Below are 56,410 nucleotides of genomic sequence, written 5' to 3' on the forward strand. Positions count from 1 at the left end.
GTATACACAGCGTGTAAGGAACCAGTGTGTGAATGTGTGCTGCTTGGTTGCTGTTCACACATTGCTTTCATATGCACTGTGTATTTGTGCACAGACCTCCTGTGCGACTTTGCTGTTTGCAGTAGCATTGGCTGCATTGTCATTCTCTGGAGCCAGTCCTTGGTGGAGATAAGTGCCACTTCTGTCAGTGCCAGTAACGCCTTACAGGGGGGCTCCATTCAAATCAACTGGTGTCAGAAAGTGCCAGAGATTTGTGATTCACTTCTATTACAAAATCTTCAGTGTTCCAGTACTTATCAGCTGCTGTATGTCCTGCAGGAAATTTCCAGTCTGACACAGTGCTCTCTGCTGCCAGGAACTGTCCAGAGCAGTTGCAACTCCTCATAGAAAACCTCTCCTGCTCTCCAGACTGAAAAGAATACACCACTTCCTGCAGGACAAACAGCAGCTGATAAGTACTAAAAGACAAGGGCCCCGTCCCCTTTTCCCCGGCAGGATTCACTAAGAGGCGCACGCCCGAACCTGCACCCGGCGTACTAAATCTACACCAGCTTCCTGCAGGTGTAGATTTGGATCATGATTTACGCCTGTACAGGTGCGTTTACACGTAACGATTATCGTGCAAATTTGCGCGATAACGATCGAATTCGAACGATAATCGCATGTGTAAACACAGCGAACGACGAACGAGAAATCGTTCATTTTGATCTTTCAACGTCATCAAATCGTCGTTCGCAAAAAATTCGCAGATCGTTCCGTGTCGCGCGATAGTCCTGCAGCCCCGCCGGCCGGCCCCCTGCTCGCTGCCCGGCCCCCCGCTCATCTGCAGCCCCCTGCGCCGCCCCGATCGCCACCCCCGCCGCCGCTCTGATCGCTCTGATCTGGCGATTGGAGCGGCGGCGGCGAGGGGGGGGGGGGGCGATCGGGGTGGCGATCGGGGGCGGGCTGCGGGCGCGCGATCGCAAAACGATTTTTTCATACGATATATCGTACCGTCTAAACGCTGATCATTATGAAAAAAAAATCGTTACTCCAACATCGTTAATCGTACGATCGGGCCAATTATCGTTTCGTGTAAACGCACCATAAGCAGGCGTAAATCATGATAAATGAGGCGCCGGAGGAGGCCACACCTCCTCCCCGCCTTGTCACGCTCCCCAGCCCACCTATCGGGCGAGCGGGGCGTATGCCAGGGAAAAGGGGCGAATCTGCCTCGGGCAGAGCATTCATAAATGTCCTCCAATGTATATACTGACAGCAGTACCTCATAGAGCTATAATCAGACTCCCCTCCGCCAGGCTGTGCTGCCCTGCTCTGTGGTGAATAAGCCCCGCCCCCCAGTGTCCACCACTGAGCCTCTATATGTCTACAGAGGACACTAGGGGGCGGTGCATGGTCACATGCTCCTCCATGTTGGCCATCTCATGGACAGAATCACCACAGAGCAGGACAGCACAGCCTGGAGGAGGGGAGCCTGAATTTAGCTCTATGATGTACACCGGGAGTTGCTGTCAGTATATACAGTGAGTACAGTTACTAATACTGTACACTGAACTATTTTACTTCACACGTACCGTAGTGCAGCGGATTTTCTGCTGCGGATCCGCAGAAGATCCACAGCACATTTGACTAAATGAATAAACACAGCATCAAACCGGCACCATCAAATCTGCTGCGGATCCGCAGCAGATTTGACAGTGCGGATTTAATGCTGTGTTTAGTCATTTGGTCAAATCCGCTGCGGTACGGTAAGTGTGAAGCTACCCTTAAGTGGCCAACCTCTTTAACACTTGTCTCTCCAACTGTATCGAAAAATTGTGCATAGTCAGCTGGGCCAAACTTGCTTCTTAGACCTCAGATTAGAATCTCCTTCACAAGGAAGAGGATGCCTCTGTAGACAGCTGTCGCAGGGCATTGTGGGACTTGTAGTTTTGCCCCAGCTGGTGTTCAGCCGCTGTCAGTCTAGCTTTACCCTCACACCCATCATATGGCCCAAATCAGTACTTTGCCACTTTTATCATTTTTTAGCCAAAGCAAATAACCTATAATCCAACTTGTCTAATCATTCGGGATTACAGTCGCACACTTCTTCAGTGAACCATCAATTCGCTGCAATTAGCCGCCATGTTTAGTAGATGTACAATCAATCATGCGTTTGCTTTCCCCATTTACTTCCTTAAATCTGTGACTGTTTAAAATCATGTTCTTTAATTTGACTTCAGAGAATTATTTTTTTTTTTACCGTCATTGTCTGGAAAGCTCATCAGCTCGGTAATTGCGCGCTTCCTGCCTTCTATGATTTCGTGTCCTTCTGTGGCTTGGGAGACGGGATATGTTTTAATCTTTGTTATTTCTATTATGTTCTTCTCAAACTTTTGGAATTTTTATTGGAGGGATAATTGCAGACACAGAGTAAGTGCAGGAATGTATTAATACACCAACCAAATACTAATAACCTTCCATGGAAACAATGGATCGGACTGGATGAAATGCTGCTGTCCCACATATCTGCTATCTGTTATGAGGCCCGCTACATACTGGATATCCAGCCAGCCCTAATGAAAGCTGCAGATGCACTGACATTTGCCAAGTGTTGATATAAAACTGTGGGACATGGAGAGATTTGCTTTGTACAATCTACTACTGAAGCCCCCAATTGTCTAGAAACACCTACACAATCTTGTCACAGTCCACCAGGTCTCTCTACAATCCCTTCTCCCCTCTTCTCTGCTTATTGCCTTCTAGACCTCCGCCATGTTTCACCTCTCCACTGGAATCTGCAGCTTTAATGTACGCTACATTGGCAAAAGTATAGGGACACCTACACCGTACACCTACAGAGCTATTATAAGATGACATTTAAATACATAGGGGGAGATTGATCAAACATGGTGTAAAGTGAAACCGGCTCAGTTGCCCCTAGCAACCAATCAGATTCCCCCTTTCATTTTCCAAAGAGTCTGTGAGGAATGGAAGGTGAAATCTGATTGGTTGCTAGGGGCAACTGAGCCAGTTTCACTTTACACTATGTTTTATAAATCTCCCCCATAGGCTTTAAAGGAGAAGTCCGACCAAATTTTAAAAAGCGAGAAAGGCAAGGGGATACGAGGAAAATAACTTAAACTCACCCCTCCCCATGTTTCATTGTGCCACTCCCAGGTCCGGCTGACCGCCAAGGGAAGTCAGTTTTGGCTGAAAACCGGTTACATCATGTACCCAGCTATTCCCAGCTGCAACATCACAAGCACAAGGACAGGTAAGTATAGTTTCCTCACCAGACTTCCCCTCTATGCCTTTATGGACCTTGTTGTGTGCTCCGGGGTACCGTCATGCTGGGAGAAACAAGAGCTGATCCCAAACTGTTCCCACAAAATCCAACAAGTGTATTGATAGCTGAAGCATTTAGCATTAATTCCCTTTAGTGGAGCTAAGAAGCCCAGGACAACCCCTGAAAAACAGCTCTATAGCAGTATACCACCAAATGTTACAGCTTGCACAATGCAGTCAGACATTCAGAGAACGTCTTCTTGATATAGACTCGTGCACCAGACTGCCATGTAGAGATACCTGATTCCAGTAGGAGTTTACTTTACATCCTTCCAACCGACACTTGTACAAAGTGAAGTAAGGTTTGCATGCAGCTGCTCAGCCATGGAAACCCAAACTATGAAGCTCCAGTGGATAATGGAAGATTGAGGAGAGAACAAATTCCATGAACTGACTTGCAGTGGTAATATCCTATTACGGTATCACGCTGGTATCAGTGATCTCCTTAGAACAATCCATTCTTTCACAAATGTTTGTAAAGGCAGACTACATTGGTATTGACTGATCGTTGATATAGGTTTGGACCTATAGTTGTCGGGCGCCAACCGTGCATCGATTGAGTGATGCGTGGCCGGTGGCTGATGATATGGAAACAGAATACATTACCTATCCATGCTGCAGGGCTCCTCTTGCGGTCCGCTTCTCTCCGGGTCCTGCACGCTCCAGCTTCAGAGCGGCCTGTCTGAGCTGACAGGCTGCTCAGCCAATCACTGGCCATGGTGGTTCGGGCCTGTGATTGGCTAAACGGTCTGTCAGCTCAGACAGGCAGTTCTGAAGCTAGAGCGTGCGGGACCCGGTGAGAAATGGACCACAAGAGGAGCCCTGCAGCATGGATAGGTAAAGTATACAGTTTAAAGGGGTAGTTCACCAAAAAAAACTTTTTCTTTCAAATCAACTGCTGCCATGAAGTGCCAGAGATTTGTAATTTACTTCTATTAAAAAATCTCAAGCCTTCCAGTACTTATCAGCTGCTGTATGCCCAGCAGGAAGTTGTATTATTTCCAGTCTGGAGAGCAGGAGAGGTTTTCTATGGGGATTTGCTGCTGCTCTGGACAGTTCCTGACATGGACAGAGGAGGCAACAGAGAGCACTGTGTCAGACAGGAAAGAAAACACCACTTCCTGCTGGACACACAGCAGCTGATAAATACTGGAAGACTTAAGATTTTTTAATGGAAGTAAATTACAAATCTCTGGCACTTTATGGCACCAGTTGATTTGAAAGAAATTTTTTTTTGGTGCACTACCCCTTTAAGCAAGGGCTGCAAGGATATCGGTAACGATTATCGGGCCATGTAATAGGCCCAGTAAAAGAGATCAGCGCTCGTTTACAGTTATTATCGGGCCCCCATTGGCCTGTGTAATAACACCATAAGTAACAGCAAGTTTCCGTCCTGCTGAGCCCAGCCATATCCATGCATTTCAAGGTTAATCATTCACTTGAATGGCTGGCAAGCCCTGCTTTACTTCCCATAGGCAGAAATAGCTGCACCCAGCTATAGCAGCTGATTGCTAAGGGTCAGAAAAATCACCATCTATCTAATAGGGGTTATTGTAGTTTTGCAACAGCTGGAGGGCCGAAGGTTCCCTATCCCTGACATAAAGGATGACGGAAGAAGGCAAAGTAATCTTTTCTACAGAAACTGATGGTGTGCAGTGTGGTGTGCAAGTCCCCCCTATGCATGTCTGGAAAGATTTATATTCCGACTCAGTGTTAAGATTAGAAGCCAATGTGAAATCTGTAGAAGATTATATTAGTCCCCTGCCATCCTTCTCAGGCCTGGAACACTTAGGTTACGTTCAGCTGCCTCCTTGATTGATACAGAGATGCGGTAAGGCCATTCTCATAGGGGACACTGATGTTTCTTACATACTTAATGTTCTGGCCTCTCAGCTCTTCCCTCTTGCCATGCATCGTCATACTGGGCACGATGGGGCATATTAAAATTCCTTGGAAAAGGTTTGGCAGGAATGATGTTCTCACGCACAGGATCCTAGGATGGAAATGTCATTTTACAAGTTTCTGTCTTCTGCTGTAGATGTGGAAGCCGCATTTTATATGCGATGACACATTGCGGCTAGAACGTTGTGCGATGTTAGTGATACGGCCGGAACTAAGTAGTTATTTGTGGAGCAAAGACACCTACATGGTGGTAGAGTAGTGGGCTCCAGATGGCGATAACAGGGGGCACGCTCCTGTCGTCATATTAACTTATAGAAATTTAGTCAGTGAAGTCACTGGGAATCATTTCCACCTGTGAATCATCTGCAGTTATTTGTGTGGATGTTCCTGTAACCGTAGGAAGAGCAACACTGTGCCCACAAATGTACTGGCGTCATTGTTCTCTATTAGCATCCGAGGGTCTGACTTCTCAGGAAAGATGACACCTTCATAAATAGTAATGGAAAATTCACAATAAGTATAGAAAATAAGGATAATATGCAACAAAATGGCCAAAAACAATAATGACAAGAGAAGATGAGAAGGGAAGTGTTAATAGTAAAAAAGTGAACTCAAGAACAAGAGGACACAGTGAGAGGTTAGTTGGGGGAAAGATCAGAAGCAACATGAGAAAATATTATTTTACTGAAAGAGTAGTAGATGCTTGGAACAAACTTCCAGCAGATGTGGTAGGTAAATCTACAATACCAGAATTTAAACCTGCCTGGGATAAACATACAGTGGTACCTTGGTTTAAGAGTAACTCGGATTAAAAGCGTTTTGGTTTAAGAGCTCACAGTTTTTCAAAATTGTGACTTGGTTTAAGAGCATTGCTTTGGTTTAAGAGCTCCCTGTACTGGGTGGGAGGGGGTGGAGGAGGGGCATGGTCTGCATAGCGGGGTCTACAGCACTGTACTCTGACCCAGGAAGTCTCCCTCACCTTCCAAATCATAGCAGATCCACTTCAGGCTGGGGCTTACATCAGGGGACAGGACTGTGGAAGTAATCTCTACATAGCTATAACCCCTCTCTCCCCGGACAGAGTGCTGCATGTATGGGCCCACATCTGCCCTGCTCATTCCTTCATGCTCCCTGCAGTCTCTGTCGGCCCTTGTGTTTCCCATCCTCTCCATTACTGTACAGTAACTTATAAAATCACATATTCTGCTGTTTCTGAATGTTTGTTTCATCTGTTTTACATGTTATTCAGAATAATAAATCATTATTTTGGGGGGGGTGGAACCAATTGTCTGCATTTCAATTATTTCTTATGGTAAAATTTGCTTTGGTTTAAGAGTGATTTGGATTACAAGCATGGTCCCGGAACAAATTATGCTCGTAATCCAAGGCATCACTGTATATCTATCCTAAGATAATAAGAAGGAAGATACTTTTTTTCCAATGACCTCCATTATTAAAAAAAAAAAAAAAAAAATCAAAACTCATTCGTTTTTTTTTTACTTGTAAAAAAACAGTCAACCAAATTTTTGTGTACATTTAAAAAATGGATGCATTTTGATGTTTTTATTTATATAATGGAAGTCAATGGGAAAAAAACGTGAAAACGTGAAAAAAAGTGAAAAATGATGCACACAAATGTATCCATTTTTTCTAACCAGTTTTTTGTAAAAACGGTTGAAAAAAAAAAACAGATTGCAAAATCGCAGTGTGAACTCAGCCTTACCAAAGATGCTTGCAGAAATATTTATTTCCTTTCTGCATATAAAAAGCCCATACATACACAAATATATACATAACACAACTTTTGGAAAAGGAAAACGTGCCACAATGCCTCTGTATTGGAGACTGATGAAGCCATCCCCATTTAGACATAATATGGATCCTTTTAGGAAAGCTCAGAAAGAGGGACCACATTAGAGGATGAGCAGCACAAGGACTAGAGGGTGTCACAGTTTTGGACATTACCAACAGCATCTGCAGGTCCAAGCTCAGGGTAGCTCACGAGAGGAAGAATCCCAGCAGGGTGTAACTACCAATACAGCAGCAATAGCGGCTGCTATAGGGTCTGCCGCATCAGGGTCTGCCCTGTTGCCCGCTCCTGCAATACACTGGGCCCCCTGAGCTGTCATCATTTACAGCACCAGGTGGCCGAGCGGGCCTTCTTGGTTCTGCAAATGTCCCTTTAATTGCAAGCAATCCTGACCAGTGCTTGCAGTTATGCAGTTATGACTAGACCCATAGAAAACCTCCTGCTCTGGACAGTTCCTGACTTGGACAGAGGTGGCAGCAGAGAGGACTGTGTCAGACTGAAAAGAATATAACACTTCCTGCAGGACATACAGCAGCTGATAAGTACTGGATGACTTGAGATTTTAAATCTATATAACTTTCTGAAACCAGTTGATTTGAAAGAAAAGATTTTTGCTGGAGTACCCCTTTAAGCTGCACCGTCCATGCTTCCTCCCTCCCGGAGTCTAGGGAGCAAAGAGGTATGGGGGAGCTAGCTTGGAAAGAAAACACTATTTTATAACTTTGCAATCTGCAGTCGCAAAAGTGAAGAGAAGAGGAGACCCCGGACCCAGGTGAGTATAAGTCTTTGTTTTCTTATCCTATATGGAAGGAAGAGAGCGTACAGGGAGGCTATATGGGAGGGGGAGAACACACAGGGGGGCTATATGGGAGGGGGGAGAGCGCACAGGGGGGCTATATACTACAGAGGGAGAGCGCAGAGGGGGGCTATATACTACTGGGGGAGCAACAGGGGGGCTATATACTACTGGGGGAGCAACAGGGGGGCTATATACTACTGGGGGAGCTCACAGGGGGGCTTTATACTACTGGGGGCAGTCACCCACTTTGTACCTAATTTCAAAGGGCTGGTGAGAAAAAATGCCAGTTTTCCCACTAATAAGCACCAATTCTGTATGTAAATAGTTCAACAAGGTTTGTGGAAAGATAACAAAACACATTTCCTACTGATGTTTAGCTCGGACCTTCACCTGACAATAGACCACGGTATGTGGACCCTTACTAAAAGTTGTTGAGTACCCATGATTTAGGGGGTAAATGTATCACTTTTCCTGATGTCTGTAGCACTGGTGGTTTGGCCACTGACAAGTTCAGATTATCCAGGAAATCAGCTCTTGTCATACTGAACAGTGATGGAGAAGTCAGATGTCCTCTCACTGCTGCAGAGTTTGCATTGGGCCCAGCTGCTTCACATCACACCTGAGCTCATTCCTCCATGTAGCTGTAGGCAGCACACTACCCGTATGGTACCCATAAAACACTCTCAGAGCCACTGTATTAAATAGACTGTGAACAAAAGCACCATGATCATAAAGAAGACGGCAGCTGGAGAAGAGATCAGTCCAGTCCAATATTCCTCATAATCAACCCAAGAAAGAACGACCTTTATACTAATACTGACAGCATTATGGAAGCCGTCCTGCTTAGAGTAATAGAGGCAGGTTCAGTAAAGCTATGTACCATGACTACAGATCTGACTGGAACCGGCCCAACACAAACAACTACTTTATTAATGATCGTACGCATTGATTTGCATATGTTTAGTATTTACCTTGAGCCTTTCCCTTCATCAGTCATTATCCGTGTAGGTGTTTGATCAGTAGCAGACATGACATAACCCCTTAGCTATACAGCAATATGGATGGAAAACACCAGGATTACATTTCAAAGGTTACAGAGGATGTAACACTAAAGCCCGGCGGACCACTGTATTTGTCCTCCCAATCACAGGTCCAGTCCAGGAATGAGGACACATTAAATTAAAGGGGATGTCTGTTTGGACAACCTTGTTAGAGGTTGGAAACGAAGCATTACACAGCGGCCACTCACATCAATGGGTTGTCTGTAAAATTCAGAGCAAGAGAAACTCTTTGTAAATACTGCTTACTCTGGCGAAGACATTAACACCCTAATAGAAATAGTTTTTCTATGTTAGACAACATCTTGAAATAGTCACTTCAATAAAGTCAGCATAAATTAATAGTAAAAGCAAATAGAAGATTTGGAATATATCTTATCAGAGAAAAATGCCTCTCAGCTTATCAGTTTAGACTACAGACAGGTGTAACCCACCCAGAGTGTAGTGCAGTGTGTGCTCAGAAAATACCTGGAATAACGACAGACAACTGTTAAAGGGTCTACTACACAAAGCGATTATTGTCCGCATTCGGCTGGTATTAGAAGACAACGATCAGACAACATGCACAATGTCGGCTGATCATTGTCTTTCAACAGGCTAAAATGCTAACTATCAGCCTGGCAATGATCTAGTGCCGTCGCTAAGTGTGATAGGAGTGGCGGCAGCAGACCGCCGATGTCTCCTAAGGGCTGCCCGGACGAACAGACGATCACCCGGGCAGCCTCCCTATGATCCCCTCGCCTCTTACCCACTCCTCCTCGCTCGCTTTCGATGTGTGTAATAGCGCCAGCAGCGGGGGGTGGAAGCCTAACAGGTCGGATTACAGTGGCCCATAGAGGTTTATAGAGAGTAGATGGGTGGAAAGGTTGAATGAAAAGACGGAAACTCATAAAAACCGCAGGAGTTGGTAGTAAGGAAGCTATTTGGGGTCCTGAACCCCTTATAGTGTGGTACTCGAACGGTGACGTACTAAGGTGTTACTGGTGAGGCTACTGTGGTGGTTGGTCGGTTGTGTTGTACAGCTCAGCCAAGGATATAAGTGTCGTGACGCCAGTGCTAGTTCAGCACACAGGTATGGTGTTAGTACCTGCTTTGTATGGTGGCTGGCTGTACTTCCCAAAATGGTCAGTGACCTCCCAGGTTGTGATGGGTCCCTTTTCCTATGGGGCTCTTGTCACGGTAGTCCTGAGTGGCAATTGACCCACTCAGACTATCGGTACCTCCAACCACAGAAAGGGGAAATTTAACACAAGGTGTACGGCTAGTGTGTATAGGTGCTGGTGCAGAGGAAAAGAGTCCCAGTGATGAAAAAATAGAACGGTTTTACTGTACAGTGTCTTAATAATACAAAACACCTTTGCAGAAGTAGATAAATACAGACTTTTGTGCTTAAACTTAGTTGTGCTGACGAGATGCTTAAAAACGTAGAGTAGAGGTAGTTGCAGCAGTGCTTGGAAGTTTACAGTAGAGTGGAGAAGCGTAGAGGAGAGGAGTTTGCCAAGGGAGTCTAACCCAATTTAGTACTGTGCTCTGCTGGAACATTAGAAGAATACTTGAGAGTGAGACGTTTACTTGTACCCGTGTATAGACTATAGTCTGACTACCTTCTGCCCTACAGTGTCAAGGTACTCGTGCTAATAGGGTGATTCAAGCCACAGCCTTTGTTACCTGGGAAAAGCTAAGTGTCCGAGGTTTCCCGGTTTACTTGCACTGCGAGATAGAATACGTAGACCTTCTGGTAGCTTTTGTTCTATCCAGGCTAGTTCCTCTTGTAATGAAGGATACTGCCTTGTACCTTTTAGACTAGTTCATGGCATGGGCTAGGTTCATCCCCGACTTTTCTCCCTCTTGTAGTGTCTAGCACTGCATAGTAGATATAGCAAATAGACTAAAAGAACTGAGTGTTTCTGTTTGCTTCATACACGTGTCTTAACCAACTCACTTCACACACTAAACTGAACTGACTTGTCCCGGACAAGAGTCCTGGCAGAGCCAGGCCCTTGCTTGGCTACAGCAGGGATGTCTGCTCTGTGTGTCCTCTTCCCACGAGAATATGGATAAGACTGAAGCTAGACCTCCTCCCACCAAGTAACTTCCTACAGGGGATGTGTTATCTACCCTGTGAGTGGTGGAAAGGAATGTGTGCAAAGGAAAGAAGAAGAGTGATAAGCTAGAAAGAAAGAGGTCAATAAAAGTACATAATACACAGGAAACAGTAACCCATTCATTGTGACTTGCTGAGCCCCACAGTATTCTGGTACACCCACTCTTTTAGTATTTGTAGCATCTCCATCTATGTACCTGCAAGTATGAGATCATGGAAACGTCTTCACCCTGTGAAGGTTTTGCTGGATGTTGGTCACTTAGCTGCAATCTCAAGAGGCTTTATTCAGGAAAGTTATTTTTATGTGGTATACTAGATAAACATGGATTACCGAGGTCACCGCAGTGTTTTTTCTACAAACCTCTATATGAATAGGGTATTCTTCATAGTACTGGATATTTGCCAGTTCCTAACCACTAGAATTTAATCAAAGGAAGTCAATGTGTAATTATAAGTTCGTAAGTCTAGGGGTATACCCAGTAACTTGTATTCACTTGTGAAACATATTTAAAGGGAATGTATCACTGGCATTTTTATATTTAATAATCCATGTGTATTTTTTCACTGTAGATTAGTTTTTCTTTTTTTTTGTATATGGTTATGGCTGTCTATACTGAGATGCAGTTAGTAAGCATTTACAGATATACTAAGAGCTTTCCTGTCTGTAATTACTGAAAAGGTTGCATTGTAGTATCAGAGTTAAAACTCCAAAAAAAGTATTTTTTTCAACAAAGTTAGATATATTTTAAATTACTAAAAAAATCTCAAAGTATTCCAGTACTTATTGGCTGCTGTATGTCCTGCAGGAAGTGATGTATTCTTTCCAGTCTGACACAGTGCTCTCTGCTGCCACCTCTGTCCGAGACAGGAACTGTCCAGAGTAGTAACAAATCCCCAGAGAAAACCTCTCCTGTTCTGGACAGTTCCTATCATGGACAGAAGTGGCAGCAGAGAGCACTATGTTAAACTGGAAAAAATACACCACTTCATGCAGGACATGCAGCAGCTGATAAGTACTAGAAGACTTGAGATTTTTAAATAGAAGTAATTTATAAACCTATGTAACTTTCTGGTGGTCTAAGTGAGGGGTTAATTTCAGTATCCCTGGTGGCCCAGGGCAGTGGATAAGTTAGTGTAAACTTTCCTGGTGTAAGGCAGTGGAAGAGTTAATCTCTGTATACCTGATAATCCTGGTTTGCCCCTTAACATTTCTATACAGTTTGGTAGGTATGATTATCCACCTGGTTTAGGGGCCAGATACCCAATGTTGCTTATCAAGATCAGGGATTGCCCAGCACTAGGCTCCAGGATCTCAGGCGCTGACACGTCACAACCCGGATGATGGACTGGCCGCTCAGTCAGTCAGTGACGGGTGGGATGCCCCTCCAATCACTAATTTGCTCAGCAGGCTGTCCATCAGCTGGGGCAGGAATTTTTTCCCAGAGTCGTGTCGTCATCACAACTCAGGGAAATGGCTTCAGGCGTGGGGGTCCCGGACCTTCTGTGGATTCGCAGGCACGGGGAGAGGTAAGTAGTTGTTCCTTTTCATTTTTCACCCTGCCAGATTATAAAAGAAAATTTCTAGACTTCAAAACTCTAGTCTAATTTCAACGTCATTTATACTGGATGATATGCACACTAGCTCATTGCCAAAAGAAAAAGTACAGTGGTGCCCTAGATTACGAGCATAATTCATTCCAGGACAGTGCTTGTAATCCAAATCACTCTAAGTTAATGTTTCCACCACCCCCCCCCCCCCCCCCCCCCCCCCCCACATAATGATTTTTTTATTCTGAATAACATGTAAAACAAATGAAAATGACATTTAAAAAAAAGCTGGATATGTCATAATATAAATTGCTGTACAGTATAGCTATCAGCAGTTTATATAAAGCAGTTTGAATGGCTGAGTGTAAGTGCAGTCACATTATAGTAGCAGTATGTATAGCTGAGTGTAAGTGCAGGCACATTACAGCAGGAGTGGAGAGGATGGGAGACACAAGGGATGACAGAGACTGCAGGGAGCATGAAGGAGTGAGCAGGGCAGATGTGGGCACATACATGCAGCACTTTCTGTCCGGAGAGAGAGAGGTTACAGTTATGGAGAGATTACTTCCACAGTCCTGTCCCCTGATGTAAGCCCCAGCCTGAAGTGGATCTGCTATGATTTGGAAGGTGAGGGAGACTTCGTGGGTCAGAGTAGAGTGCTGTAGACCCCGCTATGCAGACCATGCCCCTCCTCCACAACTCGCCCTCCCACCCAGTACAGGGAGCTCTTAAACCAAAGCAATGCTCTTAAACCAAGTTCCAATTTTGAAAAACCGTGAGCTCCTCTTGCAAAGCGCTCGCAATCCAAGTTACTCTTAAACCGAGGTACCACTGTGCTTCCTTCTGAACACAAGCTTATTTTCCCATGAAGCATTGCATGGCTTGTAAGACTTCACATGCCAGCCCCCCCCAAGGAGACACACTCCTCCCCTACTACTGGATGGTAGAACTCTTACGGGAGACTACTTTGTGCCTATAGGCTCTGAATGATAATCTGGCAAGAAGTGATCGGGTGGAGAACCATGATAAAACCACAACATTGGGGCCATGATAGCTTTAATTCCCTAGGATAGATTTCCGAATATGCTCATCTATATACAGTATATAGACAAAGCCATGTCGCTGTTGGAGATATTCTTGTATAAAATGTAACATAAAATGCTCCACTGTTCCTCCATACTTTGTGTGGGACTAGCGGAGACCTAGTTACCATTGGCTTTCCTCCTGATGGGATTGTGAATGTTTTTACAGGATGAAACCCTAACTCCCTGGCATAACCTCCCTGTGCCAGGCAAGAAGTGCTCTGTATCTCTCTAGTACTTTTACACTTTCTTTAAGAGGCAGAGGCCATAAACACCCTGGGATTTAAAGCCCAGCTGGAGTCCCCCCCAGATCCCACCTCTTTTTGTCAGAGGGGCTGCCAAATAAACACTGAAGGAGTGAGAGCAGATTCTCAGTGTCCCCAAGAAGTGCTCTGCCGGCCAGCTGTAGCCTCTTCCCATGCATCTTTAATAGAGGAGATCAAGCCCTTCCACTGCTCCCAGGCACTCAGTAGACCTGCCCTCTGCTGGGGAGCTCTCCACTGCCATTGCCTCTCTATAGAGAGAGCCATCTGCTGCTCCTGGAGACACTGCACACTACACATCAAGATGCCTAAGAGGAAAATCTTACTGCTCCTATTGCAGGTGTTGCTGGAATTATACTGGGGATGTGCGGCACAGACGAATTACCAAGGTAACCGCTTTATACTGACCTCTATATACATATAATATCACAATGGGGTATATACAATTTACACACTACAGGTAAAATACAGCTAATCTAAAAGTAAAATCACAGGTTGAGCTAAATAAGTGCATTGTTACTAATATATGGTACATTTGTATACTATTATGTTACACTTGGTTTTACTGTGGTTATATACATAACAGTACATCTATGGTACTAAAGACTATTGGAAATTTAGTAAATGCGAGAAGATAAGGGCACAATCTGAGGTTATTGGAAAGGGGGGTTAGAAGCAATGTCAGGAAATATTTTACTGAAAGAGTAGTAGATGCTTGGAACATACTTCCAGCAGATGTGGTTGATAAATTCACTGTAAGTGATTGTAAACCTGCCTGGGATAAAACATATATCTATCCTAAAATAAAAATGATGATTGTAGAGTGGGCACCAATAGAACCCAATGGGTTCCAGTAACTTAGGAGAATAGTGCTGCATGCTCCCATCAAATATAGAATCTACAACCAGATGCTCCAATGTGGACAAAGTCTGTGGGGCGAAGCAAATCAGGGCTGATAAGGAAGCGGGTGTATCAGAAGCAGCTTCCATGTACATGATGAGAACTTAGGAGCAGATTCTTTTGGGGCTTGTGTGTCATATGCGCAGTCTCTTTATATAGATTGTTACAGTTAATTGTGTCAAATGGAATGGGTGGACTGTGGTGGCCAGAAGGATCAGAATTGGTTTTATCTGTCTATATATGTATATATATATATATATAGTACCCAGCCCCAAACCATATGTTTGTCAATAATGCCCCCACTGTGCCCCATTTGCTAATAATGCTTCAATGCACCCCTATTCATTAATGATGTTCTAACCTTGCTCCTATACAGTAATAATGCCCCTACTATGCCATTATTCAGTAATATTGCCCCTGCTCTTCGGCTATGTAGTAGTATAGCCCCCATTAGTGATTCTGCCCCCTACTATGTCATTATTCAGTAATATTGCCCCTGCTCTGCGGCTATGTAGTAGTATAGTCCCCATTAGTGATTCTGCCCCCTACTATGTCATTATTCAGTAATATTGCCCCTGCTCTGCGGCTATGTAGTAGTATAGCCCCCATTAGTGATTCTGCCCCCTACTATGTCATTATTCAGTAATATTGCCCCTGCTCTGCGGCTATGTAGTAGTATAGCCCCCATTAGTGATTCTGCCCCCTACTATGTCATTATGCAGTTATATTGCCCTCACTTTGTGGCTATGTAGTAGTTAAGCCCCCATGTAGTGATACTGCCCCTTACTATGCCATTATACAGTAATATTGCCCCCACTCTGCAACTTTGTAGTAATAAAGCCCCCATGTCGTCATACTGCCCCCTACTATGCCATTATGCAGTAATATTGTCCACACTCTGCGAATATGTAATTAGTAAAGCCCCCATGTAGTGATACTGCCCCCTACTATGCCACCATGCAATAATAAAACCCCCATGTAGTGATACTGCCCCCTTTCTGCCCCCTCTGCCTGAGATGCAATAATTATGCCCCCCGCTGTGCCCCATGTAGCAATAATGCCCCCATTCTGCCACCATACAGTATTAATGCCTCTACTCACCCCTATGAAGTAATAAAAACCCATGTGCTTTAAGTAGTAATAATACCCATAGTGTGTTCCTATGCTGTAATAACACCCACACATAGCCAAATAGGAAATAAAAAACCTAATACCCACCTGTTCCCGCCATGATACTGTGCCTTCTATGCCGCAGCCTTTGAACCACTCGGACACGTTGACTAAGCAAGCACAATGGCATCATATCAATGTACTGGCCTGTTCCAGGGGGATTCCATCCTGGCAGCTGTGTGCATGGCGGAATAGGGAGGAGACAGGTCCCTAGTCCGCCACTCATCTGGGTTTGGAGGATGCATATACAGTTAAGATGCCCAGTGCTAGGGAAGCCCCTGCTCCCAGAAAGGTTTTTTTATACAATGAAACCATTCACCAACCAATCTTTAAATCTAAAGTGCGTAGTGCATCGGTGGACTCCGCTCGCTAATTGAATTGCCATACAGATTTCAAAGAGCAAATCTTATTCATATAGCACCACATATTCCACAGCATTGTACAGAGACTGTCAGTTTGTTTCACTCTTGGGACTCACAGTCTAAATAAGTCAGTAAACTTTTTGAAACATTAGAGGCAACTAAAGTATCCAGAAGAAACCCAAGAAGAGTTAAACTCCATGTAGATGTTGCTCTTAGCCGGATTCCAACCCAAAAGTGCAAGGTAACCACTATGCAGAGTGCATGCTGACTACAATGTTACCCACCACAGAGATACATGCCCCTTTAATTGTGCCTATTGCCTATATACCCTTTTTATGATCAAAAAGTTTCTGACAAAGATTCATACCCCTACACTGGGAAGTATAATATATACTGGATAGATAGATAGATAGATAGATAGATAGATAGATAGATAGATAGATAGATAGATAGATATGAAACAAAAAGTCCACAGCACTCAGGAATAAATGTAATAGGTGGGTGCCAACCACTGCACTAAGGGTCCTTCGTGCAAATATAAAAGTCAAAAAATCATGGTAGCACTCCAACATTGAAAAATTCAGTGGTTTATTTTCTTATAAGGCAAAGCAGCAACGTTTCAGTGTCACAATAAACACCGTTTTCAAGCAAAGTTTGAACTTTGCTTGAAAACTGTGTTTATTGTGACACTGAAACGTTGCTGCTTTGCCTTATAAGAAAATAAACCACTGAATTTTTCAATTTTGGAGTGCTACCATGATTTTTTGACTTATAGATAGACAGATAGATAGATAGATAGATAGATAGATAGATAAACAGATACCCGACTTCTAGCAACAACTTTATTCTGTAATGTTTAGGATATTTAATGCTACTACTTGAACAGGGGCATCACCACAAGCAGAAAACTTTTCCCAGGGAGCTCCTACATCCTCAGCCTATAGATGGCGTCTCCTCCATGATGCCTATTGTGAGCTCCCTAGATGTGAGTAAGAGTCTCAGGCTCTCGATTTTCCTGCTCATTTATGACATCTAGAATGAATGAGCATATTACAAGGATTTTACAGAATGACTAATGCCGAATGCTTCTCTGCCAGCATATTACACTTATATTGGCCGAAATATCAAAGTAATAATAGATGTAAACGGCTCATAGCCATGGTTGCTAGAAAATTATTAAAAATTGCAGTTATATTGTGTTTCTTGCTTAGCAGGTGAACCATATCACATTACCATGCCTAGAGATTGTCATGGATTTTACCACTAGATGCTCATGTTATTCGTCCATAGAGTGATAATAAAGTTATATAGTGGTATGAATAGTAATGGAGATATTTTATACAGTGGACCAGTGAGTCCATCACAGACTGCCAGTATATGGCTAAAGGAGTAGTATATGGCTAGTGGAGCAGCACTCTACAGAGTTTGCCCAGAGTCTGTAATGGTAACTAACTACAAGTATATTAGAAGATTTCATAATGCAGTTTGCAAATATTTAGTATGTAACTTAAAGGGAATGTGTCATCAAAAATGACCTATTGCTTAAATCATGTTTTTATGTTAAACATATTCTATAAGAATTTTTGGTGACATTTTCTCTAATTTTCCATTTTTCTATCTATATTACAAAATAATCCTGAAATCTTTCAATTTTTATTCTCCCCACTAAGCTGAGACTTTCTTGTGTGTTGATAAGAGGAGGTTGCTGTAAAGTGATCTGTAAGGCATTTCAGCATCATGTGACACCAGTATATTGTTAGCAACAATACAATACAAGAGCAGCTCCCTGTGGAATTACATTTTTTACCTTGTCATCTATGTCCATGAGTCTTGCTGTAAAGCGTGTCACTAAATGCTGTTAAGAACGGCAAGGGCAATACGGCAACCCCCATCACAATGTACAAAAAGTGAAATAAAAAAAAAATATTTAAAGTCAGAAAATAGAAACAGATTAAATAAAAGAACAAGTTTTAGTATCTTTACTCTAATCAGTAAAAGACAATTTAGGTGACATATTCCCTTTAATTCTTGTCTAAATTTGCTATTATTTTCCGAAAGGATAAGACATCCACCTGTAGACACACATTAAGGGTTCTTGGCCCTCATTGGTGTAAGATTTATTTTTTTTTCAGGACAACCTTTACCCTAATGTGTTCCCACAATAGGCAAAAACCCAGAAACAACAGTCTGCACATGGGTGGCTTATCCTTTTGGAAGAGACTCTGATTTGGCTAGCACAAGAGAGTTTACAACAGAGTTATTTTGCATACTTTCTTCCCATGGCGCATTGCCTGAAAATAAGTCACCAACTGGGTCCTACCCACATGGTAAGGCCATGTTCACACAACATAAGTTTTGCAGGGAGGAGGAAGCATGAGGCGGGGTTGAGACACGCCTCTTCCGGAGTCTCTCGGAGTAGCCTGGCGTTCCTGGTGTACCTCTGATGATCTGGAGGAGTACGGAGATCCGGCAGCCGCCCTTTGGGAGTTGAGCGGTGTGTGGATCGGTGGTCCGGACGGACAGGCTGGATAGGCTCCTGCTGGCAGCGGATGCACGGATCACGTGGCGCATGCCGAGTCCAGTGGAGACCGAGACCTCGAGGCTGGACGTGGACAACCAAGCCCAGCGCGTAGTAGGTGGACCGGATTGGCAGTCCGGTCTAGCGTGGCGGATGGTCGGAACGTCTAAGCCAGGGCGGTGACGCAAAGGCCGGTGGAGGTCCCTCAGCGACACGGCTTTGGGACACTAGAAGCGGCAGCCCGGAGGAGGCTGGTGAGAGAAGCCTCAGCTGAGAGCCGACAAAGGTTTGAGGTCCGGGACATGCTTGCCTAAGGAGGGTAACGCTGCTTGCTAGAGAATATTCTGATGTTATGTGCACAGTGATGAGCGGACTGGATGGAGGGTCAGGGACTGCTATCTCCGGTGTGACATTGTAATCTCATGATATCTCTTTCGCTCAAGGCCGGTGTAATATCGGGAGCTTGGGTGGATTCCCCCTGGGAGAGGAGGCAGGTCGGGGGACATTTACTGTGATGGTTGCCGGGATGGAGTGGTGGAGCACAGTAACAACAGCGTGTTAGTAGCTGGAAACAGCGTTATTGTGTTGCTACGATTGTTCCTGCTGTTTTTTCCTTTGCTGAGCCACCTTACTGAAGAGAGTTGTCTTTGCTATACTGGACAATATTTAATCTGCTGGAGGACGGAACTAACATTACGATAACAATCTGATCTCAACGCTAACAAAATTGACTTTTTAAAGGGGGAAGGGAAAAGAAGGAGAGGGAAGGGGATAGAAGGGGAAGGAAAAAAAAAAAAAAAAAATTGGTTGATTTTGTTCTCCTTGGGACATTGAAGTGGAAAGTGTCTAAACAACTGGATATAATTGTCTATTGGTAAAGGGGTAAAAGGAAGTGGGGAGAGGGGGAGTGGGGAAATGCCGCCAAAAGTGGATAAATCTGCAAAGGAGGGGAGGGGGGGGACCAGAATTGATAAGATTTTCACCTCACCGGGAGCTGGTGTAAAGCCTCCCACAAGTGGGAAAGGGGGCCAAGAAAGTAGAGATTCCAGCTTTCTGGGAGCTGCCCCTCAGGAGCAACCCAGCTGGCTGGAAGAAATCCTAGTTGCAATCAAAAAATGTGATAACTCAATTATAGATCTGTCCACTCAGGTTGGCTCTATGGGTACGGAGATATCGCTGTTAAGAAATGATATGAATAAAATAAGGGAGAGGTACGAGGAGGCAGAACAGCGAATTAGCAACTTGGAAGATGAGATGGAAAAGTGTAAAAAGGTCTCAGAGGGGTCAGCGAAAGAGATACAGGAGTTAAAAAGGAGACTGATAGATGCAGAAGATAGATCTAGACGTAACAACCTGAGAGTGGTGGGCCTACCTGAGGGGGTGGAAGGGAAGGACCTGTATGGATGGGCAAATGGTTGGCTGAAATCTATTATGGGTACTGAGGCCTTATCCCCGAATTTTGGAATTGAGCGAATCCATCGGGTGCCTGGCAGGCCCCCACCACCGGGGGGTCACCCCAGGCCAATAGTGATGAAGCTACTATGATACCAGGATAGGGACTTGATATTGAGAGTTACGAGGAGAGAAGATAATTTACTGGTTAACAACAACAGGGTGGCCATCTTTCCTGATTACTCGTATGAGACCCAAAAAAAGAGAGCAGAATTTGTTCAGGTAAAGAGGCGTTTGAGAGATAAGAATGTGAAATATGCTCTGATGTTCCCAGCAAAACTGAAAATCATTGTGGATGGCAAAGCCTGGTACTTCGGATCCCCGGGGGAAACGTCTGAATGGTTAGATCAAAGAGGTTTATAAATTAATTTATGCTTGTAGGTGTTCTAGTTGTTCGCCGGGTGAAGAGAGACAATGGAATAAGCTTAGTTTAGAGACTCTGGGCAGCAGCTTGGGGTCATTAGGGGGGGAGGGGGGGGGAGGGAGGGGGAGAGGGTTTTTTTTTTTTTTTTTTTTTTGTTTATTCCTTGACTTTTTTTTTGTTTGTATGGATGGTATTGGTCTGGCTAGTATATGGTGGTAAGGGTAGTTGCATGGAATATTAGGGGGTTGGGGGACAGGAAAAAGAGGTTGGCGGTCATGCACTATTTGCAATGTTATTTACCGGCGGTAGTGTGTCTGGTCGAGACACATCTGACTCAGGAAACATCATATAAGTTGACCAAGAGATGTTGGTCCGACCAATACCATTCGGTTTTTTCTAGTTACGCTAGGGGAGTTACCATTCTGATTCATAGGAGTTATAGGTGGGAATTATGTAGACAGAGTGTAGACAAGGAGGGCAGGTTTGTCTTTCTTCACGGTGTACTGGATGGGTTTGAGTGTATAATAGCCGGAGTCTATATCCCTCCTCCTTTTAAGGCAGCAGTCCTGGAGAAATTGTTTGACTTCATAAAAAATTATCCAAATTGCCCGCTTGTAGTGGTAGGGGACTATAATATGGTTATGAATGAGGTGTTAGATAGGAAGAGGGAAGATGGGCACGTTAGAAGTTCTGGGATTTCCCCGTTGTGGAGAATAATAAAGGAATATGGTTTGGTGGATATTTGGAGGGAAAAAAATCCAGATAAATATGAGTTCACGTGTTGGAACAAATCTAATAATGTTTTTTCCAGAATTGATATGGTATTAGTAAGTTCACATTTGGTGCACAAAATTAAAAAGGTTTCTCACTTACCAAGGGGTTTGTCGGATCACTCACCGATATTAACGGAAATTTATATTAAAAAAGACAAGGTGATAAAACCTATTAAAATTCACCCTCACTGGTTAGAGCTTATTAAAGATAAGGAAGAAATTACCCGAGAGCTCAAAGAGTTATGGGAAATTAATTTAGATACTGCTTCACTTCACACTATTTGGGACACTATGAAAGCGATTATTAGAGGGAGGTATTTTGGGATTATTAGTAGAAAGAAGAAGGAGTATAGGGAAAAAGAGGAAAGTTTAAAAGAGAGTGTAAGGGTAGCTGAGAGGGATTATATCACGAACCCAACAAGAGAAGCACGGAATAAGTTAGAGATAAGACAGGAGAAGTTGGATGAGTATCTAAAAGATAAGGCTAGAAGTCAGATAATTTTTTCGGGGGGGAGGAGGTATAGAGAATCAGGGACCCCTAGCAAGGGTCTTATGTCTATTATTAAAAACCAGGAGGGGAGAAGAGAAATAATGGCGATTAGAGGGGTAGAGGGGAATATGGTGTATAGTTCCCAAGATATCACTACTCAATTTATGATATTTTTTAAAGATCTCTACTCTTCAGACGCAAAATATGAGAAGAAGGTGTTACAGGAGTACCTGAGCAATATAGCCCTGCCCACCTTGTCACTAGAACAAAGGGAAAAACTGGATGCTCCAATTACAGAAGGGGAGTTTTTTGATGCCTTGAAGGGTATTGGAGGGAATACAGCGCCAGGGAAAGATGGTATAGTATATGAAGTCTATAAAGCTCATGGGGAAGCCCTTATTAGGCCCTTATGGGAGGTGTTTAGAAAATCTATAGAAATAGGGTGTCTATCGGATTCTATGAATGAAACCATTATCACCCTTATCCTGAAAGAAGGGAAAGACAAGACAGAATTAGAGTCATATAGACCAATTTCCCTTATTAATGCGGATGTAAAGATCTATTCCAGAGTATTGGCCAATCGCCTGAAGGATATTATGCCGGACCTGATACACGAGGACCAGACGGGCTTTATCACGGGGCGCATGGCCAAGTTCAACATTAGACGTGTATTTGAAAACATTCAGATGGTGGAGGCTCCGGATTCCCACTCCATCCTGTCATTGGACGCGGCTAAGGCGTTCGACAGGGTGGAGTGGGACTACTTGTGGGAAGTGTTGGAGAGATTCGGGTTCGGCCCGCAGATCATAAAAATGATTAAATTGTTGTATAATTCACCCAAAGGGTTTATACGGGTTAATGATAGTGTTTCCGAAGGTTTCATACTGGGGAGAGGTACAAAGCAGGGGTGTCCCCTCTCTCCTCTGCTCTTCGCCCTAAGTTTGGAACCTCTTGCGGCATTAATTAGACAAGATCACCTGATTGAAGGTTTTGGGGCGAGGGGTGGAGGAGACAGGGTGACACTTTATGCGGATGACATGCTGCTGTTCTTAAGGGATCCCCGGGTCTCCCTTCCCAGGGTAATGGAATTGATTAAGGAAAATGGGAAGTTCTCGGGGTTTCTGGTAAACTGGAGTAAATCCATCCTGATGCCTCTAAAGGAGAGGGTAGTTGTGGGAGGATTCCCAGTGAGGACCCTGGAGGAGGGGGGGAGTTTTTCGGTATTTGGGAGTACAGGTATCAAGAGAGATTGGAGAATTTAATAAGCTGAACCTGGAGAAAGTCTTGAGAGAGTTGGAGGGGAAGATAAATATCTGGGTTAAGCTGCAGTTAAGTAAAGCAGATAGGATAGTGCTGTTAAGATCAATTTGTCTGCCGAAGTTTCTCCATATTTTCTCTGTAGCTCCTATATGGATAGGGGATAAATTTTTTAGGAGAATAAGGAAACTGACGAACGATTTAATATGGGGGAGGAGAAGGGTGCGTATTAAGTTGGACACTCTTTCTCTCCCTCTGGGTAGGGGGGGTTTGGGGGTCCCTAATTTCAAAATTTATTACTTGGCCTCACAGTTGGTGTGGTTTCATAAGGTGTTAGATAGGTGCTTCCATGACTGGATTGGACAATCCGGAAACGCTCTAGGGTTGGATGTGATACAGAAGATAGAGGCAGGATTGGTAGCCCAAGCAAGGGATAAGGGGAGGATAATGGTGAGAGCCCAGGTTAGTGTCTGGAAGGCTGTAAAAAAATTGTTGGGGCTGGAGGGGCAATTTCCATTTTCCTCCTTATGGCACAATCATAACCTAGGGACACAAGATATTGGGTTGGGGGAGACACTCTTTAGTAGGGGTATAAGGGTCTTGGGAGATATTATGAGGGATAATAAGGTTAAGAACTGGGAGGAAGTTAGGTGGGAGTACCTATTATCTAATAAATGCTGGTTCTCCTATGTTCAGGTTAGTACGGCAGTTAAAGAAGTTGTTAAGGAGGCAGAGATAAAGAGTGATCAACTGGTAGATGAGTTAAGGGTTCCCTCTGGTGGACCTAGGAGAATATCATATATATATCGCTATCTGCTGGGTATGTTGGAGGGATCTCAAAGAGGTAAGAGTGGTTGGGAGGATGAGATGGGGACTGTGTCTGAGGTACAGTGGTTACGGGTAATGCAGAACATCAGATATGTCTCCAAATCATTTAATCATAGAATTATTCAGTATAATATTATACAAAGAACATACTGTACCCCCTCCTTCTTAGCAAAAATCAATCATGGAGGTATTGTGAGCTGTCCCAGATGTGGCTTGGGTGCGGCGGGGTTTTTGCACATGGTATGGTCCTGTCAGAAGTTGGGGGGGTACTGGGAGGCTATTAGACTAAACATAAAAACCATGATGGGGATAGAAATTCCTAGCAGCCCGCTAACCATAATACTAGGAGACGTGTCATTTATTGAAACCTCGAAAGTGTTACGGGACAAAGTCAGTAGGCTCTTGTTTTATGGGCGACTGGTCATAGTGAGAAAGTGGTTGTCAGTAAGTACCCCCTCATACCATGAATGGGAGAGCTGTTTGAGAATTTATGAAAGGTATTATAATAGCTAGGTTTTTTTTTTTTTTTTTTTCTTCTTTCCCTCTCCTCCTGGGGTTGGGGTGGTGGGTGGGTATGGGATATTTATTTTGTGTATTAGGGTGGGTAAACGGTGTAAAGGATTATGTGACACATGGTTATTGGAGAAGTATATTGTTATGGAACAATGTGTCACTTTAAGGCATTGCCCTTGTACGTTGCAAGGGCTTTGTGTTTGTATGTTTTCTTTATTATTAAGAATAAAATAAAAGACATTTATAAAAAAAAAAAAAACATAAGTTTTGCAGTATTCACGGCTGTTGTTGCAACGGACGGGATTAGTATAGAACTTATGTTGTGCTGAAGGCTGATGGAATCCCGGCCTGAGTGAATACACATAGTATACACTACGTTCGAGATCCCTAGCAGCGCCGCGTGAAACTGACATGTCAGTTTTCTGCGGCCACTGCGGCAAAGAATAGCGGCCGCAGAAAACCTGTCAGTTCACACAATGGATTGTGAGCAGCGGGGAATTCGGATGCACCCGCATCAGAACTCAGTGGCGCTAAAGATCATCCGGCCGGTACTGCAGTACTGGCCGGGATGATCTTTTCTGAGACCAGCCGTTCCGTGACCTGGCCAGTCTCTTACCGCGTCTGAACATAGCCTAATATTGAGTGGGATGTACAATGGCCTTATTTTAGTTATATATGCGTTCAATAGAGTTTAATACACAAACAAAATACTAAACCATGAGACTAAATTTTACCATATAGACAGAGAGTAAAGATCATCTGATGTTGAGAGCATATTTATAAGCTATTTCTCATAAAATATTAAGATATGGCTATACCTGCAAAATGGAGACTATACAGACTTTAGATAAAGGGGTTATCCAGCGCTACAAAAACATGGCCACTTTTCCCCCTCTCTTGTCTCCAGTTTGGGTGGGGTTTTGAAACTCAGTTCCATTGAAGTAAATGGAGCTTAATTGCAAACCACACCTGAACTGGAGGCAACAGTAGGGGGAAAAGTGGTCATGTTTTTGTAGCGCTGGATAACCCCTTTAAGGTCAGTGCAATAGGATTCAGGCCTGTAAAGCACTGCAAAAATGGAGGATTCATTTACAAATACAGGGCCGTTTTAAGTCAGAACAAGCTTGAAAACAAGGAGACTGTAGAATGGAAGATCTATGGAGAAAATATTTTTCTGCCATGAATGGCACACAGAAAAAAAGAAAGCCTTTCATAGATGTGCATAACCATCAAAGCATTACTGTTATTTAGGGAAAAAAACAGTGACATCACATGGACATGCCAAAGATTTCAGTTGGTGTGGGCTCAGCTTTAAGCCCCCCCCCCCCCCCATGATCCTTAGATATAAGCAGAAAAAGCTCATGGCAACATCTCATTGCAGAAGTTTGACTGAATTTTAAAGTGACTCTGTACCTACAATCTGCCCATCCCCAACCGCTTGTACCTTCGGATAGCTGCTTTTAATCCAAGATCTGTCCTGGGGTCCGTTCGGCAGGTGATGCAGTTATTGTCCTAAAAAACAACTTTCAAACTTGCAGCCCTGTGTCAAACTGCTGTGGCCTAGAGCATCTGTGCCCTAACCTTGCACCGCCCCTCCGTCCCTCCTCCCCACCCTCTTCATCATTAGGAATGCCCCAGGCAGGTATTCTCCTATTCATCAGCTGTTTAAACACGGCACATGGACGGGATCGTTAAAGCACCAGTGCAGTGTTTACTGCAGAGGAATAAGAAAAATCCTGCCAGTGGCATTCCTAATGATGAATAGGGTGGGGAGGAGGGACGGAGGGATGGTGCAGGCCTAGGGAACAAATACTCTAGGCCACGGCAGTTTGACACAGGGCTGCAAGTTTAAAAGTTGTTTTTTTAGAGCAATAACTGCATTACCTGCCGAATGGACCCCAGGACAGATCTTGGATTAAAAGCAGCTATCTGAAGATAGTGGTTGGGGGGGCGACAGATTGTGGGTACAGAGTCGCTTTAAGCCTCTGGAGTCTTGTGCTTCTTTTGGCTATCTGTAGATATCAGTGGGGGGCTCAGCACTAAGCAATCAACTCCTGTATAACAATTTTGTTCCCTAGAAGCAGTATTTCTCGAGAAACATATCTCCATAATTCAGAATCCAACCAAGTATGCCTCATTTGTTTCTTGAGGACTGTCGAATTTCGGAGGAAAAAAAATTGTATAATTGTCAAAGGAAGCACAATTTTATTTTAATCTTAGTAGTCATCAAAGCCAACCAATGGAAAAATATTCCATGAAGTGATAAGTTATACTTCACTATCAGTCAGTGGAACAATCTGGATTTATTGGCTGCCAAGAGAATATTTCTTGTTGAAGGGCAATTGGGATGGGGCAAAAGCATAGCTAGGGGTTCAACCTAGAAGGGGGGGGTGTGCAAGTGAGTAGTTGCCATAGGGAACCTCAGCAGACAACAATGCTTTCCGAATAATAAAGGGAATATTCTGCTACATTACGGTTCTTTTTGTGGATAAGGTTAGAGAACAGTATAAAAGGCTTTCTACATTTCAGAAATTTAACCAAGATTATCCAAGATTAGAAAAACAGCAAAACTTCTGTCCTCAAGTTGTGTGTGGTATCGAAGCTCAGTTCCACTGGAACCAGCATAGTTTTTTTGTGCTACATTCAGTGACTCACAGGGGGTGTCTTCTCATCTCTTTTCCTTTTCTTCTCCATCTGGCCTGGTCAATATGAACACTTCTACTGGTGATGCCTCTTCTCTGCACAATCTGCCAGACAAACGTTTTGGGCTCTTGGCTCTAGCACCATCCTCACCTCGATACAAAGTCCCCATCTGTACTACTCAACACTGTAACAGTGTCCTTTTGTGCCCTATGTAGTATTAGTATTTAGGCCCCGTCTATGCCCTCACATAGTAGAAAGGCCTCATCTGTACCCTCATATAGTGGATTACCCTACTCTCCCATGCCTCCATATAGAAAATAGGCCTCCTTTGTGCATCCATATAATAGTTAGGCCCTTCTGTGCTCCCATATAGTACTTAGCCCCCTCTGTCTCCATATAGTAGTGAGACCCTTTTGTGTCTTCCATATAGTAATTAGGCTTCTTTGTTTCCATATAATAGTTAAGCCCCTCTGTACCCTCATATAGTATTTAGGCCCTTCTGTGCATCTACTCAACACTGTAACAGTGTCCTTTTGTGCCCCATGTAGTATTAGTATTCAGGCCCCCTCTATGCCCTCACATAGTAAAAAGGCCTCATCTCTACCCTCATATAGTGGATTACACTACTCTCCCATGCCTCCATATAGAAGATAGTCATCCTTTTGTGCATCCATATAATAGTAAGGCCCCTCTGTGCCCCCATATAGTAGTTAGCCCCCTCTGTCTCCATATAGTAGTGATACCCTTTTGTGTCTTCCATATAGTAATTAGGCTTCTTTGTTTCCATATAATAGTTAAGCCCCTCTGTACCCTCATATAGTATTAAGGCCCTTCTGTGCATCTATATAGTAACTAAGCCCCACTTTGCTTTCACACAATACAGGTGCCCCCTATGCCCCCATATAATACTTGGATATCTTTGTGTCCCTGTATAGTAATTAGGCATCACTGTGCTCACATAGTATTTCAGCCCCTCAGTGCCTTCATATATTATAAACTCATCCAATGGGGCCTTGATATACTTCTGCCTACTTTGCCTTTCTAGCAGATTGTATACTGCCAACTTTGCATGTCCTTATAGAAGACAAAACAGATAAATAGATATATTGGGGGGATTTATTAAACTGGTGTAAAGTGAAACTGGCTCAGTTGCCCCTAGCACCCAATCAGATTCCACTTTTCATTCCTCACAGACTTTTTGAAAAATGAAAGGAGGAATCTGATTGGTTGCTAGGGGCAACTGGGCCAGTTTAACTTTACAACATTTTGATAAATCTCCTTCATTGGTTTAATAAATTTTCCCCTTATAATATTTCTGTCAGGGAGAAGAGCTGGGTCCCATCCAATGTGGGGTAGTAGAGATTTCTGTAAATATGTGAAAATGTGTGAGCAGCCTAAATGTTCAGCCAAGAAGTACAACCTCATCAGTGCTAAAATGTCCCCAAGTATGATGGACTGTAGCCAAGTATATTGTACATGTATATATGAATAACATAGTGCTTCTAAGCCAGTCTCATAAGAGTTGATGTTTGATCTGTTCTCCCATAATTACATTGGCATATGTCGGTGATATTTGTGGTCCCTGTGCACAATAGGCGTTTCTGTAAAACCTATGATGACAATAGCAGTCTATCTAGACCGTGCCAACATCTGTTTTTATTCTTCATGCTCTAAGAATGGACTCTGCGGATGCCATCATGCATACTTTCCATTGCCCAGTCAGGATTTTAATAAGCTTCCCTCGTGTAATGCCACGCAAGACGTCTTCTATGTAGCAAAATGTGCAGAAATACATCATGCAAGTAACTGCTACTGACTACTGATATTATTCATCTCTTACAATAAATGGAAATATCATCTTTGCTAAACTGATGATCTCATAGAAGTATGTGAGCCAAAAAAAAAAGGGGTCTGCTTTTTCCTAGAAATAGCGCCACTCATGTCTGTGTCTGGAATTGCAGCCAAGCAATGTAATCACCAATAGTCACCTAACACACATAGGACTGTGCTGTTGTTGAAAAGAAATTAATTAAAAAGAGATGTGCGATATAGGTTTACAATGTATCTTGGACATATCTAGATAATATATTAAAGGGGTAGTGCACAAAAAAAATTTTTCTTTCAAATCAACTGCTGCCATGAAGTGCCAGAGATTTGTAATTTACTTCTATTAAAAAATCTCAAGCCTTCCAGTACTTATCAACTGCTGTATGCCCAGCAGGAAGTGGTATTATTTCCAGTCTGGAGAGCAGGAGAGGTTTTCATGAATGAGCATTGTCTTGTATACAGCTGACCATTACATAAGGCTCTTTGCTCAATACAGTCTTCTGTTTTCATGCACCGAGCCATGACCATTAAAGAGATGCCAACGAACCCTGTCCTACTGACTTATAATGGGACAAGGCCTACGTGGCAGTAGAAGTAAGGGTCCTATTACACAGGCTGATGGGGGCCCAATTAATACTGTAAACAAGCACCGATCTGCTAGATCGGCACTTGTTTACTGGGCCTATTACATGGCCTGATAATTGTTTAACGAGGGCTGCACAGACATCTGAGCTGACAGGCCGCTCAGCCAATCACTGTCCGGGACCAGGGAGGTAGCAAAGTGCAGGAGAACACCGGGAACATGGACAGATGATCGTTTAAACGGCTGATCATTTTCTCTATTAGGGTGCCTTCACACGCAGCGGATTTGACTAAATGAATGAACACAGCATTAAATCCGCACTGTCAAATCTGCTGCGAAACTGCTGCGGATCCGCAGCGGATTTAATGGCGTGGACTTGATGCTGTGTTCATTCATTTAGTCAAATCTGCTGCGGATCTTCTGCGGAAAATCCGCTACGTGTGAAGGCACCCTTACACAGAGTGATAATCTGCCAAATCAGGCCAATTTGGACCATTGTCGCTCTGTGTAATAGGGCCCTTAGTTCACAGGATTGCTTTGCATTCGGCATTCAGTTAGTATTACTTGATTGAATTTTTCCTTTCCTTCTAAAAGAAATTCTAGAATAATTTCCCCCAGTTGGGTCATGTGTTCTGATTTCCCCCTGGAAATTTCACGTGTTTCTGTGCTCTCAATGAGGTCACAATCTCAGTCAACAGATCTTCCTGTATGATGAAATTGCATGGACTGTTATAGACATGCTTTCCACAGGGGGATAGACAGAAACTCCCAATAGAGTTACTGATGATTATACAGCTCCTGTCACATAGCAGGCAGGGATGGTACTAAGCTTAGCTATCCATGTGATGTGGTGCTGATGTACTATGGGATTAATAGCAGATTTAGGCTATGTCCACACAACATAGTAATAATAGCGGTTCTTTAGTGGATGGCTGTTATTTAACACTTAAATAATCATCAACATTATTAATGGCCGTGGTTTTGTACGCCGTGTGAACATAGCCTTAAAAGAAAGAGCTTGCAGTTAGAAATCTGAAAGTTAAGAGTGTATCATATACAGTAATGATATGCATAAATGCAGCAGAGCTGGGATGAAACAGACGATACTGCCGGAATAATGAGGGTCATTGTGCATTATATGGGGAGAAAAAAATCAATGGGTGCTTCTTTAACCCCTGTACAGGGATTTGCACTGAAACACCAGGTCTGTATACTCAAAGTAGCCTCTAAAAGCAACAGCTGAAAAAATTCAAGTGTGGTTTTGTATAAATAGCTATGAATAGCTAGAGCAACAAGTGTTTGCTCAACATGGATCACAGGGAAAGTAGTCAGGAAACTAGCAGTCAGGAACAGAGAACATGGAATTTAAGCACACCTTTGCAGCGATCAGGAATGTAAGAACCATTTCGCTTAAGTAAGGAAGATCAGTGAAGGAGTCCTTTTATATAGGCTAGTGGTACATGGCATTGGTGGGTAAAATATATCTTTGGTGTCCAATAAAATAAATCTTTGATGAAAGGATAAGCATGGTGGTGGATAAAGCACTCTATGACTCAGTCATGAGTCAGTTTTCTTTTAAGGTTCTTTAGACTAGTGCTTAAAGGAGACCTGTCACCCCCCGTGCCGGGGTGACAGGCTCCCGACCCCCCGTTACAGCTCCCTATACTCACCTGATCCCGCCGGGTCCCGCTTTTGGATCCGGTCGAGTCACAGAGATATCAGCTCCCGAAGCCCGGCGCGCGTGCTGACAGGAGAGTCCGATGCCCATAGAGAATGACGGAGCATCTGACTCCCCATGCATTCTCTATGAGCGTCGGACTCTCTTGTCAGCGCGCGCTGGGCTTCGGGAGCTGATATCTCCGTGACCCGAACGGATCCAAAAGTGTGACCCGGCGGGATCAGGTGAGTATAGGGGGCTGTAACGGGGGGTCGGGAGCCTGTCACCCCGGCACGGGGGGTGACAGGTCCTCTTTAAAAATACACTATTCTAATCATCAAAACCCTAAGGGCCCGTAGACACTATGGAATCGGTGCCGAAATTCCACGCAGAAGTAGAGAGGCGCGGAGAGCCCTCCCATTCAAACAGATAGAAGGCAGAATTCAGCGCAGAGTCCGCGCAGGTGGTTCCGCACGGAATTTCAGCACCAATTCCATAGTGTGAACAACAGGAAACAACACCTACTTGAACAGTGCCATAGTTCCTTTTCATTAGGTTGACAAAGCTTCAGGTGATATCAATAGCTCAGAATAAAAAAAATAAAAAAACGACTGGCAGAGCCATATTCACTTAATAGGATAAAAGTAGATTGTAATGATTTATAATAAATCTATTATTTCTAAAACTGAGCCCATGATAGCAATAAACCTTATAAATTGACCCATATTTCTTTAACTTGAATAACCTAGGTTTCCCTTTTAGCATAGCGCCTAAGAAAAATAAACCTGAAAATAAAATTCACCTGCATTCCATGAACAAATGCCAGTGACTCCAGTGCTGATCGTTTTCCATTCATTCCTATAGAGTCTCCTAAGTTTACTTGGTGTTTGGCCAGTATTCTTCTTCCTTGTGTCTGGCAGTAATATGACAAAATGACTTTCTATTACCTCACTCAATAAAAAGACAAGTACACCGGAAAGGGATCTAAAGGGATTTAGGTCTGTGGCTTACTAGATCATTGAAATATCCGTAATGTTTATACATTTTGATGTTTTTTTTACTATTTTATTATTATGTTCTTCCATGTATTTTCCTTATATATCTGCCAACGTGACCATTAAAAGTGCTTCTGGTGTTACAGAGTTCAAATGTGGTTTACAGCTGTGTATTACGTTACTAGTAGAGGTCAATCCTGAGCCTTATTCCCATTTATAGTAGTTATCCTATAGTTAGTAGAGATGAGCGAACCAGGTTCGGGTTCGAGTCGATCCGAACCCAAACGTTCGGTATTTGATTAGCTGGGGCTGCTGAACTTGGATAAAGCTCTAAGGTTGTCTGGAAAACATGGATACAGCCAATGACTATATCCATGATTTCCACATAGCCTTAGGGCTTTATCCAACTTCAGCAGCCACCGCTAATCAAATGCCGAAAGTTCGGGTTCGGATCGACTCAAGCGTGCTCCAGGTTCGCTCATCTCTAGTTATTAGTGACAGTTCCTCGGGGGTGGGGTTGTAATAGTAAAGATTACGCCTCTCATTAATATTCATATCAAACCATAATGCTGATACATTATAGTTATTAGTGACAGTTCCTCGGGGGTGGGGTTGTAATAGTAAAGATTACGCGTCTCATTAATATTCATAGCAAACCATAATGCTGACACATTATACTTATTAGTGACAGCTCCTCGGGGGAATGTATAAGAAAAGGTTACTAGACTTATAGAACAGAGAATGTTAGAGTCATTTTTATTGTCTGATTTGGTCTCTTTTTCTCTTCCAGCCCTTGATCTCCTGTCGCCTGCAGTCCAGAGGCAGATCTCACAGTACCTTCAGCAGGCGCTCAATAATCCCTCCATGAATGAAGTGTATATACTGTCCACATTTAAGCTGCAGCCTAAATCTACAGCCTCTCTCTTTGGTCTTTACTCTACAAAAGACAATAGTCGCTTCTTTGAATTCAAAGTAATGGGACAACTAAATAAAGGTAATCCAAAAGCCTAACTTCATACTGACACTGAGAATACAAATAACACAAGCATCAACTGGATTTATGTTATAAGCCGAAGGTCAAGAACATAACCAGTAACAATATAGAGCAAAACAAATAAATATTCTCTTTATCTTTAAGCTTTAAAAATAACCCCTATTAATATGGCCTGATGGTTACTTACAGGATATGTAACTGTTCACATTCATTTATTTCTTCAGTCTAGAATAAAGAATGGAGCAACCCTGTAAATAGTCTTGATTTAAAATTTTACTATATCAATCTATCTGTCTCCATGGGTACAGACTACAAAGATTTATCAAGCATGGTGTAAAGTGAAACTGGCTCAGTTGCCCCTAGCAACCAATCAGATTCCACCTTTCATTTTCCAAAGAGTCTGGGAGGAATGAAAAGTGGAATCTGATTGGTTTCATAGGGGCAACTGAGCCAGTTTCACTTTACACCATGTTTGATAAATCTACCCTAATATCCTCACAATAGTTAGAGGGATTTTCCATTGAAGGATATTTATTACTTTTCCACGATATAGGTGGGGTTCAATCCGACATTTGGACATGAAGGGGGCTGAGTGCAGTGTAGGTCTCTCTTTGTCCTGTGGACAGTGATGAATGCCCTTTACAAGATAAACCCCTTTTTGATCAACATTTTCATTAAGTATGTTGTAGCCATGCAATATCTGTAACACGACCCCAACCTACCATGAAAGGCTTAGGGGTTTTGGGCCCCATTAGGCACCATCTCCAGGATGCAACAGCTATCTGTACAACAATATAGTTGCATCTCTTTTGCCAATTATATTATTATTAGTCACCAAATCTTAGCTACAAGGTGTCTCACTTTTCTACATCTGATGTTCAAAGATCTGATGTAACAAAGATACCATGACAGAACACAGGAAGTGGAGGGTGAGCTTAGTTATTGCTTAGGTGCACGTAAGAGATACCAAGTCTGAGCTGTCTACCTTCAAATTTCTGCATATGAGATGCAGAATCCCCACCACCAATGATTTTACACTAAGGGCGTGTGACACGCTAGGTTATTTGTGAATATGGATAGCCACTCGTACTGATGACTTGGGCAATCACTGATCTCACACTGCAAAAACCTAATAAGAGGCAGCGACATGTATTAGTTTATTGAGTTGTATTATTTAGGCTCCTGGCATTGTTATTTGGGGGTCATAAAAGAACATAGCTTATCTGAACTTTATATGACTGTAGTATTTGGCCACTATATAGTCCATTATATGGTGGGTGTTAATGGAAGGTACTACAGTCGGCACGAAGAAACTCAGGGTAGCCCTGGCTACAAACACACTCTGGGATGGACCGGCAGAATGATTCAAAGAAAGTATTAAGTCAGTATTAAATGCAAAGGTCAGATTTGTCTTAAAGACATACTAGATGCATTACATTGTACAATGTCTCTTTTCTTTTCTTACAACTCTCCCGGCTCAGCTTCCCTTCGATACCTCAAGAGTGATGGCAAAATGAACTCTGTCATCTTCAGCAACATAGAACTAGCTGATGGGAAGCAGCACTCAATCCTTCTCCACCTCAGTGGCCTGCACCGAGGACCTAGCACTGCTGAGCTGTACTTGGACTGTGACCAGGTGGATGCTGTCAAGGACCTGCCCCGGCCGCTCTCAGGAGTCACCCTAAATACAGGGTCCGTGCAGCTGAGGACACTGCAGAAAAAACCACAGGTCAGTAAACATACAGAAGAAATATCCTGAGGACTGATCCATACTTCTTCATTGACCTCTTAAACAAGTGCAACGTTTCGATCCCCTAAAATATTATTTTATTTTTTTTTACCTTGGTGTCGTTTACACTTTTTTATTGACAATATATGGTGTAAGAACATTTACAAATAGGAAAACCTATGGTGTCCTGCACTACACAGGCGGCCAACTGTCTTGAATGGGCATCATGTAATGCTTAATTTTTTTTTTTGTCTGTACTGAAATCTATAATGTAGTACAGGGATTTTTGTACATTTTTTTGCACATTTATGGGTCCTTAATTTGACCACATTCGTCCAGATGTACTATTTTTGTAGTAGTAATTTGTTTTTGTTTTGTTTTTTCCTATTTGGCAATTTGGTTTACAGATTTACTAATTTGGCAAATGATTCGGAAAAATTGTGGTGCATCAATCGGATTAATAATTATCCCTGCCTGCACAATTCTTTAAAAAATTTCTGACTACTTTAAAGGAGAAGTCTGACCATTTTCAAAGACGGGAATGGGGGAATGTAATGCGGTGAGCAGTGGGACTGGCCTTGGGACCCTCGCAGGAAGGCATTTTCTACCGAGTTGTGATTATGTCACGACTTGGGGGAAAATGCCTGTCCCGGCTGATGAACTGGCTGTTCAGCCAATCAGTTACTGGAGAGGTGTCCCTCCCCAGTCACTGACTGGCTGAGCAACTAGTCCATCAGCCGGCAGGAGGCAAGTACAGTGCCCGAGATGTCTGAGCCTGGCGGGGGGACCTGGAGTGGTGATCCAGGACTGAAGAGGCACAGGGAGAAGTGAGTTAATACTCTTTGTAATTTTCCCCCATGCCCCTGCCTAAAAAAAAAACAAAAAAAACAAACAGGGAGGCCAGACTTCTCCCTTAAGATTTGTAAAAAATAAAAAATACTCCATTGTTGTGTAGGTTTTAATAATAAATGTGTAGGGTTGTAAGAAAAGCCTAAAATGTTGACTCAACATTGTGTTCCAAAAGGCGAAAGGGGAGGGGAATAGTGAATTTGGACCATTGTCTGACCTGATAAGAGGAAAAAGCCTCTTCAATGTATTATATCTTTTTTGTCTGGGTGGCTACTTTGGGGGCATTTTTTAAGACATAAAAACCTTTCCTTATTAGAGATGAGCGAACCTCGAGCATGCTCGAGTCCATACGAACCCGAACTTTCGGCATTTGATTATCGGTGGCTGCTGAAGTTGGATAAAGCCCTAAGGCTATGTGGAAAACATGGATATAGTCATTGGCTGTATCCATGTTTTCCAGACAACCTTAGAGCTTTATCCAAGTTCAGCAGCCCCAGCTAATCAAATGCCGAACGATCGGGTTCGGATGGACTCGAACCCGAACCCAGTTCGCTCATCTCTAGTTCTTATGCCTCACACCAAATTTACTTGGAGGCGCACACCTCTTAGTAAATCCAGGGAATGTGAGGCTGCTGTGCTAGCAAGCATAAATCATAATAAACCAGGTGCGGGTGGAGGGTGGAAACAACGCCTCCTCCTCCCGCCTTGAATGGTTTTTCGGAAGTTAGTGTAAAATGTTATTAAAAGTCTGTACACATCTAACTATACATTAGTAATACTCTTTTTGGTATAGGATTCTATGGATGAACTGAAGCTGGTAATGGGTGGATCTCTGACACAAGTGGCATCAATACAAGACTGTTTCATGCAGCAAAGTGAGCCTGGCCAATATGCAGGTGGGTTTGTACCTCAGAATCTTAAAGGGCATGTCCATTGTTTTTACTTTGCAAAAAGTCTTGAATAAAAAATTCTCTTCCCCTAACTTTCAGACCCTTGAAAAGGGGCAGATAGAAAAGAGTAATGCATGTCTATGGGATCAGACTACACACACATGTTTGTAGTCTGATACCATGGAGACATATAAAGTAAGTCTTCATATGAGCTGCATATACAATACAAGAACTTATTAATTAAGGTTTTGCAAAGTAGTTAATTTATTTATGTACAATAGACCAATATATATATATATATAATTACATAGAAGCAGAAATATGACTTTTTAGCAGGGAAGGAGGGAAGTCAAAAATTATGCTGTATGATTATTCCTATAAATAGCTGACTATGTAGTAGTATTCACTATAATCCTTGTATTTAACTATAACATATACATGTGGTCTTGTTCAGGTGATGTCAGCAGACAGCTCTTGGGTCAAATATCACAGCTCAACCAACTACTTGGAGAACTCAGGGATGTTATGAGGCAACAGGTAAAACCAATACACCGTACATGTAATATTTAAAGGAAATCTGTCAGCTGTATACCATGCTCAGAGCTGCAGACATGGGCAGATAGCTGTTTGGGAGTTAAAACTAATGATACTGTTTGCAAAGTAGAAAAATCCTATTTTACTTTTTCTAAGTTTAAGTATCGTAGAGGTCAGTCTGAGCTGCAGCATGCACGCATACTCACTCTCTTACATGATCTGCATGATTAATGTATAAGATTCAACGCTGTAATTCTTGAGCTTGATTTTACAACTTTTCAAACAGCCATCAGCTATGTATCTATGTCTATAGCTCAGAGCTGATAGATTAAATGAATATCATGAAAAAGAATTTTAATTTTCTTATATTTATATTTTTTATAGGTGAAAGAAACCATGTTTTTAAGGAACACTGTTGCAGAATGCCAGGCTTGTGGTACGGATGGGTATTTTGAGGTTCAAACATAAACCTTTAGGTTATGTTCACAAAACAATTTTCAACGGCCGTTCTTTGGTACATTGTTCAAGTTTAAGTTCGACATAGCCACTTTATAAGACCCTTATGGGTGTGGCTATTTTAAAGTTCCATTGAAAAATGTGTAAATTACAGTGAAAGGAGGGTTAAAAAAAATGTGTGAACAACGTAAAAAATAGCAGCTGCCGTTCACTCAATAACAGCTGCAAATTAATGACAGAAACATTAACTTGACAGCTGCTGTGAACAGGGACCGTTATTTTATACATTGTGTGAACCAACGGCCGTTGTTTCCATTGACTTCAATAGAAATCATTCATTTTTGGCGTTCTGCATTGATGAGTGCTGGAATGACATCACTACATATCCCCACTTCAATATTCATTAGAAAGGGGCGGGCCAGCAGGAGTGGATTGATGCACTGAGGATGGTAGTCCCGACCCCCAGTGCACCAAACTACCTCATTAGCATATGGATTCAACTACAAAGTACACAAAACAAACAAAAAAATCCATGAATTGTATCATCCTTTACTTCTTTTATAGTTTTTTTATATATTATTTTTTGTTCCCATTTATACCTCCACCATATCTTATTTTAACACATTTCCCAAATTTTTTTTCCTCTGAAGGTCTAACACCAGATTATCCAAATCCAACACCAGCTCCAAATCCACCAAAACCCGTTACACCTCCAAAACCTCGATGTGATGCGACGTCATGTTTCCGGGGTGTGAAATGCACAGAGACGGGAAGCGGGTTCCAATGTGGACCTTGTCCTGACGGTTACACCGGCAATGGGATCACGTGTAATGATATAGATGAGGTATTATATCTGTGATGGTGACTGCAATAACTTCCTAGTCCACAGTTCACCACTCTCAAGATCTCTGCGTACATTGGGTGAATGAAAATAATCTTACTGATAGGCCCTAGAGCACAAATTGTAAAATTCTAGCAAAATAACGGAGATGTGGCGCTCACCACTGTTCACAAATCCTCTTGACCATGTATTATAATGAAGTGCAAACAAGCATGGTGGCCTCACAGTGTGCAGGTCACAGCTGTTTTGTGTGCATACTGCATTCTTCCTCAGACCTGATCTGTCCTATACATGTTCTGTTATGTCAGGCCACCATGCTTGTTTGCACTTTATTGTAACACAGTCAAGATTTCTGCGCAGTTGTCTTTTCTTTTTTTTGCTGGAATTTTACAAGACGGACTGTTCCTGCTGAGCACCTTAAAGGATCATTGCCTTGATACTATGCAGCAAGCTTTCAACAGATCTGGATAGAGAGACAGCTTACACCAGGGGATCAGGTTTTTAAGGCAACCATCCGAGGCCCAATAAGTTCCATGCATAGGCCCTACTAATTAGAATAGAGCTTAGTCAATAGTCTGCTGTGCCAACTACACTTTCTTTATGACAGGTACACAACTTGTTACATTAGAGACCCCTAATACCCAGAAGGGGTTTCCCATCTTATTAAAGGGGTACTTAATTCACTCCAAGGACAATTATGTCAGATTCTCACAACTGGTGGGGGTCTCAGCAGTCAGACCCCAACAAACATCTTGGTATCACCTATCCTGTCCATAGTGTATAACTTAAAGAGGACTCCACTGAAAAAAAAATGAAAGTGGTGTATTTCCAGTCTGACACATTGCTCTCTGCTGCCACCTCTGTCCATGACAGGAACTGACCAGAGCAATAGCAAATCCCCATAGAAAACCTCTCCTGCTCTGAACAGTTCCTGTCATGGACAGAGGTGGCAGCAGATAGAACTATTTTCCTGCAGGACATACAGCAGCTGATAAGTACTGGGAGTACTGGACTCAGGATTGTAAAATAGAAGTAATTATCAAATATGTATAACTGTCTAACACCAGTTGATTTGAAAATGTTTTTTCTTTCTACCGGAGTACCCCTTTAAGCTATCCATAGGATAAACCCTGAAGTTTCTTTAGGTATGACTGCTGGGACCCCCACCTATCCTGAGAATGGAGTGCACCGCACATGTGCAGCAGCCTTTGCTCAATTGATTCTCTATAGGGCCGATAAACATTTCTGAACACTGAACATATAAATGTTTGTTGGCCCTATATACAATGAACAGAGCAGTAGCCACACACATGCGCTGCACTCCATTCATTCAGGGTACAATGATGTCCCCACTATCCGGATTAGTGGGGGTCCCAGCAGTCAGACCCCTACATATAAGCTTCCTATTAGATGGGAATACCCCTTTTACAAGCCTTGTATATGTGTTGCATTTACAGACAGTCAGCAGAGATCTTGAAAATGCTGAAGAATGGGAAAACACCTAGTATATTAGAAAGCTCCAGAGCATTTTATTATACCACTCTGGTACTTCCATAATCTAAGAAAACCATACTGTATCTAACAGTCACAGTACAATAAAGCATTGTGCTCTATATCTAAATGACTTCCCTTTTTGTTTCAGTGTCGATTGAACCCTTGCTTCCCTGGAGTGCGATGCATAAACTCTATACCAGGGTTCAGATGTGAGGCCTGTCCGCCCGGGTACACAGGGCCAGTGGTGCAAGGTGTTGGCACTACTTATGCCAAGCAGAATAAACAGGTAAATATATCTTGCAAAGGTAGACATTGGTCTGTAATAATTGCACCATCTACTCCATAGCCCAAATCCTAATTTTGTCTGATCACAGCTTAAGATGGGAGAAGTGGGCTACTAGGATTTGTACACCTGGATTTCCAGATTTTCAGTGGGGTTAGAGTTGTTTTAAGGCTAGGTTCACCTTTGCATCTCCATCACAGAATCTGTCCACAGGTAAGAGCAGGGCCGGCATCAGCACAGGGCTTACCCGGGCAAGTGCCGGGGCCCACAGCCCCTTTAGGAGCCCAGAGAGGGAGAAAGGCACAGTGTTCTAATGTTCAGCCTGCTTACTGTAGTGCAGGGTAAGGGGCTGAAGACACAGGAGACAGAGCAGGACCTGCACAGAGAGAGAAAAGGGTGAAGGACCTGATCACGTGATCCGAAGGTCCTCAACCTTACAGTGTGGAGAGCAGCCCGACAGAGAGGGAAAGAGAAAAGACTGAGCTGTGAATGGTGTGTGTCAGTGTCTGAGTGTGTCAGTGTCAGTCATTGTGTCAGTCAGTCAGTTTCAGTCAGTCAGTGCCTGTGTCAATAATGTGTGTTTATGTATATAAGTGGTGTCTCAAATGATTGTGCATAGTGTGGGGCTGATGGGTGCATGCGGATGGATGAGGGGCCGAGGCTCTGTCACCTGAGGGCCCGCAAAAACCTGGAGCCGGCCCTGGGTAAGAGAACACTGGAGTAAGCAGAACACAGAGGGTATTGCACAACACAATATTGAAAGTCTATAGATATGTCTATGAAGTGTATGACTATGGAGGCGCTTGTGGCATGTGCCAAGAGCTTTGCCAATATATACCCTGAATGTAGTACAGGAAGAGTCTGATACTGGCAGGTGGCCAGGAGGACCAAGAGGTTCCAATGTGGAACAAGAAGCGGATAGCTGAGCCTTCTCTTCCCATACATCCTAGTTACGTAAAGATTATTATTTTTTTTTTGCTTGCTATGAGAACAGTATTTCCTTACTAATGGAATGAGCTTATAAATGCTCCATATTATATAAGGCATAGAGTATTTCGCTATGTGTTTAGGTCTATATATCGTCACCTGTTCGTCTATATGAATATTTCCCCCTTTACAAAGTAGCAGAGTTAGAGTCTGACCGGCTACAGGAAAAACCCACAGCATGAAAGATCATTTCTAAATTGATGGGAAAACCAAAGCGTATGATAATATTTGTGTGGGAAATGATTTTGTTCACGGGACGGAGCTTGTGGTCACAACATTGAGAGCTTTGCAGGAAACCCAGCAGACGTGACACGCGGCGGCGATCCTGTGATTGCATTACCTGACACCGGCTTCCTGTATAGAAAATTACCAAACTGAGGGAGAACTGTCTGCTCTACCGTGCATAGGACTGTGTGTAGGGATGAAAGACGAGACCTGGAGACTGATGAGCAGCCACTATTTGGCCTTGTTCTAATTCTGGAGACTGATCCCTTGTTGCATCTTGTTGAAGTCGTAAAGGCCTACATGTTTGTTTTCCCATCCTTGTGTAGTTATAGGCAGGAATATCCTGTGTCTAGGGTTGCCAACAAGCTGGTATACTACATACTCAGCCAGCATTCACATCCTCTGGGGCCCATTATGTGTTCCCTTTCTTATTTATATGAGGTAATAAGTGATGTGTAGAGATGAGCGAACCTAATGCTGCATTTCCACGAAGCAATAATTCGCCCAATCGATTGTTTAACGATTTTGAAGCAACGATTTGGTTTTTATAACAATCAGGGCTTAGACGAATAAATCGTTAGAAAATTCGTAAGAAAAATCGTTATTGCGATCGTTTTTAAGATCGCTTAAGCCCATGTTTCACATAGGGTGAATCTTTGAAAGACTGTTTACATGAAGAGATCTGCGAATTTTTAGCAAACGACAAACGGTGATTTGAGAACATGTTGAAAGATCAAAATTAACGATTTCTCGCTCGCCGTTTGATCGTTTGTTGTGTTTACATGGAACGATTATTGCTCAAATGCGATCGTTATTGTAAATATACTTACGATAGTTGTTCCGTGTAAACACAGCATAAGTGTGCGGCATTTAAATGCCAGTTGCTGAAAAAGTTGGATGCAGCCCTAAGGCTCCCTGAAAAACATGGATATAGTCTATGGCTGTATCGATGTTTTTCTGGACTCCCCAGGGCTGCATCCAACTTCTCTAGTTATGTGTTATGGCCTTTCAGATGACAGGTTTTATCCTTCTGTAGCTATGCGGTATTATACATTCCATATATGTTTTTCTTGTTAAAGATTTGCCTTGATGTCAATGAGTGTGAAAATGGAAGAAATGGTGGATGCGTCGCTAACTCTATCTGCATCAATAGCATGGTAAGTTGTCTCTTCCCTGGGATATATATCTGGACCTATAGAGATGTATGACATGACACCATATAATGGGGAAGGTATACTCCAACTAGTTCTAGGGAAGGTGACATCAGTAGCGGATTATAATAGGTCCGTTTCGGGCGGTAGCCCGGGGCCCTGGTCTCCTGGGGGGCCCATGGCTGCCCAAACAGACTTATACTTTCAATGGTGTATTGTCTCCTGGTAATACTTCTGCCATGATTTGCACAGGGCTGTATTTACCATTAGGCACCCGTGGTCCGGTGCCTAGGGCAGCACCTTCCAGGGGGGCAGCACCAGGGAGGAGGAAAAAAAACAACTTTTTTTTTGCTTTTATTTTTTTAAGTTTCCCACCTCCTGTTCAGACTTGCCAGTAAATCTGGTGTCTTTTTGAGGGGGGTGGGGGTAGGTATGGTCAGGTCTGGTGTGGAGGTGTTGTTCAGGTCTGGTATGGCTGTGATGCCTGGAGCTATTACCTACCTATTTCCTTCAGACAATATGCAGACTGCTCTAATCATTGATTCTATGTGGAAATTTATGTTTTAAGCAGTTAAAAACCATTACAATGTTTCTTCATGTAGAGAAATGCATGTGGCCGAAACCTCTCTCCTCCACGCTATGCAAGATGGGGCGTCTTCAGGTTTAGTGCCTAGGGCAGCAGCAGCTGTAAATACGGCCCTGGATTTGCAAACAATCCCTGCTTTTTTACTTCAATTTTGCACAAATCAGGGCATCATGACATTATCTCTCCTGTACTAGGAACACCACACTAGTGCTGCCATAGTTACAGTGGGTTGGGGTGGCCCAGGCTTTGTGAACAGCCTGCGGCCTAAGGTAAAGTTAATCCGCCCCTGGGTGACATATTGAAAAACCTAAGCATTGACCTGATTGGTTGCTGGGAACGACTACTCCGATCTTCCCTTTCACCAGTTTTGATAAATCTCATCCAATGTTATTCGATTCGCAGCCATTTATCTACCCTGAAACATTTTGTCTGGTTGTCACTTATGTAATGGTGTAAACAGGTCCCCTGGTGCTCAGGCACGTGTGACCGCTATATATATGTGTGCTGCTCATAAAGACGCATGTTGGTTCAGGAGTCACATTGTCTGGTCATGTAGACGGTGTAGGAGGTCAGAGGGTCAGTGTCCACAGCTGCTGCCAAACCTCACACATGGCAGAAGTTGCGCCATTTGTGTCCACCTGTTTACATGCATTTAGGAGTACGGCAGGTGGGATTCGCTCACATGGTGTGCCAATAGCAAGGTATTAGCATGCACACCCTAGTCCTTAATTCTGAGCATGGAGGCTGTCAGGGGGCAGTCGCATAGATGTCAGCTACAGGTTAGGTTCACACTATGTAACAATGACGTCCGTCTTTCATAACAACGGGCGACATTGCGCAAATAATGTCCATTATTTGCACAATGACAGTCGTTGTTAATAAACATGGATGTAATTTTGTACCTAGGGTGAACCTAGCCATAACCATTGATTTATCCAAAACATGCATATACTGAATATGTTATGTCTGTGTCACATATATATATATATATATATATATATATATATATATAGTATGTATATGTGTGTGTAATATATGACACGGTACAATCCACTTACAATCCATGTAATATATACTGTATATATACAGTATGTATATGTGTGTGTGTGTAATATATATATATATATATATATATATATATATATGTAATATATGTGTGAGTATATATAATTCTTCCTTGTCAATGTGCGCATGTGCATCCAAGCCACATAATATAATAAAACTAACATCTTTGTCTCCAGGGCTCTTTCCGCTGTGGACCTTGTATTGATGGCTATGTTGGTGATCAGAGCAAAGGCTGCAAAGTAGAAAGGAAAACGTGCTGGAACAGAGGGCAGTACCCCTGTCACGCCAGCGCACAGTGTATCGAGGAGAAGGATGGAGCCATAACCTGCGTTGTAAGTAATTTTATAAAGGGAAATAATAATAATAATAATAATAATGGTAATTATTCAGGGTAATGTATTAAGTAAAAAATATGCTTGTGCAGAAAATTAAAAAAAAATTATGTAAAAAACAGCATACTTTTCTTCTCAGCTGCTCTGGTTCTGTCACTGCTTGGAAACATTTGGCGGTCCATAAAGAAAGGGTGGAGCACAGGCATTAGTGGCCACGCTGCTCGCGCTCCATTCATTTCTGGGATGACTGTGGCAATTTTTCTTTTTCGTGGAATTATTCTTCACATTTTATTTTTTTTCCTAAACATACATTCATAAGCTCTCTATTTTTTTTTTCTTAGTTAAAAAAATGTGTTGTTGTTTTTAGAGCATTAAATCACACGATCTATGAATCACATGATTTGTATATGAAGACATACACATCATTTTGAGAAAAAGAAAGACACACAAAACCTTAACATGGTAGAATGTAACATAATAAAGCACTAGCATTAAGCCAGAAAAGTAGTAAACATGCAAAATGACAAGAAATTATAAAACAATAAAAAAAATGAGAGCTCACTGTCCATAATCAGATAACATATTATAAAACCTCCTTTCTCATACCTGATGTTAGAAATGCTAGAAAATGTAAAGTACAGTATGCCAATGTTGTGTGAGTCAGCTTGATGCAGTCTAAGCTCGCCATCTGCTGGTGAGACTGTGAGACTACAAGAAGCACATCAGCCCTGCTAAAATAAAAAGGGCGTAAAAAGTAATGAAATGCGATTAATTACCCAATTTTATATATATATATATATATATATATATATATATATAAATTAAAAAAAAAAACAGGAAGCTTTGTGAAAGAATTTTCTAAAATAATAAATGTCTATTAGTAATTTTCATAACTTTCATAACATTACATTAATTTTCATAACATCTTAAAATTATTTTGCCCGGACTTCCCCTTTAAGGATCCTCAGATACTTTGGTGGCCAGTCCTGTGTAGACCAAACACATAACTCTTTACAATAGTGCTCCCCACCACATGACCACAAGACAATACTTACAATTAATATAGTTCATGGGATGAAGAATGAATCTAGTGTGCATAGTGTAAATTGTGTACTGTCCATCTGCTATTTCTGTGATTGTATATAAGTAATGGTCTTCTCCTTTATTACAGTGCTCTGTTGGCTGGGCTGGAGATGGATATGTCTGCGGTAAGGACACTGATATTGATGGATATCCTGATGAAGCTCTTCGGTGCAGTGATCCAAAGTGCAAGAAGGTTGATGATTTTTTTTCTTCTTTTTTTTTTCTAATCAATTGCAAAACACACACAATAAAAAAAGACAACCCGGCCACAGCCTGACAAGCTCTAGAACAAGCTCTGTGTATCTAATATATGACATGTGCTTATATCCCTCAGGACAATTGCATGTACGTTCCTAACTCCGGCCAGGAAGACACTGACAAGGACGGGATAGGTAACGCCTGTGATGATGATGCAGACGGAGATGGCATCCTGAATGAGCAGGTCATTTGTACTATTGAGCCTTGATACTAAAAAAAATCTACTTATATTGTATTTTTTACTAATATGTTTTTTTTTTTCAGGATAACTGTATACTGGTGGCCAATATTAACCAGAAAAACAGCGACCAAGACATATTTGGGGACGCGTGTGACAATTGCCGATTTAAGCTGAACAATGACCAGAGAGACACAGACAATGACGGGGAAGGTGACGCCTGCGACGATGATATGGATGGAGATGGTAAGTAGATCATGATGTCATTCCTATGGGATTCTTCTACCATGGGGAAGTGACCGTGCTGACCTGATACATTGTAACGAAAGGTATCAAGAACTTCCTGGACAACTGTCAGCGGGTTCCCAACATAGACCAGAAGGACAGGGATGGAGATGGCGTCGGTGATGCTTGTGACAGCTGTCCTGATATTATTAATCCAAATCAGGTTAGTGGTGATGGGGCGGGAGCACATGGACAATACACCAGCATAGAGATTTATTAGAACGGTAACTGGACAAGCTCTTGGACCCATGACTCCCAGACATATATTTGTGCCATAGTACCCAATATATAGTTAGTAATTGCTCATTCAGTGATGTATTCTCTTGTGTACAGTGGGTTAGTAGCTTTATATTGGTACCTCAGTGCCTGATGACCAGTAGTCTTATAGCCCCATTTCCAGTATTAACTGGTTAAATGGGTACTCCAGCAAAGAAAAAATAAATTCAAATCAACTGGTGCCAGAGATTTGTAATTTACTTCTATTTAAAAATATCCAGTCTTCCAGTACTTATCAGCCTGGAGAGCAGGAGAGGTTTTCTATAGGGTTTTGCTACTGCTCTGAACAGTTCATAACTGTTCAGACATAATATATCTAGTAGCGGTGTATGATTTTTATTTGTCTCCTCTTGTCTTTTTAGTCCGACATTGATAATGACCTGGTGGGAGATTCCTGCGACACCAACCAAGACAGGTATTTTACATCTTATCAGCATCATAACACAATGCAGGCAACCCTTATATTCTTATTATGAGCCAGAGTATAATATCTAAAGCAAGGGGAATGTGTGACTCTAACACTCATGTCAAGCATAAAAACATAGCTGCAAAAAAGGCTCTGTCCACTAGATGGCGTACAGTCATAAGGGGAAAAAAATCCTTTATCCATGTGAAGGTTCATTGAAGTCTACATTAAATATTTATTATACCTTCTTATTGTCTACACAGTGATGGAGATGGCTACCAGGACAGCTCAGACAATTGCCCCACAGTCATCAACAGCTCCCAGCTGGACACAGACAAGGACGGCTTAGGAGATGAGTGCGATGATGATGACGATAATGATGGAATTCCTGATATTATCCCTCCAGGACCTGACAACTGCAGACTGGTGCCCAACCCAGGCCAAGAAGATGACAACAGTATGCATTAGGCGTTATTATCATCTCATTCTTTTTTTCTGTTGCCCTAGAGAGAACCTGCCTTCACTTATGTTCGTATCAAATCAACATAATAATATTATAATAATATTTATTTGTATAGCGCCAACAGATTCCGCAGCGCTTATAATAAAACAAATACAAAATTTTTATCTTATAGGGGATGGTGGCATCCCAAAACTTTACAGGCACCATAATAGTTAAAGGGGTACTCCAGCAATGTTTTCTTTAAATCAGAAATTGCCAGAGATTTGTACTATTAAAAAAAAAACTCCAGTCTTCCAGTACTTATCAGCTGCTGTATGTCCAGCAGAAAGTGGTGTATTATTTCCAGTCTGACTCAGTGCTCTCTGCTGCCACCTCTGTCCATGTCAGAAACTGTCCAGTGCAGTAGCAAATCCCCATAGAAAACTACTGCTGCTCTCCAGACATGAAAGAATACAGCACTTCCTTCGGGACATACAGCAGCTGATAAGTACTGGAAAACAAGATTTTTTTATAGAATTAAATTACAAATCGCTGACACTTTCTGGCACCAGTTGATCTGAAAGAAAACTTTTTTTTTATTGAGTACCCCTTTAACAGCCTGGCAAATAGGGGTACTCTATGTTCTTGGGCAACTTTAAAAGAACCTGCATGATGCCTGAACCGTAAGTCTCTCCCAAATAGGGAGAGTTCTATCAATGTTGGCGAGGCAATGAGAAGCCACAGGGGACCACCCCAATGACTTGTGGTTTGAGCGCATGAAATTGATGACAGGTTCCCTAGGTTGACTAGTTCTGTTATCAAGCTCAGGCTAGCCTTTCCCTAGTGGTATCAGTTCCTATTATTAGAGATCTGTATTTATAATGTCTGCTATGTCTTCTTTTCTGCCTAGATGATGGAGTCGGAGACATCTGTGAGTCGGACTTTGACCAGGACACAGTCATTGACCGTATTGATGTCTGCCCTGAAAATGCTGAGATCACCCTGACTGACTTTAGAGCCTATCAGACTGTCGTTCTTGACCCTGAGGGTGATGCCCAAATTGATCCCAACTGGATTGTTTTGAACCAGGTGAGAGAATGAGGCTGAGCTGCACTTCCACGGTTTAGTGATGTTTCTGAGAAAAACAAGACAACTTTTTTTTTTTTTTTTTGTTTGCAAACTTTGCAACTTGCCACCATAGGATACTGTGTATCACAAAATCGCTGGACAGGTTTAAAGGTCTATTATATGGTGGCTGAGAGTGCAGTGCATGCTGCATCAAGTGTTCTGCTGTCTTATCCCACTGTTGGATTCACAGCAAACACTGCTCAGTACTGCTCTATAATGTCCTCCATGCTGCTGCTCCTGGAAGTGTGCTACACTGATATACTTGGAAAGGATCTCCTCTTCTGTATTTGCAGTGTATGGGAAACAGTATAGCAGCTAATCAATGAAGCCTGCAGAGGGAACAGTGTTAAATGGTCAGCACAGCTTGACCATGACTATATTTTGAGGCACAGAGTTCAGGCTTACCGCTATCTAGTACTAGTATGTTTGTTCACAGATATATAGTGCTGTTATCCATACCTTTAGTTATTGCTATTATGCTGTTGGTTGGGGCCCATTCTCCTATAGGACCATATAAATTCTAGTTATGTCCCCTCAGATATTGTATTGGATGTTAAGTGTCACTTTAAGAATGACTAATTTTCTAAACCATTTTTATTTATTCAGGGAATGGAGATTGTACAAACAATGAACAGTGACCCAGGCCTCGCTGTAGGTATGTCACCAGCCCTGCTGCCTTCTTTCAGTCATAGCTCAATACTAGAGTATAAAACTTTTCATTAAATACAGACCTCATATACATGGCTGTATTACACCTCTAGGCTATGTTCACACTGCGTATGAATCCGTCCGTAGTGCGTACCGCGAATGTACGCACGTAGTTTTGAGGTTGATGCGTTCGCTTGAAAGTATACGATATACGCCCGCACAATTCACACTACGTATGAGCTTACGGCCGGATCGTATACGGCGCCGTGAAAAATGAACAAGACCATTGTTTTAAGACGGAAATGTTGAAACTCACGGCCGTGGATTTCCATGTGTTCCCGTACGAAGTACTTATTTCAGCCAAATTTAACTTGATTTTTCGATCCAAAAGGTTCTGTGTGTTTTATTGGGCTGGGCGAAGATTTCCAAGTAAATGACTTGTTTCAGATCGCTTCCAAACAAGCTAGGGAAGCATAACTGTACTGCGGGCGTATGTTCGCGGTGCGTACGCATCCGGCCACATGTCGATTTTTCCCACGCCCTTGGTTTCAGCCGCACATGTACGGCGGCGTAAGAACTGCGGACGGAATCGTACGCAGTGTGAACATAGCCCTATATTGCATGGAGTGATAATAGGTCCCCTATACAGTTGAATGAGGCCCGTACTGGACTTCTATATGCTTATGCTTTCATATAGAGCTTTGCTTCCAGGGTAGAATATGTCTGTACATACAGCATACTACAGAGGTTTTTATAATGGCACATGGTGTCTTTTATGGCTCCATAGTATATAGCCCCATAGGACTCCATGTGGCATAGGGCAACCTTCATGCTGTGTCTGAGGCCTAGTACACCTAAGAACTCCAGAATATCTGCAGATCCAGCATTAAAGGGATTATCCAGGAATTAAAAAAGAAAAATTATTTTTCCAATTATTTCCCAAAACAGTGCCACACTGGTTCTCAGGTTGTGTGTGGTATTACTACACAGCTCCATTCACTTTTAATGGAAATAAGCTGCAATACCGCACACAACCTGAGAACAAGGGTGGCACTATTTCTGGAAAAAGTAGCCCTGATTTTCCTAATCCTGGATATCCCCTTTAACAAACTTTTAGTGTCCTCGACCGCAGGGAGCGCAAAAGAGGGAGATTGGCGCTTGTTTGCAGTGCATTTACATGGCACGGTAAAAAGAGTTGCCCGGGCTGCATGAAAGATCCTTGTATTGTTTGTGCAGCTCAGGAAACTGGCAGCCCACATATGTTTATATCTGTGCTGTCAGTTTAAAGATCACAAGCAGCAGTGTATACTTACCATGCACACTGCTTGTGATCCAGCATCCAGGTCCTATGTTTGTATCTTCAGGCCCCCGCTCCTCTGGCTTTAAATCATTCTGGAAGAGGCGGGGCCAGAAGATACAGCCGGCGGCCATAGGATGGGAGACTTGGATGCTGGGTCACAAGCAGCGTGCAGGGTAAGTATACACTTCTGCTTGTGATCTTTAAACTGACAGCACACATATAAACATACATATATACATATCTGTGCTGTCAGTTTTCTTTTACCATTCTCAACCACACATGACCCTGTTTACACAGAAAGATGTGCGGCCGAAAGCGATAAATCAGGTCAGCGAGGTATGGGCTCTATTCATATTATCATTCTATTTTTCTCCAGGTTATACAGCTTTTAATGGCGTTGACTTTGAAGGCACCTTCCATGTGAACACAGTGACGGATGATGATTACGCCGGCTTCATATTTGGCTACCAGGACAGTTCTAGTTTCTATGTAGTTATGTGGAAGCAGACGGAGCAGACATACTGGCAGGCCACGCCATTCCGCGCTGTTGCAGAACCTGGCATTCAGCTGAAGGTAACCTATGATACAGTCACTACCTACCTACTTCCCTATCTACCTGCATATTGTTTCTTTTACATTACATTTATCGCAGTGATCTAAACAGAAAAGGTTAGGTCTTGTACCATCTTTTCCACTGAATAATTCAGCACGGACATCTTTTTATGATTAGGCGGAGTATTTCTTGGCTCCGTCTAAGCGATTCTTCCAGTTGCGCTGGGAGGTGAGCGAGGTCAGCTCTTGGTAAGCTTCCATATAACATGGATGGTAGGTGTGTACAGTGAGAACATCATTCCAGAGACATGAGGCCATCACATGTAAGCTCTCCCTGGGTAACAAGAGTGATGTCAGATATGTCTTCTAGCACATAGTTCACTGCAGCAAGATGGCATCTCCCCCAGCGCTCGGAGGGGATTAGCTGGAGTCATAGACATATGGTATTGATAATATGGAGCACGGTCTACAATTTACAAGTCATAGCTGATAAGTATAAGCAAGCTTTACATTTCATACTGTCTGGGCTACCTGCAGCAAGAACTATCGGCTGAACGTCTATCGCAGCCTCACCCAACAGACCAACGTGTTACCTGGGCCTCATGTTATGTGTTAAAATCGCATTTTAAAATTACAAATTACCTTGTATTGTATCCTGAACTGCGTATTAAATGGGTTTTACACCCTAGTTTTGCACATAGTGTAACAGGCTATGTTACATTGATGCAGTGGGAAGTGGTGCTTCCCCATCTACCTAAGTGCCATAAGTTGGACAACTTAAAGCCTTTCTTTCAGATGAACTGGTGTCAGAATGTTAAATACCGTAATTGTATTATTTAGTTCTATTTAAAAAATCTCAAGTTTTCCACTACTTATGAGCTGCTGTATGTCCTTTGGAAAGTGCTGTATTCTTTCCAGTCTGACCCTGTGCTCTCTGCTGCCACCTCTGTCTTTAACAGGAACTGTCCGGAGTTGTAGCAAATCCTCATAGAAAACCTTTCCTGCTCTGGACTTCATGGCTCTTTTTATAATCAAATTTTGATTGCTATGGTTATTATGGTTTTCAGTTTGACAGTTTTGTTAAAGAGAACCTGAAATTAAATACAAATCAAATTTTAAAATGTAAATAATAATCCAGACCAGGCTTGATGAACCCTTTAAAGGGGTTATCCAGCACTACAAAAACATGGCCACTTTCTTCCAGAGAAAGCACCACTCTTGTCTAATTACAAACCACACCTGAACTGGAGACATGAGCAGTGCTGTCTCTGGAAGAAAGGGGCCATGTTTTTGTAGCTCTGGATAACCCCTTTAAAGGAGTTATCCAGGGCTACAAAAACATGGCCACTTTCCCTCCCCCCCCTCTCTTGTCTTCAGTTCAGGTGTGGTTTGCAATTAGGCTCCATTTACATCAATGGAACTGAGTTCCAAACCCCACCCAATCTGGAGACAAGAGAGGGGGAAAAGTAGCCATGTTTATTTTACAATGTTGATAAACACTCTTGAGCTAAAATTTAGGTTTTGCCTAAAATGATATATATTTTTTCTGACTCTATTTAACTAGATTTGCAATCTATGATCTTTTAGGCGGTGAAATCTAAGACAGGGCCTGGAGAACATCTACGAAACTCTTTGTGGCATACTGGGGACACCAATGACCAAGTGAGACTGTTGTGGAAAGACCCCAGAAATGTAGGCTGGAAAGACAAGGTGTCTTATCGCTGGTTCCTGCAGCACAGGCCTCAGGTTGGATATATCAGGTCAGTATAAATATATACAAATATATATGTATATGAGTATATCCATACCCTTTGTCCAAACTACATAACATGTAGGTGTCTGTGAAGCTCAGTGCATGCTATTGCTAAAGGAAATGCAAAATTAAAAGAGTTGAGCCAACCTCAAGCCTGCTCAGGTTCGTCCAAACACGAATGCTCAGCATTTGATTACCGGTGGCTGAAGAAGTTGGATACAGCCCTAAAGCTGCCTGGAAAACATGGATACAGCCTATGGCCATAGGCTGTATCCATGTTTTCCTGGACTCCCTAGGGCTGCTTCTTCAGCCACCCATAATCAAATGCTGAGTGTTTGCATTTGGACTTACCTGAGCGCACTCAACGGTCACTCATCTCTAGAAATGAACTGTATACTACATTTCCTGTCTGTTCTTCATGTTTATTCCTATATGATAAAGTGAATTTATGACACAATTCCAGGGCAAGGTTCTATGAAGGTAGCGAGCTGGTAGCAGATTCAGGAGTCACTGTGGATACCACTATGCGCGGTGGAAGACTTGGCGTATTCTGCTTCTCACAGGAAAACATCATCTGGTCCAACCTGAAGTATCGCTGTAATGGTAAAAGTTCACATACTTCAATAATTTAAAAAAATTATATAGATAGAAAATATGTATAGGGTCCTACAAAAGGAACAAACACAAACTTCAGTAAGAACTGTATGGATTTACTTATCTATATAATGGGATTTAAAGCTAGGCCATTACAATAGGAAAAGAGTTAGATGAATTTATGAATTATAAGGAAAAAAAAAAATTCTTTCTTTTCTGCTTGTTTATCCAACCGATTGGATACTGCACCTGAGTTGATCATAATGCTGCAGGCGCTGGAGTACAATGGGCACTTCCATGAACGTTGGGTCTAAATAAAATGTGGCCCATTTAAGAAAGCGAATGTTATGTCTTGGTATACATATATGTGTATGTATATATAACGTATGAGAGATGAAGGATGAAGCAGGACCAGGAGTTGTGGGAACTGGTGGATCTAGTATATGTGGAAGGATGGCCACAGGGAACATGTTTTGGTAATTAGAATATTGGGTATTGGTGGGTAAGGGTGGCCATTAAAGGAAAATTATCAGCAGGTTAAAAGAAGCTAATCTGCTGATATCTCTCTATAGAACAATGGGCGCTGAGGTTAACGGTGAGTTACTTACAGCACCGTTTCTGTGTTATTGGGAGTTTAATCTTTCTGCTAATTAGGTGTTTTGATGCACGGGAGGAAGGACTACCACCCCCAGTGCACCAATCTGCCTGGGCCAACCTGCTCTGATGATATTCATTATTCATTAGGGGCAGGCCTTCCAGGGGTATATCAGTGCACTGGGGACGGTAGCCCCGCCTCCAGTGCATCAAAACACCTAATTAGCATAGAGAATAAACTCCTAATGGCACAGAAACGGTGCTGAGGATGAAGGTAAGTTCTCTGTGCGCAATAGGGATTTATCAGCAAATTAGAGTCATCTTTAGGCTCCGTTCATACAGAGTAAAACTGGCACAAAAGAATTGACATGTCCATTCCGCCAGTTTTACTCCGTGTGAACAGAGCCTCAAAGTAATTTACCATCCAACGGCTACTGTGTTAAGGGCAATGCAGGGCACATTCTGGAACTTCCAACTTGGGTACCATGATAGCTTATCCCATTCCTGACCTATAGTTATAGTCCTGCATAAAAACAAGGTCCCCTTTGGTGTAATAGTAGAAGCTATTGTCTCATTGTTCCTTGATACCAGTCTCTATCAGTAAACGATGTGTTGGCAGGAAGTTAGCAGACACAAACCTTCTTGTCCAAGACCATGGTGTCAATTCAGGTATTAGAAGGGTTTAGAAAATTAGAACAAACCATAGAAAACATCTTGCTCCGCATACATATCTAATGGTACTAAATACTTCACGTTTCGGAGGTATAATAGCTGTTGTTTCCTCCCGCCAGTAGAGGAAAAGCATTCAGGCTGTGGGATAATGTGTTTTTCCCCTTCATTTCCAGACACAATCCCCGAGGACTTTCAAGCTTTTCAAGCTCAGCAGTTTGCAAGTTAAAGGAACCGAGCGCCACGGAAGACGTTTATTTGTTGTTTTGCTGTAATCACATTTTTTATTTGTTGATAAGGAAACGATCTCTGATGTAACAAAGTTCTTTTTATACCGCTGTACATGAATGTATGTGAAATGGAACAGATACAATAAAGAAAGGTTTAAAATAAGGTTACACTGGCAGATGCCCTATAGGTACAATTCAGGGTCAGGGGTAAGAAGGTGCCCTTTGGTTATGGTATATAACAGCAGAGATGCTGAGGTCTGAAGCAGGATCTGCTGTCATCTCTGTTCTAGATTTTTAAAGGGGGGATATGGTGGAGGTTGAGAGATAACGGAGCTGTCATTGGCATTATGGTATATGAAGCCATTGCTTAATTGATACTTTCACCTATTTATTAATTTTACTGACACTGTCTACATGTTCTAAAAAGACCCCATGGCAGTAAGCATTACCACTGCATGCCCAGAGAATCTATTCACAGTGTACACATTGATTTCCTAGGTTGGGTACTATGTGCCTAGCTTCGGGAATCTACCTTGAATAACTCTACACAAATGTCAACATGTTACGCAGTCCCGGCAACATGATCATGTTGGTGCTGGCTACATCTGTATATGGAGTCCGCCTGCTTGTGCAGGATTTGGAGTTGAATCAGGACTAAAGGCCCCCATACTAAACGTCCACCACCTGTCCTCCTCAAATGCAGTAATGTTCAGCATGGCTTAGTGTTCCTGTGGAAGGGGCTAGCCACAGCAAGTGCAAAGAGGTTGGTCCATCACAGCGGACCCCTATCACCCCTGTCATCTGCCGGTGGTTGTTCTGGCCCCATACACATTAGACTGAAAGTCTATAGGGCATATTACATGGCACGATTTTCCGAGGAAAGCGTTCTTCACTCACTGCCTGTTGTATTACATACACAGACAGCAAGCAGGGAGCAGTAGGAGGAGCTGCCCAAACAATCCTTAAATTTTTTGGGTGGCCCATTGAAGTCTGGCGGTCTGCTGACTCCGCTCCTATTGAACGGCGCAACAAGCAGCAGACCGTCGCTGACATAAACATGATTTTTCAACATGTTAGGAGCCAACATTGTTCATGTATTGGGACCTTTAGGCTATGTTCACACTACGTATATTTGAGGCTGTATATTTGAGGCTGTATAGCAACCAAAACAAGGAGTGGATTGAAAACACAAAGGATCTGTTCACATAATGTTGCAATTGAGTGGATGGCCGTCATTTAATGGCAAATATGTGCTGTTATTTTAAAACAACGGCTGTTGTATTGAAATAACGGAAGTTATTTACCGTTATATGGCGGCCATCCACTCAATTACAACATTGTGTGAACAGATCCTTTCTGCGTTTTCAATCCAC

At 42.6% G+C, this 56,410-nt stretch overlaps 1 protein-coding gene across 2 annotated transcripts; it reads left to right on the plus strand.

Annotated features, from left to right (window-relative positions):
- The first annotated feature begins 13,998 nt into the window (after positions 1 to 13,998).
- Positions 13,999 to 55,200, plus strand: THBS4 (thrombospondin 4). Of its 2 annotated transcripts, XM_069963041.1 has the most exons (22): positions 13,999 to 14,282; positions 33,016 to 33,219; positions 34,701 to 34,948; positions 36,591 to 36,693; positions 37,142 to 37,224; positions 37,606 to 37,657; positions 38,328 to 38,521; positions 40,161 to 40,298; positions 42,587 to 42,664; positions 44,486 to 44,641; positions 45,813 to 45,917; positions 46,059 to 46,166; positions 46,247 to 46,406; positions 46,490 to 46,608; positions 47,084 to 47,136; positions 47,391 to 47,584; positions 48,480 to 48,658; positions 49,304 to 49,352; positions 51,022 to 51,218; positions 52,785 to 52,957; positions 53,414 to 53,553; positions 54,984 to 55,200. In XM_069963041.1, the coding sequence occupies exons 1-22, from the start codon at positions 14,198 to 14,200 to the stop codon at positions 55,034 to 55,036; spliced, it is 2,871 nt and encodes a 956-aa protein (XP_069819142.1). In that variant the 5' UTR covers positions 13,999 to 14,197; the 3' UTR covers positions 55,037 to 55,200. The 2 variants fall into 2 exon arrangements, with proteins under 2 accessions (XP_069819142.1, XP_069819141.1); XM_069963040.1 differs by lacking the exons at positions 13,999 to 14,282; positions 33,016 to 33,219 and adding an exon at positions 33,715 to 34,600.
- Positions 55,201 to 56,410: the final 1,210 nt, after the last annotated feature.

Source organism: Dendropsophus ebraccatus, chromosome 3, assembly GCF_027789765.1.
Source record: "Dendropsophus ebraccatus isolate aDenEbr1 chromosome 3, aDenEbr1.pat, whole genome shotgun sequence".
In the NCBI taxonomy this organism is placed as follows: Eukaryota; Metazoa; Chordata; class Amphibia; order Anura; family Hylidae; genus Dendropsophus; species Dendropsophus ebraccatus.

What these genes read in the sequence shown, in the direction of transcription:
- THBS4 (XM_069963041.1), top strand. Translation starts at nt 14,198, where the DNA reads ATGCCTAAGAGGAAAATCTTACTGCTCCTATTGCAGGTGTTGCTGGAA. An exon ending in TGAGCCTGGCCAATATGCAG is followed by an intron (nt 36,694 to 37,141) that starts GTGGGTTTGTAC and finishes GGTCTTGTTCAG; the next exon opens with GTGATGTCAGCAGACAGCTC. An exon ending in GTGATCCAAAGTGCAAGAAG is followed by an intron (nt 45,918 to 46,058) that starts GTTGATGATTTT and finishes TATATCCCTCAG; the next exon opens with GACAATTGCATGTACGTTCC.